We start from the raw sequence: 61,644 nt of genomic DNA on the forward strand, positions 1-61,644 counted from the left end.
TTATTTACCCAAGCTATTTAAAAAAACAACAACAAACAAACAACAACATGGAGCACATGCGCAGAAATCCCATAATACAGAACATCTCGGATCGGATGCTGCTGGAAATTTAGTTTTGCTGACGCCTCTGACAGTTCCCTCCTTTCCTTCCAGGAGCAGTGTAATCCCTGGACCACACTCCAAGCCCCGCTGTCCTCTGTGTGAATTGCCAAAGGGAAGTGAGCCCGGCGTCGCTGATTTCGAAGGGGTGACTTTCACCACAGTATTGGATTTTGGACGCTGCAATGAAACTGACACAGCAGTTCTCAGCTTTTTGTCCGGCTAAGATTTCATACAGGGGATCTCTTCAGCAACTCTCGTCACACAGGTGCTGCATGCTTAACTGTGTTGAAGTGAGCTGGGGAGGTTCACATTAAGTTAATGTGTCAACCCATTTATGGAATTTTTAGAAGACGAATGTAACCTCATTATGAGGGTTCAATAATACAGGTCTGCTATTTCATAACTATTCCTTAAGCGCTCTAAAGTTTGACCCTGAAGGACTTCACACCACTCTTTGCAAAAAAGGTTAATAACCCGGTAACGCACGGATCTCATTTATTTTCTCTTTCCTCTCCAGGGACTCAAATGTGCTTTCCAATGCTGAACCATTTGTTTTTTGCCTGACCTAACATCTCTTGTTTCCCTCAGATCAGCCGAGCCGACATTACAGAAATGTTGGGTTTCGTTTTTTTTTTTTTAAAAGCTGTTAGTGACGGCGACAGTCCAGCATATTCAGCTCAGGCATTTGCTGAAAATTGCTTTCCACAAGCTATCAGAAACCAGCTGGCTAATTAAGTGCTATTATGATTGTAGTTATCTTCTCATTTTGTGTGTCCAGCTTTTTATTTCCAGACCGACTCTGGATGTGTTTATGGTGGCGGCAGAAAGTAACTGAAGACATTCACCTCAATAAACATTTGGATGATTGTACATTCTAGTTTTACATATGATGTAGGGATTGAATAACTTTGAGCTCCAAGTCTCCTGCATCATTTGTTCCTCAAAACACTGTGACGGCTTCATTTGCATTCCAGAAATCTCAAAACTTCCTCATATCTCAATAGAGCAGATGACAGAATAATCAACATCTATTTATTACCTGTTCTAACCAATTGACCACACGTGACGTCTCGTGTAGCACAGATTCGATTAAATAGATTTAAAAAATATAAAGTTCTGAATCAACTACAGTATTTATATTTTAAAAATTCCCAAATGATGAATTGGGACAACATGGAAAATAATGTTCCTAAACAGACACATCCCACCAGCTGCAGTACTTAATATCATATTGATTAATTATTAATGTTATTATTATATATTTTTCAAGCAAGAGGCCCAACAAACAATGGGGTTGTAAGATTTGCAGATAATTGCAGTCTGTTTTTTAAGTTATATTTTACACTTTATCCATACTTTTTCTGTACCATTGTTTTAAAAAAACAAAAACAAATAGTTCGCTGTATGATAAACAAGTGGCTGCATCCAGCTGGCAAAAAGCTCAGCAAGACACACACGTAGCAACGACTTCCCTGGCTTACAACGTTGCACTCGATGAAGGAAGAAAGCTGCCGTGTTTGGGTACATCTGTTGTGAACAGTATTCATTTCAAATAACTTTTACCAAGAAAATGCTTGAGCTGTTCTTTGAATGCAGTCACTTTACCCAGACTACCCACACATGCATACTGTATAGGTAGTCTGTACAGACAGAAAGTCCTGTGGTAACCATTACTACGCATATGCTTATTTTTTACCATTGGATTCTTAAACATCTAATGAATTCCACCAAATGTTTTTAGTACACCCCTCTTTCAACATTCATTATTCAAATGGTAACTTGATTTCTCAAGGCCCGTTTTACACGATGACGTTTCACATGATAACACCTAATCCATTTAAAAAAAAAAAAGTGTTGCAGCGGACACGCTGACAACGATGTAGTTAGTATGACGGGCCACGGGAGGGCGCTATTGCTTGTTTTTGTAATGAACCCACATAAAACGTGTTTATAAACTATCAGAGTCAAGTCTCAATTATAAACTACCGATATAGACTAGATAACTAGAATGCAGTCATGTGACTATGGGGGCAGCCATGTTTGTTTATAGGCGCATGTGCAGAAGGTACTATTTACAACTGGGGATTGGGGGGTGGAGTAGTGGTCAATTCTCTTTCCTTGGAAGGTTGTGGACTCGAGTGCGACTTTATTTGTGGAGCTTGCATGTTTTCCATGAGCCCTCACGCACAGGTTTCCATTCTCTAAAAAACCTGCATATGACTTATTTGTGACAATAGATTGTCTGTAGGTGTGTGTGTGTGTGTGTGTGTGTGTGTGTGTGTGTGTGTGTGTGTGTGTGTGTGTGTGTGTGTGTGTGTGTGTGTGTGTGTGTGTGTGTGTGTGTGTGTGTGTGTGTGTGTGTGTGTGTGTGTGTGTGTGTGTGTGTAACTTATAGGTTTAACCTGTGATGGACTCGGGGTAGTGTCCATAATGTACCCTTCGATTACATGTGGGCATGTGGCTCAAGATCCAGCATGTGATAAAGGAGCATAGAAGACTGATGGAACAGCTCTCGCATGTAAAATCAATTAATCAATTAACTTAATTTATAATGCACATTTAAGACACCACAGTGGACCATGGTACTGTACAAATGAATAAATAAGATAGAAATAGTGCACAATTCTCACACTTACAAAAAAAAAAATAGATAAAAGATCCCGACAATACAATAAATCTTGCGTAGCTAAAACAAATTAAAAGAGGATAAAAACATGGCTAATGTAAAACACATTAAAAGATTTGTTGAAAACCATATAGATGCTTAGTACAGTCACATTAACTATACCTTGATTTTCCTTTGTTTCCCAGCGTACGTCGAAATATACGCACACTCACACCCGCGGCTACATGCACACAATGGTTGTGTGCTGCTGCTAGTTGCTGCCCTGTGAGCAACTAACAGAGTTTCCCTGGCTGTACAGATGCTTATAAGCTTTCTCACAAAAGCTCCACACTGAAAACACAACACAGTCCACACTTCACTCTCTTTATTCTTTTTCTCTCATTACGTTTCTTTCATCTCTGGCCCTGAGCCACGGTCATTCTCCTTTACATTTCAATGCCACGCTATGACCTTTGAAAAAGTCTATTTGTTAATGTGTTTCTCCTGCTCATTCTTATGACTCACATCGAGCCTTCTCAATTATAGGGCTTTGCTTTTGCCTTAAGAAAAAAAGAGGGAGAAATTGCTCGGATCTAGACTGCGTAAACATAGATAGAAATTGTACATCTGAACACCTCGCTTCTTTTCCTGCTCCTTCATTTTTCTTCTTGTCTTTACTCTACTGATTTTCACCCTCATAAAAATGTCTAGTTAAACGTTTTACTGCCACAGCAATCTTCTCTTTTGTCTTTCCTTCCTTCTTAATCCCCATCATTTCTTTGATACTGTGTCATCTTTCCTCCTCATTCATCTTCTCCTTTATTGCCACTTCACTGATTTTTCATCTATTCTTTTCCCCTTGTCAGTCTTAACCAGCTTTTTTTTAATATATGTAGTCACTCCTTTTAAAAGTCCTACAAGCTCTCTTGTGAGCAGGGACAGGAAAGCGTAACACCGCCTAAAGCTGGGGGGGCTTCCAGGAGCATGAGTGCACGTGTGCGCTTGTGTGTTGCATCTTGTTAATACAGCAGGAGGCACTGCTGCTCCTTACAAGACAATATGTGCCACCATAAACGACTCCTGTTGTGGGACGCCAGTTTCTCAGTACAGTAGGTGCAGAGGCAGATTTCTGGTTCGTTTGAATGCCATTAACAGACAGAACGGGCACATTGTCCACAGAGTCATGTCACAGGTCAGGGGAGATCATAATACACTGAGATCATCGCCGAGCAATGGGGAGATGAGAAGATTTGTGGAGTGCAGCAGTGTGGGAAGGGGCTGTCAGACTGTGTAAAATTTAATTAGAATATTTTGAGAAGGGATTTTCATCCCCTCAGCTCACACAAGGCTTTAAGGATGAAAGTAGAATAAAAAGTGAGCCAGGCTTGTTTTTAAAATGGGATTTAGCCCTCTGTATCTGACATTTACCTTTAATTATCACGATTTCTTTTTTTTTTTTTTAACTTCTTCTAAAGGCATACTTTAAATTTTTTGAAGCAGGTTTGTATGAAGAACTTCCTGATCGTCAGTGCACGTTAAAAGGCAGGTGGGAGCTTGCACGTCCTCACTTTGACTATCCAATGTACTGTTGACGACAGGGTCAAAAGCACAATATATTGTGGCTCCTATGGTGTACTTAAAAGTCAAAACATGTTTAAGTGCTATTTTGAATCCTTTAACAGTTCTGTGGGCTCTCAGACAGTCATTTCCAAAGGAAAGTGAAGAGCATGAGCAGGCACCATTATGCTTTTTTTCCCCCAAAATTGCAATTGATGCTGTGCATTTTTAAGGTCTGTGTTGTAATAAGTGGCATTGTTTGAGATACAAATCAATAGACAATGCATTGTGTGAAGCACATGTGGGTCAGCATGTCCTCAGTTCATAAAGGCAGACAACATGACTGTTAAAAGCAGAGCGACCGCTTTGTAAAGGGTCAACAACAAACATGTACTTTAGCCGATGTTGATGGGAAATTGTGCTCTTTAAAAGCTCCTATTGTTAACGGTTAGTGTAGGTGTTTCAAAGGAATTACATCACCAATAAACAATAACATCAGGTACAGTTCAGCTGCATTGCGCATAAATACGGGAACACGATGCAGATCTAAAGTATTCTGAGCACTTCATTTGTTTCTCAAGACACTCTGATTGACGCATCACGTTTGTGTTAATATTGTTCAAAAAAAGGAACACTACAGTAAATGTAATCATACATATACCACTTTATTGTACTATTCAGTGCAATCTGAAATTAAAAATGTGTGTGTGTGTGTGTGTGTGTGTGTGTGTGTGTGTGTGTGTGTGTGTGTGTGTGTGTGTGTGTGTGTGTGTGTGTGTGTGTGTGTGTGTGTGTGTGTGTGTGTGTGTGTGCGTGTGTGTGTGTGTGTCTTCATGCCAATTCAATCTCTTTCTAAAAATGAACATGAACGTATGTGGGATGGTTTTCTAAATTTGTATCTATATATAATTTACTGATCTGGTTTAAGTTTTATGGGCTTCCAGTGCTTCGGCTTCCTATCAACAGTCCAAAAGCATGTTTGATTAGGTTCACAATTGGTCCCAAGTGGGAATCTCTTCTCCCTGCAGTGGATATGACAATGACATGTACCCTACATTTTATTGAGATTAGGTACAGCTTTTTGCAATAAAAAAATATACATATAAAAAAAGTAACGAAAGCAAAAATAAATAAATAAATAAAAATACAATTACTTGATTAAAGCTCTCATTTCCGACGGTACTCGAACACAACACTCCCAGCCGCGTCATCACATATCCCAGAATCCTCCGGACCAGGAAGTGGTGCCCCGGAGAGGAGCTGCTCTGCTCGGTTTGTTTTGAAGATGATGGAGGAAGAAGAATTTGAATTTGCTGAAGAACTGGAGGCTATTTTGCACCTAACTCCAGAGGTGCAGCTGGCCATCGAGCAGGTGGGACCACGGCTCTGCTGTGCTGTCGTTGTGTTTACAGCAGCGACAGCTGACTTATCCCGCGGGGACGCACCATTCCATACAATATGTGTGGTGTCACGCTTTAAACATCGCCGAATATAATTATCAAGAGGTTAAAAGTGGTGCATAGCGTTAGTTAATCTGTAATCCTGTGGTTATATGAGTGCAGGAATAACAGCAAACACGTTCAGTGTCACGTCTTCGCTTGTATCACCGCTAATGCTCCATAATTATTCAGCACGGCTGCCCTACAATTTGTCCTTTATCTTTGTGTGCACAAGGTTTTCCCCAGTCAAGACCCGCTGGACAGAGCAGACTTCAATGCTGTGGAATACATCAACACTCTTTTCCCCACCGAGCAGGTACAGTCCAGTGATTGAGACGCCATTCAGGTTAGGCTTTGTCTTGCTGGAGGCTGTGTCTGTATATCAATGGATGAAGGCTGTGTCGTGGAAAAGGCTGCCTGCACACACACACTTCTGTTTGTTCCTCCTTGATTTGATTGTTAATATTTCAATATTTATGTTTTATCTCTTCATAGTATTGTATTGTGTGCTTTTTTTTTTATTGCAGTCACAACATTTCACTGCTGCTAACACTGATTGAACATTGCTACAGAGTGACAATAAAGGACTATTCTATTCTATTCTATTCTATTCTATTCTATCTAGCACCAATTACAAGTTATTGGACTAATCAATTGAACCATTCTGGTTTAGAAGTCTAAACGCCTTTGGATGGAAGCTCGTGTGTATAGTTGGTTTCCATGAGGGGTCACTGTAAGCCTGTGGTCTGTGCTTTTGCACTGCTGGCTTTATCTCGTCATTTTTGTTTCATGTATAATACTTGAGGCGTTATGCATTTCATTTTGAATACATATGAAAAAGAGGGCAACAAATTATGACTTGATTGGAATGAAGGGTAAGCAAAACATCTGATGAAACCAAACCACAACAATTTAGAAATTGACGTACTGTCATTTCTTTGAATGTGGTTGATTGATGCGTCATGGTTCCTCGAGTTTTCTCACTTTGTTTTCCTCCTCAGTCGTTGGCGAACATTGATGATGTTGTGAACAAGATTCGCCTGAAGATCCGGCGTCTCGACGACAACATTAGGACGGTGGTGAGAGGACAGACCAACGTGGGCCAGGATGGCAGGCAGGTAAGTTGAGCTGTAGCTGTTGTGGTAAGATAAATATGATCGTTTAGAAAATAAATTTGTCTGCAGATTCAATAGTCTCCCTGGAAAAAACGTAATTATTATTGGGTATTTTGAGGTTAAGTATCAAATTACACAATTCAATCCTTGTATTCCTCTTCTGTCTTTGCTGACAGGCTTTGACATGCATACTTTACAGAACCATAACACCAAGACCTTTAAGATCACTATCAAAGTTAAAAGCCACCAAGAAGCAGGGAATATAGAATTATGCTCGTAGCCTAAACTAGTCATTACAGTGTCCCACAGGACTCCAGACGAGATTCACCAGTGTGTCAAACATTTGTAAAGCATTTGTAACATGAGCTTGTCATTACCATCGACAGCCTCAGTAATAAGGAATTCTCAAGTTCGCTTGATAAATAAGGTCTTAGGTATTCACTCATTGCACATTGTGAGATGATTCTTCAGGCATTAAATCAAACTTAATCCAAGTTTTGTAGTGATACCAGCTTCTTAAAAAAAACAAAAACACAACTCCCCTGAAGTGAGGATGGTGCTGTTGGATGAACGTAAGTGAAAAAGTCCTTGCTCCTCCCCCTGTCCTGTGCTTTCGTTCCTCCATATTCCTTCCATGGAAAAGGACAATATGACTCAGATCCAGTCCCAGCGCTCCAACTGCCCCTCATTATGGAAAACATGTCTGTGAAACAGATTCCTTCATGTAAATACTTTGGTTCAAAAACCTCGGTTCGACAGAAAATCTGTCTTTTCTTTTTCTGCGATCCCAATAGAAAACAAAAGGCCCCTCTGATACAAACCAGGTTGCTCTGTCAAGCAACTGTGGTTTGACAGGAATGTGAAACGTGCCTGTTCTGACCAGCTGACATGATGAGGTGTGTATTGTTGTCAGCCTGTCTGGCCCGGTGGCCGCGTCTTTACCAGTCAGCTACCGTTTGATCGCGGAAGCACACTAAATCCCATTCCAGACCAATATCATTAAACAGTCACACACAATAATTGTAGTTTGTTTTTCCAGCCCCCTCAGAGCCCCTCCAACATCTCTCTGGGTCAAAATCCTTTCTGCAGATGGAAAGCTGGAGAGCTGAACGTTTCGGGCCAGAGTTTGAAACATACAGGCAGTAAGAGAGTAACACAAACAAGACCAGCAGTTTTGAGTGAGCTCCCTCGATGAGTCGAATGCAGGGTGACACACAAGACGGTAACATTGATGGCGAGTGGTGAAGGGAGCCAGTAAGGAGGCAGATGGCTGAGGAGGTCTGAAGATTGACTACCTTATTTATTTATTTTTTTTCTGTCTTTCTTTCTGTCAGGAGTCAAGACAGTAACACACTTGACAGACGAGAGTGTGGAAATGTGTCCGTCTCAGTGGCTGACGGCTGACGGCTGATGTTTAGAATGGTTGCTTCTTCTGACTCGCTATTGTTCTTATTTCACACCGTTTTTTTACATGTATATTCATCACTTCAAGTACATGCTTATGTTATTATTCTTCTGCGGTAGAAAAAAGACTTTATACACAATACCATCTCAACAATTAGCAATTGCTGACATTTTTTTTTTGCATTATTTATTACAAACAAGATGAGTTGACCTACATTTTATGGTGATGTACTGAATATGTAAGGTTAATTATTTAGATGGTTTGCTGTAGGGTTGAAACAGTGTTTTATTAAATTGTTCCAGCCTGGAAACTGTGGTATAGACAAGAGTTTATCACCCATCACTGGTTGTTATTCAGCTAATTTCATGGTCCGCGTCCCTGAGATTGCAACCTAGCAATTAATTAACTTGTGCAACACACATGAAGGCCTGTGTGTACGAATAGAAACAGGCAGAGTTTTGGCAATACCATGCACTTCACAGCCTGTCCTGCCAAGCAATGATGCCAATATAAGTTGTATTGTTCGAGGCTGTATAGGACCAAGACTGTCATGCCAGAGAGCCTAATCTGACCCACGGGATGGCATTACAAGGTTTAAGCATATATACTGAAAGGTTTCCACAAATGTAACTGCTGTTACTCGTTTATTTACTGAGGAATGCATTGTCTTGGTGATGGAAAGCCAGCATGAGCTATTAGAAATACTGTAGCATGAGCGTCATAGCTACACTTTGAGATTGGGATTGCCTGATTCCACAAATGGAGGACATTCTTTTGATATCTAACTGAAAGAAAATAGTTTTTTTTCCTGAAAAGATCCTACTTTAGGCTGTGTAACAAATTATTTGATTAAATGTAAAGCTACCATAGTGCGTTTTAATACAACATTTGGAAAAGGTAAAATAGCTGTGAATAGAATAGATTAGAATGGAAATACTTGATTTGTTCATTTAGATGTCATTATGTCATAATGTTACTGGTCTGACCTGCTCAAGATCAATTTATGTGAGATTGAAACCCCTGCTGTTGTTTAAAGGTACAATAATCTATGTAACATGTGAAAATAATGAAAGACACGGCAGCCATAGGCTTATTCCATTTATGTTTATGTTATGTACTTCAGGTACAGATGCTGAAGTTAACACAGTTAAGGAATATTTTACACACTGCACCTTTGACAAAAGGGCTTATGAGGCTGAAGATAAAGATACTCTGCAGCCACTTCTTATGTATTTCAGTGCACACCTGTGTGAAAAGCGTCATTCAGTGGTTGTTGATGGCAAGCTGGAAAACACTCCTGTGAACTGTAATAAAATCAGTGAAATGCATTTATACTATTGCATCTACACTTTGCCCCCACAAGCTTGATTGGCCTCAGTATGAACGATAGTGTCTGTGATTATGATATTTTTTCAAATATTTTTTTACTCCATCAGCCTGAATGATTTGACATGGTCAGAATATGACAGAGGCTACCTTTTGTGACAGCAGCAGGAATTTCCTGGACACTCTTGACTGTGTGTACACAACACACACCAAATACCTGCTTTTCACTGTGGCCTGCCAAGGTCAGGTTTTCCTGCCGCATGCAGCTGCCAGTGTGTCTTCTCGCCTGTGCTGTTGTCATGGCAGTGGGGATGATGTGTGGCTCCACACCCACCCGAGCCCCAAAAAATTACAGAGCTAATGAAAAGGCTATTACGCATTTATTAATTTTGATGTGTTTTTTTTTTTTTTTTGGGAGGGGAATGAAAATTAAGGATATGAAAAACGTCTCGTCTGAATCCATTAGAGGGAGTCTCAGCTGGAGAAGCTCATTAACAAGAGCAAACATTTGTTATCATTTACTGCCTGCCGTTCACATTCCTATTCCTCCTAAGTGATTGCTTTGCTGGGTTATGGCACAGTGAGCTGCTAAGCACGGCAGTACACACACACACACTCGCTGTATTCGTGCAATCACACCCTCGTGCACACTCATGAGATTGCTTGTGTGGTTCGCAACCTGGGATCCGCTGAGGGTCATTATACTCTCTGTCCACAGTTTTGGGTGGTCTTCATATAGTTGGGCCTTAATGTAAATATTTAATGTTAACTTAGAAAGGGCTTTTCACAGCTTGTTTTTAGATTTCATGCTTTCATCTCCGGCGCTGTGTCGCTGGATGTCTATACTGAGCAGGAGGAAGCTGTGGAGGATGTCTGGGGATGTCTTTGCTCTTCGCACTGCCACCACGACCCCGTGTGGACTGAGCAGGGAAGAAGATGAACGGATGGATTTATTCTGTGTAGAAAGAGACCAATTAAGAAGCTTAGCTGCAAATACTGTAAATGTTATGACAAGTCTTAACAGATATTTTCAATTAAAAGCCTCCAGCTGGAGCCTGAGATCGATCAGCGGTACCGCTTATTTTCTGAGAAACATTTAGAAAGTCCAGCTTTCAACTCAAAATTACTACCTGCCGCGAAAGGTAGAGGAGCTGGAATGAAGTGATATTTTATTAACAGCGTATAAACCTGTTGGTGTTTATGAAAGCATGAGTTAAGGAGCGTTGACTTCGATATGACAAAACATTTTACCACCGGGGGAGATTTCCTAAGCTTCTCTCTTTTCTCTGAACTCTCTTCTCCATAAATGTTTACATCAAGTGCGGCGCTCAGGCAGTCCTCCAGCTGTTAAAATAGCACTGTTGAGTTGATCTGATTTATTGTGCTTGGTTCTAAAACACCAAAGTACCATTTTATATGCCATTTACTTGAGAAAAGCACACAGAAATCTGCCAGAGGGAGACATAAAGTTCATCCCAAACATTGATAAGAAGTGCCCCACTTCTTGTCTCGGCTCTGTAGCAGAACCTCTGTATGCCATTTATCGTGCCGCATGTTAGAGACGCGCTGGTTTTGCGTTTGCGTGTTTGCGCAGATAGTATCTCTGGCATTGAGGCACCCGCTGGGCAGTGGTCTCTCTCTCTCGGCTTTCCTCAAGGCTAAATACAGGAAATGAGGAGGAGGAAGCGTGCCAGATTGACTCAGCTGAGTCTGCATGAGCGACAATCACAGCTTCAGAGCTCCCTGCCTCCTCTGCGTGCACGTTGTTTGCTCAAGAAGCCCTCCAGGGAATCCCTTGAAAGAGCCAATGGCACTCCCTTCCTCCACCGGCTCTCAGATCAAAGACTAATTACTTAACCCGCCCTTTATTTTTCCGTTGAATTCGCCCAATCACTGGACAACCGAAGGGTGCTAACTTAGCATGAAAACAAAAGGAGGATGCGTCCAAGACACCGGCAGCTTTCCCTCATCTTCACTGAAGGCTAATCGGTACCAGTGTCTCTGTCTGACCTTCGTGGCAGCTCGTCTTGTACAGAAACATTTTAGTTTGAAAACGCTTCACATGAGGACAGTGGTATAATTTAGGTTTATCACCTGGTTTTCAAAAATGCTTCTCTACAGGCGATGCAAGGCTTCTTCAGGCAATGGATTTGCTTTGTGTGAATGTGTGCATGAAGGCTTGTGTAAATTCATGTGTGTTTGTGTATTTATTGATGTATTCCTGTCTGTGTGCGTGTGTGTGTGTGGGTGTGTGTGTGTTTGGGTGTGCGTGTCCACATGCACACTTCCGTTTGTTTGCTCTCCCACTGTCCACTTGCTCCATGGAGGTGCTTGTAAAAGTGGTGCATTCCTCCCACAGCTGGTGCCGGCTGTTAGCATTCCTGGTGTGCATGTGTGTGTGCGCCAGAGAGTGTGAGGAGAGTCAAAATTGTGTCTGCGCCGGTGCCACAGCATCCTGCCAAATGAAGCCAATTACCCTGGCATCAGATGTCGGAGGGCAAAATCTCGGTTTAGGACCATCAAAGAACAGCTGTCACGTCAGATGATGGCGAAATATTAGAATAGCACTCCAGCTCTCGTCCAATTGTAACTGTCGTCTAATCTGGGCTGGGCTTTATAGGCTGTTAAAACTGCTAATGATCTCTTTAGCCTTTATGGTGACAGTCTCTATGCAGGGCTTAGCCTCGTGGCCTGGGATGTCGCTTCGGAGCTATCGGTGTCAGATATCGAGATAGCTTGTCAATTAGATATACAATTAGTGTGTTTGACATTGGCGAGTGGAAATGAGCATTAGCAGGGTGGATTTTCACATGGGGGCAAAGCCCGCGGTGGGGCCGGCGAAAATCAACAAACATTCCTTGGAAGTTTAACTCTGACACCCACAAATCACCCACCTAACAACTGCTTCTCACGACATTTTATTATTAGGAGAAGGTCGCGTATTTGTTGCAAAGAAAGTACAATAGCGAGTTATTTTACTACGTGCCTCTGGCTGGGTTTTCATGTTCGTATTTCCGTACTCATAAATTTGTGGTTTCTTGTATGTTGCTAGGGGGGCGAAAAAGTGCAAGGAATGAATGAAAACATTAAAAGTAATCACACACCATTTTTTTCATTTTAGTCATCATATTACAACCACAGGAATACGGTTAAAACTGTTAAATGCACATTTAGAAAGTTGACTTGCATGAAACTTCATCCTTCAGAGAGTCTCTAAACTCGGTTTCTGGACAATATGTTTCTACAACCACGTTTCAGAATGTGTGAAATCTGAATAAAAACGGCAAGCAATGAATTGCAGATCAATTTGATAGCAGTGATACGTCTTTAAAAAGCTGGGACTTAAAACGTGTTAAAGATCCAGTGTATAATATCACGGAAAAAATGAATGAGTAATCTTTGCATGAGACAAGATCAAAAGTCGGTCTTTATTGGAAGCTCTTCTAGCTCCTTTTTATTTGCGTAACTTTAGCAGCACGTGTGGACGCCATAAAATCGAATGTGAGCTGATATTTATTAAATGTCGGATTTTCAACGTCTGAAATGTTCTCTCTGTTGAATTGGGGAATCAAATTTGACTTTATGAAATCAGCAAATGTTTGTATCCTGTTTTTCTTAAAATTTTACAAATTATCCCATTTTAGGAATTGATTTGGGATAGTTAGAAAAAGAAAGGCATTAAGATGCGATGAGACACAAACCTATTTAACCTCATACTGAACCACTAAACACTGTGTATCGTGACCGATTGGCCAACGTTGGATCATTTAAATTATTTTGGTCTTTGCAGGTCTGACGTTTCTGTTTGTTTTGTGTTTTGTGTGTAGGCTTTGGAGGAGGCCCAGATCGCCATCCAGCAACTCTTCGGGAAAATAAAGGACATCAAGGACAAGGCAGAGAAATCTGAACAAATGGTACACGCACACACACACACACACACACACACACACACACACACACACACACACACACACACACACACACACACACACACACACACACACACACACGTCACTGGGGACATACAGTCTGTGTTACAATAGAGCGCAGTGGGGCAGCTTCAGTTGCCTTTTTGTCACAAGTTGCACCGTTTGCGTGCGAATCAATGTGGGTCAGGAAGGGCAACAGGCTGGGTCACTACAGAAAGAATGGGGTGTGCGAGGGGGACACTGGAAAACAGACCCTCCCTTGTCAGGCAAGAAGGATCATTTATTTCTCAACGCTGTGTGCGTGTGATCACACTCTCCTTCTTTTGGTTTCGTCCTCGCTCTCTTCCCCTCCCTCCTTGCCGCGTCCACCTTCTCTTCCCTGACGAGCTCTTTGCTGAAGTCTGACTCGTTCCCGTGCAGGTCAAGGAGATCACGAGAGACATAAAGCAGCTGGACCATGCAAAGCGCCACCTCACCACGTCCATCACCACCCTCAACCATCTGCACATGCTGGCTGGAGGTGTTGACTCCCTCGAGTGGGTATACGTACATCTAACGGCAAAGTGAAGCTGTTTGAGCTGTGACCTTCAACCAGGGGTGAAAGATTAGATGCCGCCAGCACAAAGAAGGGCTTTCATCGTATGTTTGCCATAAATCAGCAGTGAAATGGCCGTTTTATACATATTTTATACAGATAGCAACATTAACAGTTTTATCTGGTTTGTCCACAAGAAAGTCAACAAGTCTAAATATTCTTACCAGTCTCACTCGTGTTTTTCACCTTTTCCAGTAAAATATGCTCAAAGTGGATACACAGTTGTAGCTTGAATAATGCACGACCATTGTATAACACTTATTCGCAGAACTGGTAGACTTAACCACCTTTGAAAGGCTGCCATAGAAAATTTGAAATCCAATCCGTCTTTATTTAAGTGTTGTAAAGCAAACACAGGGAGCCAAAGCACTGTACACCAACTAAATACCAGAGCAAACACCTTTGAAAACAAATAGAAATAAATACGTTCAACAGAAGTACAAAATAAGCAGCTCACACATGGAGCTTACGTGGAGTTAAAGGTCAAAGAGAAGAGGTGGATTGTAAAATTAGATTTTATGTGTGAAAGTGTATTGTTCTTTATGGAATTTCCCAAAAATACTAATAATGGATGAAAACTAACGTGCGTTTCTTCCAGGGCCATGACCAGGAAGAGACAGTATGGTGAAGTGGCAAACCTCCTGCAGGGTGTGGTCAATGTCCTTGAACATTTCCACAAGTACATGGGAATACCCCAGATCAGACAGCTTTCCGAGAGGTAACGAACATGCACTAATAACACTGATGACGCGCATGCATTTGTTTGTATTGTTTACATTCTGACAAAACAAAACTCACACAATCATTCAGGATTAACTAGTGTCGCGTTAATTTAAGAGTTTTGAAAATATTTCACCCTGTGGTTTTCATATTCTGGCTGCATGCAGGTGTAGTGGTGAACACTGTCATGTCATGGTGAGAAAAGCCCTGATTTGAGTCCCGATCTGGGAGCCTTTTTGAGCAGAGTTTGCATGTTCTCGCTGCACATACTTGAGCTTATGTTTCCTTCTCAAACAACGCCAATTGACACCATCTTAGCCACATTAGTTTGGAGGTTTACGGTATTTGTGACATGCTTCATTCGGTCATATTTTTAAGACTTCCATGTAAAAGGTAGACATTAATTGTCACAAGCATTACACGAAAGTTGTGAAAAACTTTATTTGTGCATAATAAACTAGGTAGAAACAAGACATAGATAAGAGCAAGAACTATAGTCACTCAAATATATGAATTGTGAGTCAATGTATGTATGCCTGCCTGCCTCTGTATGACTTTTGTTGCTTTAGAGCAGCTTTTTGTATGCATGCATACAATCATCAAACTTAATGGCAGACTTCAGAATTTGCATATTGTAGTGAAACAAACTAATATTGTTGTACAATATTTCCAAAAGTGTTTAAATTATTATTTTTCTGCAACTAGGTATTTTCACCTTGTGAGTGTGTTTTTCCATAACTGAAAACATGTAAATCTTATTAAAAATCGACCTCTACGTGAAATGGCCAAACTGTCAAACTCATTTAAAGGAGCCTGAATTTGATCTGGCTTTACAGCACAACCTGAAATATTCCACAGCTTGTCAACGGAACTGTTGAAAAGTGGTTTTGGTGTATGAGGAGGTATTCTGCACATTATGTCCTGTTTATGTACACACACACACACACACACACACACACACACACACACACACACACACACATGCCCACACAGGAAGGAACCTCGCTGAATAGCCTTTCATTATGCCAACATTTCTTCCAGGGTGAGTGTAGAGACACACTACTCTGAGGTGTGTGTGTGTGTGTGTGTGTGTGTGTGTGTGTGTGTGTGTGTGTGTGTGTGTGTGTGTGTGTGTGTGTGTGTGTGTGTGTGTGTGTGTGTGTGTGTGTGTGTGTGTGTGTGTGTGTGTGTGTGTGTGTGTGTGTGTGTGTGTGTGTGTGTGTGTGTGTGTGTGTGTGTGTGTGTGTGTGTGTGTGTGTGAATCTCCATGTATTTGAATGTATGTGCATGATGCACTGTCACAGTATGGGAGAAGTCGGTCATGCCTGTGTTTGGATCTCGTCTCGTTTAAACCACCCCCACAGTGAAACTCGTCGTCAGGCTGTTGTTTCACACAGCTCGGACCAAATTTCCATTTTCCACTAATATTTTCCAAGAACAAAACAATCACTCCCGCTAGATATTCGGGTTCAAAGCAGTGCTGATCCCTCTAAACAAAGAAAATAGAGGACAGCCTTCTCTTCTGTTTTGACTGAGGTGTGGTGGATGGCGTTCATACCAAATAACAGCTGCGTGGAAGAAGTGACTGCTGGAGAAACGGATGAGAGGAGAGAAACGGGGAAGGGAAAGATATGAAGGCAGGGCCGACAGCTGGATGCCAAAAGCTGATAAAAAGTATTAAGGGATGTCTGTGAGAAAACATGATCAGTGTTGTAACCAGTACACAATAATATGGGGCTATTATAGTCGCACGGAGAGTTGTGTGTGTGTGTATGTACCCTCATTTGTATACAAGTATCTGAAATGACATTTATGCATGCAGAATTTAACATGTTTGTTCTTACTGAGGTTTTGGCATGCTTTCCATTATTATCAGTCTAAACATTTCACACAATTTCGATTGAACACACATTTTAGTACATATATACAAATCTGGCGACACAAAAATCTTAAGTATGCTCAAATGGCTCTCACTACAAGACAGACAAATATCATTAAGTGACATATACAAACTGAGAGGCACAAAGCTGCATTCTGCTAATATAAAAATCCCATACAAGAAGGAGATGAAGAGACAAGTAAAAGTCTAGGTAATAAAAGGTTGTTAAGGCTATAAAGACAGTCGTTCTGGTAGAAATCACTGTTCAGCTTTATTTGGAGAAAAAAAACGGTGTGGAACTTCTACCAGGCTACAGGCTAATATTCATATTAGAGCTTTATGACAGTCTCCCTTTGACACCTCTCTTTTTTTAATTCGCAGAGAAATTAACCTTTTGTCCAGACAATACTTTGAAGTGTTTGAACCGTGACTAAATGGAGTCGGTGCAGCTGTCACCTCTGAAGAAGTTCAACTGTGATTATTTTTTAATAAGCCTTTTCCCTCCTCGTCGCTTAATACTTTTCTCCCCGTCTCATCTTACACCACTCAGCTGTGGCACAGAGAGAGAAATGGAGAGGCAGTGATTGGCTTGTGCAAAGCTGCACCATGTGGTGGCGTATGCGTGGAGCCGCAGACATCAAGCCTGTCACTGTGAGCTGCACTCGGTGTGCGTGATTAGAGTCTAAATGCTCCGCAGCCCACCAGACAGGAGTGGACAGTCATTATTGAAATAGGGGCTACTAATCCAGTTGGCATTTGAAAGTGATAATAACTCTCCTCCCTCTACTGTTTATTCTGGATGTGCTGTCATGGCTCTGGGTCTTGTCCTTGATTAACCTGGCCTGGCTGCTTTTGGATGCACACAGGCACCGAGGACTCGACGGCTTCACACAATTTTTGGAAGTTTTTTGAAATATTTCACGCCACAGATTCTGTGTTTGGTTCCGTCACACTGAAAATGCATCACTGCTCCCTGTTGATTGCAAGAAGTTTAAATGTATATACAAAGTTGATGGATTTAAAATTCCCAGAGGGCCTTTCTCTCCTCATTCTTGGACAATAGCTCAGCCACCTTTGACGGACTGTTTGCCATAAAAAGTGTCCGCCATAGAGGCTGAGCTGAAATATTCAAGCCTCTCAGTGGGTCCTGCTCGGTTGTATATTGCGTGTTTCCACATAGAAATGCCGACATTTTAATGCAATGTCGGGGAGATTGAAAAGCTGATTGAATATTCAGTCACAGCGATTTTTTTTATCTTTGTCCTGCAGAGTGAAGGCAGCACAGAGTGAACTGGGGACGCAGATCCTGGCAGATTTTGAGGAGGCCTTCCCCTCTCAGGGCTCCAAGGTAAATATGGTCAATAGCGATGCAGATTTTGAATCTGTCTTTTCTTTTATTCCTACCTTCTAAAAAGTCCATTTGATCTATGCACACAGAGACCAGGTGGACCCAGTAACGTGTTAAGGGACGCTTGTCTCGTGGCAAATGTGCTCGACCCACGCATCAAACAGGAAATCATCAAAAAGTTCATCAGGCAGCACCTCTCGGAATATCTCGTCCTTTTCCAGGAAAACCAAGACGTGAGTACGAACTGAAAGAAACAAGGTTATAGATCTGCTCTTGTTGCAAGCGACCTAAAGTTCTGTACATGTAAAGGTTTGAGCCATGCATGGAAGAAATACAACACTTGAGGATGCAAAAATCATCTTGATTTCTTCCAGATTTGCTTTGTGGCATAGCAAAATAAGCCTAATGAGCTTCCCAATGTCATTAAGTACATTTAGTACAGGGTAATATGAAGAAACGTAAGGATTTGAGCCGGAGTCCATCCACAGAAGATCTGCGCTTACTCCTGAAAATTCTTTTTTTCAAGAGCTGTTTGTTTACTGGCAAGAATCAATACAGTTCTCAAGTCAAAAGGTGGTCACACTAAATATCGACTGCGATTATGTTCCTCTCCATTGTGTTAAACTGCTAAAAGTAAATATACCTTTTATTTATTTTTTTGGAGGGCCTTCTTACTCTGCAGCATTTTCTCACTCTGACAGGAAGGTCTTTTAAGAAGCATTTTGCTGTTTCTCAGGTCGCCTGGCTTGACAAGATCGACCGCCGTTACGCTTGGATCAAGCGGCAGCTATTAGACTACGAGGAGAAATACGGGCGCATGTTTCCTGAGGAGTGGTGCATGACGGAGCGTATCGCTGTGGAGTTCTGCCACATCACCAGGTGGAGACGCACGGAGCATATGATATGAAAAGCACAGCGTCAAGCTGATGTTGGCGCTAAACTGTAGTAGTGAAGCACATTGCATGTAATTGCTCTAATAATTTAAATGCTGTCTCTCCATCCGAAAGAAAATGGGAAAACTCTGAAATTAAAAAGAAGGAAAATTAAACTAAATTATGCAAGCAGTCATCGAGAAATTGGTTCTCAGGACTTTTCATTTTTATGAAGTGAGCCCCAGTGTTATGACGTGTGTGTGGCATGTCTCTGGGATCCAGTACAGTTCTTCTGCACAGCTGACGTAGGTGGCCTACATGAGCAGTGACCTAGTGTCAACACAGTCTATATCTTTTTAGCTAGATGAGGGAACAAAGTACAGACAAATGTGTGTCACTCCTGGCAGTAACCAGGAATAAAAAAAAAAAAAACATCTGGTAAAAATTATAATGTCTTCAGAAAAAGCCGACAAGACATGATTGTGTTGAAAGTAAAGCTGTAGGACTAAAATAATGTACTAACAAGGATCATTGCAAGAGTCTTTGGGATGATAAAGTGTTGAAATCAGATGTTATGCTATAAGAGTGTGTGTGTGTGTGTGTGTGTGTGTGTGTGTGTGTGTGTGTGTGTGTGTGTGTGTGTGTGTGTGTGTGTGTGTGTGTGTGTGTGTGTGTGTGTGTGTGTGTGTGTGTGTGTGTGTGTGTGTGTGTGTGTGTGTGTGTGTGTGTGTGTGTGTGTGTGTGTGTGTGTGTGTGTGTGTGTGTGTGTGTGTGTGTGTGTGTGTGTGTGTGTGTGTGTGTGTGTTCTTAAGGGTGGAGCTCGCAAAAGTGATGCGGACAAGGGCAAAGGAGATCGAGGTGAAACTGCTCCTGTTTGCCATCCAGAGGACAACCAACTTTGAGGGTTTACTGGCCAAACGCTTCACAGGATGCACCTTGACAGACATCCCTGGCGTGAGAAAACACACACACACACACACACACGCAACACTCATTGCTTTTCTAACAGTCTGTTGACTCCATCTACCTCAAATTCCAGAATCAGTAGATGCTATAAACCTAAAATTAGTACATGATGTGAAGAGACGTGCTCTGTGAAGTTGTTCCAAATGAAAACATTACACCAACTTCATACTTATAGAAAACACTATGGCAGAGCTGTATGTAACAGTCACTGGACTACCCAAAAGGCTTTGAAGTGCTGTGAAAACGGCATTAAAACTTTCCCTGTTGGTGCCTTACGCACAGAAATCTCTACTTGAAGTTCTCAGCCTTGTCCAAGTGCATATTTAGAATTTCCGCCTCATTGCGATATTTGCTCCCCAATTCCGAAAACCTGCCTGAAATTCAAAATTCCTTTTAGAACTTCTGTTCTGAGGACAACTGGATGAGTGTAATCATTTCCTGTTTTTTGTGAGTCCTTCACAATAAACATCTGAATCGTGTTTGTTAAGCGTTGGCTAAGGCAGAGACGTCAGTCATTTATACTTCATGCTTTTTGACGCTGGTGGTTTCGATTCTAAATTTTTTAAAACACCTCAGGCCAAATGACCATTCTCTAACAAATTGAAGTACCTCGTGGAACATGATAAGCCTTGGTTGCCTCTCTTTAAAATTTTGATTTAATGCTCCATGAAAGTTAACCCAAGGCTACCAGGATGACAGGATCACAGTATCAGTTTGCACACCCAAATATAAATATAGACAGGCACAAACATAGAAACACATGTGCACACACACACACACAGCTGCAAGTACACACCCATAAACAAGCATAAATATATACACAACAAGCATGCACACAGATACAAGTACGCACATAAACAAACATAAATATATACACATGCGCACACACACATGAATACACACATGCTTACAGATATGACAGTTTGCAAAGACAGACAGCGAAATATACCTGTGGCCTGCATCAAACAAATTTCTCTAACTTTTGTTTGCCTTTTAACTGCAATGACAATAAATTCTCTTTATGTCCCTTTTCATAGAACTACATAGTGTAATGCACATGACACCCACGTGTCACAGGGTGATAATTCAGGTCATGTGCATGAGTTCAGGGGAAAGACGTATGCAGTGTCAAGACAGATTAGAAATGGCAAAATAAGTTTTGTAGAAGCCATTGGGGCCAGCTGCAGTGAGAACTGATAATGTTTTGGTGAGACAGAGGCATTTTTGGTTAATTTCACACTCATTCTGTTTAGGTTCTGTAATTCAATCAGGGATTTAGCGGTGTGCAGGTTTATAATGGGAGGCGCCGGTTCGTCAAAAGCATGAAGAAATGCGACTTGTGCGGAAACGTTTGGAATATTAAATTATGTCATACACATGCAAGGTGGGATATGTGTATAAAACTGGAGAATTTCCTAGGATACAAAAGGTATTGTATTCAAAGACCCACTTTTAGAAGTGGATTGAATGCAAGTATAATAAGAACAAATAAAAATGACAGAACGAACACTGTAGAGCAACAAGGCCCATAAGAACCGACCCGCCTGACTCTCTGAAAGATGGAAACACCTTTCACTAGCATATGTAATAGAGTGGTCATCTCCCAATCAGAAGGTTGCAGGTTTGAATCCCAACTGCTCCCATTGGAGTCACAGAGCCTTGCATGGCTGCATGACGAACGATGAAAAGCGCTTTGGGGCTGCTCACGCAGCTGTAAGTGAAATCCACCTACCATTTTACCATTTTACCATATCCAAATTCATATTTTTATTGTCTGATCACCAGTAACATCATAATCATTCAATGTGAAATTTCTGAGGAAGTCGGACCAAATAAAACGTGATGCATAGTGCAAGATGATAATCCCGCGTAATCTTAGAGTGAATGCCTGATAAGAAATGCTTTCACTAACGATGACTAAGAGTTACTTGGATTTAAATACACATTTATTTGAAGTTATTTGTCCTGTCTGCTACTGTGGGAGGGAGAGAGATGTAATCTCCCCTGCAATAGAATAATAATATAGCAGCAGAGATGATGCATTGATCTGGTCTCATTACATTAGTTACGGTCAATACTGTCAATACTACTCTGTTATACTAATTCAGCTAAATACATTACTCCTTGTGTTGTACAACATGCAGCAGAAGAGGCCAGAGAGCCCTCTAGACCCAACCAACCCCTTCCTGGAGGACGAAGCCGGAGAGGACATGGGCACAGACAAGGAGGAGGATCTCGCGAAGGTGAGTTGACCGAGATTGACACCGTTGAACTATTTGTGCAGCATGAAGCGGCCCTCTGATGTGGCGCTTCCTCCCAGGCTGACTAAAATGCCTTGTAGTTGTTATCTCACTAATCGCCCATTTCCCTCCGCTCATTCAGCCCAGAAAGCCCAAAGCTCCGGACAACCCTTTCCACGGCATCGTCTCCAAGTGCTTCGAGCCTCATCTATACGTCTACATCGAGTCTCAAGACAAGTGAGAAACACACGGGTGGAGGGAGAGAGTGTGGAATTAGGCCGTGGTGCATAAATCCCAGAATGAGGAGCAGGTTGTGTGTGAAGCTGGCACTTGCATGCTTTTTCCACTGCCCCCCTTCATCAATCAGATCCCCCTCCTCCTATTCTGCTTCATTGCCTCCTCTGTCTTTCCATCCCTTGTTCCTGTGCAGGCCTCTCTCTCTATCTCTCTCTCTCTCTCTCTCTCGCTCTCTCTCGCTCTCTCTGCTGTGGCAGAAATGTTTCCCATTAGCTGCACGACCACAGACACCGAGAGAAAGAGAGAGGGAGGTTGAATAAGTGCTGCCGCAGCAGATCTGCCTATTTTCTTTCCCACCTCTTTAATTTTTTTCCCTTATTTTTTTTTTTTTTGGTAGCCTTTCTCCAGCTTCCTTTTTGTGTAATTTGTTTAATTCCCTTTCTTTTTAATGTCTTATTTGTTTCCTAAAATGTACAGCTCTATCTTTTATGTCTTTTCAGTATATTCCTCTGTTTTGTTTGTTTTTTTTTCATTCTGTACGTTTGGCATTATCTCCTCACCTCCTCTTTATTTCACCGCTATCCTCCAGTTCTCCGTCAGGCGGTCCACCCCCCCCCCCCCTCCCCCCGCGTTGGTGATGGCTCCTAAAACTGTGCACCGTTTTGGGACTACTGTGCTTATGCAGCCCCTGGCTCTTTGCTCTTTGGAGCGTTCAGTGCTATTCGTCTGTCCAAGGGGAGCGGATTGACCTATTCCGCGGCTACAACCTCATTTCAGTTCAATCCAAAGGCCTTAAACAGGCAATGGGCAGATCGGCTTGTCCCCAGTGGGAAGCAGCAGAGGAGAACAGTGCCTGCTTGTTTTGTCCTTGGCTTTAGTTCCTTGATTCAGCAGGAAAAGGCCACACCAACTGGCTGCAGACCTGTTGACTGTAGTACTGAGAATTTGGATGCCTGCAATAGTTGTTTTTTTCTTTTGTTTTTTTATATCTATCCATGTGTCTGTTTGCTTGTTATTGGTTTTATTTTTTTCAGGGGTTAAGGACCTCTCATATGACCCTAATGTTTTTATTTCATTTATTTAATTCTTTTCTTTTGCCCAAAATCAAACCACTCATGTGCATGGTGTGTGTGTGTGCGTGCGTGCGTGTGTGTGTGTTTTGGCTATCTGCAGGAACCTGGGCGAACTGATTGACCGGTTTGTGGCTGATTTCCGGGCACAGGGCCCACCCAAGGCGGGCACGGAGGAGGGCGGAGCGGTGCTCCCGAGCTGCGCCGACCTTTTTGTGTATTACAAGAAGTGCATGGTGCAGTGCTCTCAGCTCAGCACAGGGGAGCCCATGATCGCCCTCAGCACCATCTTCCAGAAGTTCCTCAGAGAGTACGCGTGGAAGATCCTCTCTGGAAACTTGCCGAAGTAAGACTGCCTCCGGTTCGGTCGGTGTTTGCAAAAAGTTAAAACGTTCCAGTAAATAAATCCTGCTTTTTGAGAGAATTAACAGAGCCAGTGTTTGAGTCAAAGACAAACACAACTTCTATAATCACTTCAGCATGAAGCGATGTTACTTACTGAATCATTGGGAAGTGTGTGTCCATTTCAACTTTCAGTCTTACCACCGAGGGAGGCTATCAAACGTTTGTCACAGCCATAACTTTGAGATTGTCCACGACATCTTGAGTTTCAAAAACTACCAGAACAGCAGCATCATAGAGCTTCACCCTCAGGACTTTCTCTCTTCAAGTGTCTCATCGCAGACAAAAATCACTAGTATGTCAGACATTTGTAATATGAGCTTCTCAGTACTGTCAAAAATGCTGCAATATTGAAGAAATGTCAGCTATTCAAAGAAGCACTCACTTCCTACATTTTTTAACATTCTACAGCCATAAAGATCAAAGCGAATTCCGTCAGTGGTGCCAAAAATACATACATATTTACATACATACATGCATACAAATACAAAACTCGATGAGTCTCACTAGAAAATACTCTGTAATGTGAAGCCTGAAGGCTTCACCAGATATTAATAAGACAGAATAAGATTGGTTTTCATGTGGCTCATTGACAGAAATCTAAACAAGTCAATTCGCTGTCATCCTAAAGTTTCCACACTGGAATGCTTTGGTTGGATAGTTTGTATATTTTTGTTGACTTCTATATCCGTGTCAGACACTCGGTCTGAAAAGAAAGAGGCAAACATTCTACAGCAACTGAAGCAAATTGCTCGTAATAATTTTTACTTGAGGGTTGGTTCAACTTAAATAGCCAACAAATCATTCAGAAATGTCCTTTAAAAGACATGTGAATGAGTCTATGTTGGGAGGAATTACACGGCTTTGAAGACAAAAGGTTGGAGTCGCCTAATAATACTGAGAAAGATAAATGACTTCCAGGTTAATACTCCAAACACTGCATCAAATTCTATGAGAAACTGAGCCATTTCTACTGCCTCGACGATTTCCATCTGTCAGCGTCAGAACATTTTCCTGGTCAGCAACACCGACGGAACACAATTTATTCGGGACGTGTTTTTCCACAAACAAGCATGCCACACCCTCGTTCTGTGTCTCGGTATGGCGCTGCGGCTGTGAGGGAGTTGAGCTTGAAGCCAACATCATCAAGCCTCGCTGTGTTTGATGGATCAGTGTGGCATGCCATGAACTATCTGGAGTTAGTTACGTTGTGGCAAAGTCTAATACGCTACCAGCAAAAACATCTTAGGCTCATTGGCCACATTAGAGCTCATCGCTGGCAGTGATACACACCCACACACACACACACACACAGAGCTCGCTCTCTCTCTCTCGCTCTCGCTCTCTGTCTCTCTCTGCTAATTGCACACTTGTGCTTGCGGACTAATCCATAACACACTCTTGACTCGGCACAAGCGCTGTCATAGATGCACTCGGTCTCGTTGCGAGTGTGTTCGCTTCCAGACGCATGCAGGCAGACACCGGTGCTGTGAGTTGGTTTTGAAGTGGGGCCCTTTAAAAAGGAGCTTGAACTACGATGCGGTTTAACCCAAATGTCTCCGTTATGACGTTCATTAATGACCGGGTCACCAATGAGGCTTCCCATGCCCAACATCCATACATTTGCAGCATCTGCTTCTAATTATTCCCTTTGTGTCTGAGTTCTGAAAAATTACCCTTTTTTTTTTTTTTTAACCTGGTATTGAAATTAAGAAAATATGTTCCACACAGATTGTATTTTCTTAAAGTTTCAGGAAACATCGGGGGTTCAACATCACCCCGTTTTTAGAGGGAAAGAAAGTCAACATCTTGAGGCTATAACCTATAATTTAAAGAGGCAAATGATTGTCTTTGAGTGAAATGTAAAACATCGAATCCAACCACAAATGTTTAAAATACAGAACACTAACCATCGACATCACTCCAGAAACTACAGATTATTTCAAAATGAAATCAGTAGCATTACACTGCAGCTATTAATCTGACTTTCCTTGGGTTTTTCGAGTTCACATTTCAGCAAGTCAATATCTTAACTTCACACATATATATATATATAAAATACTGTCATATTTTGGAAAAATTATGTATCCTGCCTCAATGCTACTGCAAATGTAAGCCTCATAAATGAACATATATGTGAAGTAATCCATCTTTGACTCGCTTTATTTACAGAGGTTCAAGTACAGATACTTGAGTTTCCCCCCCAAAAAATGTGAGAAGTAAAAGCACCGATTGTAAATGAGGAAAAAGTACAGCTTCTGAGTAAACAAGTCAAAAAAAGTAACCTTTTTGATACACCATTTTAAAACTATGGTGAAATAACATTTATAAACAGAATTAGAAATGTGCCTTTAAGCCATTGTTGACATAAATTGATCACTCTTAAGGTTGTCAACACCTTCTGTTGCTTTATTTATAATTTGATACTCACTGTAACTATGATTCATCCTTCATACAGGTTTAAAGAATTAATGTGTCGGTCTGGTGAATACACCGAGAGAAAGTACAGATATTTGTGTCCTGATGTCGGGACTCAAAGCGTAAAGTTGTAGAAAAATAGATACAGAACAGAAACCTGGAAATTCTACTTTCATATAGTTGCAGATTACAAATGCTTACTCCCTCAATCTGGTGTCTACAGGTGAACATTTTTGTTTAATGTTTATTTGCAGTAACTATGGCCTTCAAGGAACAAAAAATATGTTTAGGTGTTGTTTTTCTTTTTTTATAATTTCTATGATATAATGATATCCAATAAAAAAAAAAAAAAAACTTGGGAACTCCATACATATTCTATTTATTTTTTTAAATCCACTTTCATGGCCAATGTCTGAGATTGTCCAGTTTTACTTCATGACCAAACTAATGTGTTCATTTGTCTAGAAAACCAACAATAAGGTGCTCGACGTACCACGAGACACTTTGTATGAACGTACTTGAACTCCCATAATGCTTTGAAACCACTACAGTGAAATACTTCATCAAAACAAATCTGTATTTCTGTGTTCGGTCCTTCTGTTTTCTCGATCTGCCTCCAGATCCAGCAGTAACAGCGGGGGTCTCACCATCAGCAGTCTGCTGAAGGAAAAAGAGGGCTCCGAAGCGGCAAAGTTCACCGTGGACGAGCTTTGCCTCATCTGTAGCATCCTCAGTACGTCCGAGTACTGCCTCGCCACCACACAACAGGCACGTACACCAACCCGCTCACGCAAAGCCCCCCCCCCCCCTTCCATTGATTCCAAGTCGGCGTTTATTGGTGGAAAAAAACCCTAATATGGTAGCACTTACGGACCGATACGTGCCTGATTGAGTGTTTTAAGAGACACTTAATGCAAGTTCCAAATAAAACAAACTTAAATTGATCCCCTCTGTTTTTGCAGCTCGTGTACAGCAAGTATTATAAAGGTTGATGCACAGAAGTTCGTTTTTTTGAATGTGTTTATGAGTGTACTCATATTTATCTGTGTCTGTGTTTCAGCTGGAAGAGAAGCTGAAGGAGAAAGTAGACAAAGTCTTGGTGGAGAGAATTAATTTAACGGGGGAGATGGATACATTTAGCACGTAAGTGAGAATCTCAAGTTACTGTTTTTATTTTTTTGAACAAGAAAAAAAGTAATTTTCTATTCGTAGCTATACACGCACATCTTAAAAAATGTAGATTATTATTGAGAAGTTCACAGTTTTCATAGTTATTTATACCAAGTTCCAGACTAAAAAGCCATTTAAACTATTGATTGTGATAATTATGGGCTCTGATTTAAGAAAAACAAAAAAGAGGATGGCATCTAATATAACAACATATTCTAATATATTGTGACTTCGATATTTAATACCTGTAAGTTAGATTCATGAAAGTAAGAAGACGTGTATTAGTTCAATGCATGTTTATTAAAAAAAACTATTGAAGATTGAATTAAATTTCAGTAACAATTTACTTTTTCCACTGCATCAGTGGAAAAGTGTGAATTTAATGTGTGCCTTTCTCTTTTCAGTGTGATCTCGAACAGTATTCAGCTGCTTGTTCAGGATCTTGACGCTGCCTGTGATCCTGCTTTGACGGCTATGAGCAAGGTGAGACACGTTCACTTATAATGTAAGATTTTAATCTTCATTAAAAGATAAGCATGTGCTGCACTATAACCCTGAAAAGAAGCTGCAAGAAGACAAACTGCAGAGAACGAAGAATGAAACATGAACGTTTTAATTTGGAATTTTTAATATTGAGATTTTTGAAGTGTCGTCTTATGTTTTAATTTAAAACAAAAATTTTTGTGGACAAGCCACACACACTCACATACACGCACACACACACACACACACTTTCACTCCTCACGAAAGGTGCTTCTGAAGTTGCTTGTTGTCTGTCATCATTTGCTCAAACTTTAAAAATCATGTTCCTCTTTTGTTGTTGCCTCTTTGTTATTTCATGTTCCTGCTTCACGTTACTGTCTAGATAGAGCTGCTCAGGCTGGTTAAATCTAGGAAATCATCTTACTGTCTAGATAGAGCTGCTCAGGCTGGTTCAATCTAATAACAGTTGGAAAGTATTTGGATGAGTGTGATTATTGCAAATAATATATGTAGCACAACAAGGACATTGTATGTTATCCCCTTCCCCCCACCCCCCTCCCCCCTCCCCCCTCGACTTTCTTCTCTCTCTTCTCTTCTCTCTCTCTTTGTGCGTTCCCCCCCGGTCGTGTACGGCAGCCATGCCAGCTTCTGACGGAGAAGGCAACAGGAGGAGACTCCAGGTCTCTCCCTGTTGCAAGACCAAAAACTGTTCTGACTCCGAAGGCTCTCAATCACATCATATTGTTGGCCCAAGCTGCCGAACAGGACAAGGGCAAAAAAAAAAAAAAAAAAAAAAAAAAAAAAAAAAAAAAAAATTTAATTTTTAAAGGGATTATGGGATAAATGTAATAAAAAAAAAAAAAAATTTTTTTAACTACTTTAATCAGTGTTTTACTTGTACAAGATGCTGGCTCTTTGTCTGACCTCCATCCCTCCGCCACAGATGCCGTGGCAGAGTGTGGAGCATGTCGGGGACCAGAGTCCTTACGTCACATCAATTATCATGCACATCAAACAAAATGTGCCAATCATCAGAGACAATCTCGCCTCAACGCGCAAATACTTCACACAATTCTGCATCAAGTTCACCAAGTAAGACACAAACACACTAATAGTTCTTTAAAATGTGTGTGTTTTGGTTTTTTAAACAATCTTTTTGAAAATTTATTTATTTGTTTCTTCTGTTTTCGCCCCTCAGCTCATTTATCCCCAAATTCATCAACCACTTGTTTCGATGTAAGCCGATCAGCATGGTTGGGGCTGAACAAGTGAGTTCCATTTCTGGATTATTCACACTTGCGTGTTTAATTGTGTTTAGGGTGCACTTTTCTAACCGGAGTTCTCCTCTTGCACATGCAGCTTCTGCTCGATACACACTCCCTGAAGACAGTCCTGCTGGATCTGCCCTCAATAGGGTCCCAGGTTGTCCGGAAGGCGCCTGCCAGCTACACCAAGATCGTGGTGAAAGGAATGACTCGTGCAGAAATGATCCTGAAGGTGAGGAGTTGGGAGGAGACATCAGTGCGGACTAGACTTCACTGCAGGAGGTTTACCTCTGTGCAGCTCTAAAGTGCAAACTCTCCATGTCTGAAACAAGCTGAGCTGAACCCTTCCTTTAGGGGCAGAAGTGGAGAATTGCAAATACTTACAGAACTGAAATGAACTAGTATTTTTGAATTCTTGTTCTTAAAGTGTTTGCAAGATGTGAGGAAAAACAAACAACTACATTTATTGTAGGAAATGACAATCTAAAAATTACTTCACTACAAAATTAACCTCCATCAGGACCCCTTTTTAAACTTACGATGCTCTACGCCTGGCGTCTGCGTGGACCCAAAGCGGATTTACCAATCAGACGTATTGCAATAAACGTCTGACTGACCTATCTAGTGTTAGTGTATTGTTACTTAGGCCCATTTAGACAATTAACAGAAAAAAAAAGTTATTCTGTAAAACAGTCCAGAACATAATCGGCACTATTTTGCCCAAAAAAAAAAAAGACAAAACTTCCTTTTGGATGATTTTCTGTTAAAATCCCGGCCTTCTCTAACCACTGGAGATGGCGTTCCACCAAACTAATACCACAATATCTTGTTTAAGACTGTTTTGAGATGAAAATGCAGATTAACACAACAATAATGTCAATATCTCACGTCAAGTTGTTCTCTGTAAAACGCCATCAGGCGAGAAACGCTTCAGAATAAGTTCAGCAGGTTCATAGTAGATAAGTAGATAAATTTACATGGTACAGTAACTCTGTAATATTACTCTATATCTGTAATTTGTTGCTTTTCACACCTTTTTGAGTCCAAACTCTTTTTATTTCCTCCTTTGTCCTGCATTTTTGTAATAAGTCGAGTCTTTTTGCCCCGTTTTATAATCTCATTTGTTTACTAAGTCATTTACCGTAGAGTAATTACTATATATAATTGCATTATTTGTTCTGGAAATGTAATTTGAACGGAGATATTTTGTACGGATGACTTTATTTGAATGCATTCTACTGACAAAGCAACAACACATTCAGTGGTTAACTAATACTTTCAGTACTTCATTCAACAGAAGCACTTCTGTGCATCGTAACAGCAGTCGACTTTTTCAGAACACGTTCCACTTCTGCCTTTCCCTGATGAATGTTGGGGGAAAAAAAACTCTCAACCTTCCACCTGAGGCCACCGTGGATTATTTTAAACTGTTTAACTTTCACGTATAAACCCAGAACGAGCTTCCCTCTGAAACGGACGGTTTTTAATGAGAACCCGAGTTGAACTGTAAATACAAGATTCTTCAGCTTAAACACGGTATCAGCCCTTCTCCATCTTTATGAGACACTTGAGCTTTTATGACTTTTATAACTTGGGTGGCTAAACTCGTGCCGGTCATTTTTACCACCACAGCTTGAGTTTCTGACCTTTAAAGGCTTTAGTTTAGAAGTTCAGTCAGACCTTTATGTTTTAAGTGCACTCTTTTTTTTTTTTTTTTTTTTTAATTGTTTTGCCATTTAATAGATTTGATTTTGAAGCCTTGACAGATCCAGTTAAACACGAGCTCCGGTACTGACGGTAACACTTGACCAAGGGTACTCTGGCACAACCTGCAGTCAAACTGCTTTTCCACCGATTGAGGTTTCGCCGTAAGGAGCAACAGTAGACTGAACAAATATTTCTCGTGCGAGTGTTTTGTGGTGAGCCAGCTTTAATTGTTTGTCTTGAGTCACTTGAGGAGATTACCTACTTAAGAGTTTATTTTTGGCAGGATCGTCCTTAAATTGTGTCGTTAGTTGCACTTACAATGGCACTTTATGAGCATGTTTTCACAAAATCATCCAACTCGCATGAGGTGAGGGGAGGGATGGAGGGGAGCGCATGCACTGCTGGTTTAATGAACCCCACACGCACACACACACACACACAAACACACACACACACACACACACACACACACACGCTTATTTACTAACACTCAGTATGTGGTTGACCTTCAGCCAGTGGAAAGGTGTGAGTAAGTAAATCAGTAACAGCTTGCAACTATGCTTCAACTCACACAAACTACACACACACACAGACACACACCCACCCACGAGTACATACCTATTTCAGCTAATTTGATTTGCCTCCTCTTGCTCTATTCGGTTCTATTTCCACATTTTAACAGGCCGGCTATTAGACGCATCAGTCAAGGCAACTCTATTTATAAGATCACCATTCAGGCACCAGGCAATTCACAGTGTTTTACAAAGGAATAAAAGAAGGGAATGCATTAAAGCAATAGGATTATTTAGAGGGATTAAAAACGGCATAATAAAGGAGAATAAATAAAGTACAAGCTTAATTCAATTAAAGGTAATAAAATGGGTAACTACATAGAACCTTTGGATTGACTTTACTGCGATTTTTTTTTTATTTCCCTCTTGGTACTTGGCGTCCCAAATCACACACAAAGTCACACCTTTCATTTTTCCAGGTACTTTCACAAACAACGGACTCACTCTACACATCCAATATAGAAGTGATACATTCCTACATAAGTGCTGAGGAAGCACTTCCCTGCATCACTTCATAAATTAGACGGTGATTACTTTAAAACCTTTTTTTTTTTTTTTGGTCCATTGTTTATTTGAGACAATAACTTTTTTTAGTTCTTCGATAAGGAGTGTCAGCGGCCACATACCACCCAATTTCACCTTCATAGGGCCGGACCGGTGAAATAGCGCTGCAATAGCCTTTAAATCTAAAGTTAAATCATGTCAATCTCTATATTTTCACAAAACCAAACAATTCCTTCTGAAAATGACTACAATTTCAATATAAGGCCAATTTTAACTGTACTTTGCGATGGAATATCAAAAACTCTTCTCCTATAGCTTTTGCATTATTCCTGTTTATAGAAACTCACCTTGACAGCTTGGCTTTGAGGCTCGTTTGATCGCGACGAGGTAGCTGTCTTTCACGGAGGCATCACCGATATCTCAGCTCGGGTCTGAGCGTTGTGTTGTGTCTACTACAAAAAATTGTTTTTATAATAATCTAGGATTTCTTTGAAATTCCTACAATTTGCTTGGGCCAGATTGGAGCCTCTTGCAGGCCAGCTTTGACCCACGGGCCCTATGTTCAGCACCCCCCCCCCCTGTTTTAAGTGAAGTGAAGGGATTGAATGACTATCAGATTAAAATTGCATCAAGTAAAGACTTCTATCTGATCACATTGGTAAGATTCTATTGAAATTACAGCCGATGATGACCCTGCCAGGGTTCATGTAAACACGGCAGGTTGCGCTCTGCTGTCGGAGACCTGTGCGCGTATCTGTTTAATAAACTCCTTCATATGACTCGTCTCGCAGCAGATTTTGCGACATCGCTGCCGCATCATGCAAAAAAAGTGCAGTTTCATAAGTGTTGCACTTTTAAAGGAAACACGACAAGTTCCATTAATATATTCAACAAATCCATCTAAAATACTGGAGGACTTGCAGGTATGGGATCAGGTGTGCATACAGCAAACAGCCAGTCAAGTTATTGTTAATTGAATAATATTCTCGGTGCATATAAACCCAACATAAATGTGATCACTTAAGTCATGTAAACAGGACAATCTGAATACTCCGTTCCATGTAAATGCATCCAGCAACTATCTAACAGGCCCCGACAAGCATTTAATAATTGTCTGTCGGTCGTTTACCGGTATGCCTCTCTGTCAAATGTAGCTTGTGTGTAGCTTGTCATAGTACCCCTAGAGATGCCCCTAATGCATATATGAATATACCCCCATCTGCCACATATTAAAGAGGCTTCGACAGTCCAGACTCAGAAACATTCATTCATCTTTTGTCTGGACTCGACCCCTGCAAGCCCCTTCAGCTGGAATGTGATTTGTATGACTTTGGAAAAACTCCCTCAGACAGATGTGAGCTGACACGGCAGGGTTCACGTGAGATCCTGGGGCCAAAATAAAAACTGTGAAGGCAAAAAGTCTGACTCAAAGACGAATCTAAAAAATAACATAGTATCAGATGACATTCTGAGTGATAAAACTATTAGACAAATGCTACTCTCTCAAAATAGTGAATTTGATACATGAAGCTGTACAGTTACAATGCCATTTCAAAAGATATAATACTGCAGTCATGAGTAACTAGGAAGTTGAAGAAATACACTTCAATGCTATCAAATTGGGATTTTTCAGTTTTTTCTTAAGTTTCTTAAAGTGCTAATATGACATCTCGGTGGTATTTCTAATAAACAAACTGTGTTGCTTTTCAATATAAGGAAGACATATTTTGTTCACCTATCCAGCTGCCACAATAGCTGAATTTTAGTGTTCAATGAAGCAACGTCTATCAAGAATAAATTGTTGTGAATGCTCCAAACTCCCGGATATTTTTCCAACTGGTACGTTTACCAGTTCCCAGCTGCATGAATACACCACATGGACTCGTAACATTCAGCCTGCAAGTTGTCTATGTTGCTCGTTTGAAATAGTTTGGTTTCAAAGAGACACAATCTAAAGTTTTCTTCAGGCACTTGGCTTTGAAAAAGAAAAAGAAAAAAGTAAACAACTAAGGGGAGCGTTTGTACTGTTTGCCAGCATGTTGGCCATCGACATCATGTAACATGAAGGTGCCTCCCAGGTAATTGCTTCCACGTTCTGCTGAGACCAAATCCCCTGAAAGACAAACCCAGTGAAAGAAGGTCAATACAAAAATTCCTCTGCCGCGCCTCAGCGATAGTTTTAAATTACACTCCGAGATGCTGCGGTTTGCAATGAAATCTTCTCCCCCCCCCAGTAGAAAGCTGCTATACAATGGCGAGAGCTGCAGGAGCACTTTGAGAAATTTAAAGGTTTAAGCGGCTGTGCTGAATTTCTTGAACATTTCAGTTAATGAAGTGCGCTTTAAAACTCTTTAAATGTTTTTGTAAGTTCAGATTTACTTTTTTTTTTTTTTTAACCCTGAAGAACTTGTGTAAAGTACCCACTGGTTTTGAATAGGAGCTTAAGAAAGCTCTTAATAGTTAAATCCACGTCTCATAGAATGATAAAAACCTGCCATTACGTTAAGTTGGCAACCAACGTCTGTTTATTTTACAGTGTTGTTCAATTAAGCAGGGACAATTACATTTAACCTATATATATATATATATATATATATATATATCAGTAATAATGTACAAATTGAAAATAATCTGCAAATAAATGAAAAGATGAGACAAATAAGTGATAAAAATTGTATTATTGTTAGTGAGTAATAGTCAGCATAACTAGGAAATGTGATCATTGATTATTTGTGAAATTGCACCATTAAGTTTAACTTCTTCCTACCAATTTGTCTTTTATGTAACGTCGACTCAAAGCAACCTGAGAGGAGGTTTGATTTAGTCTCATTTATGATTTTTAGCGCCGTCACAGTTCGGTGTCTCGTCTTTACAGCGACGCTTGTTGTTAAATCAGTCCGACGGGCTGATTGGAGAGTCACAGGTGAATCTAAGGTACAGTTACTGGGGAGAAAAACAAAACCCGTGTTTTAACGGATTCCTAACGTCTTTCTTTCTATTGACTGTGACTTTGTTCTGTACGGCAGAAGCAGTCGCTCACTAAAACAAACATTACGAACAAACACACTCCTACGTTTCTGGAGTATTTATAGATACATTATACCCGCCTGTTAGCTCAGGGTTAATAGGTCAGTCACTAATTACTATTATGAAATGAATAACAGTTAACTTCACTGAAGTTTCAAAAAGTGTGTGCGACTTCTCTTACAGTTGAAAAGCGTTGCAGAGCTTCTGTCTCTGCCCCCTTTTATTTTGTAGCACGAGGCGACGTGAGCCTGCCTCCACAGAGCCACAAACGTATTTGAAACCAGTAAATAAAACACAAACTGCGTGAAATGCTCAGTTGTTGTAACATGTTTTTGTATCAACAGCAATGAGCTTATTCTCTGATTACTCCTATGCCAGTAATGGTGCTATTAAAATCACGTCTAATCTGTCCTGCTCCATGTGTGTCCAGTATTTCGTAAAGTCACTCACCAACTTTTTGAAAAGCAAGTTAAGTGAAATATGATATTATATATTCTACCTCATACTCCTCATTCACCTCGGTTTGGTCCCCTCCCGCTCTTGTTTGTGTACTGCTTGATGTTCTGCAGCTTCTTGTTTGCTTCGATTCCCAGATGTTTAGCGCTGGGATATGTGCTGCAGAGGGATTGTCTAAATGTGTTCATTAAAAAAAATAAAAAGATGCCTTAACAAGACTAAACCAAAACAATAAAGGACTTCCTCTTAAATCCTAAATAGTCAACTGAAATAGGCTGAGACGCAAAAAGAAGAGGAACTCATTCCACATTACCGACTGTCAGTGGTTTTATTATAAATACAATGGATATTGATTCATGTAGCAATAAAATGGCGTGAGAGTCATGGGCACTTTGCTCCTCGGATGACGGTCATCACTGTCACTTTTTCAGATTGTACTACTGCGCCCTCTTAAATCTCTGTGTCGCTGTCAAAATATTAACTTAGAGCCGTCTGCTTGGAGAAGCGGTGCTGAGTTATGCTGCAAGTAGGTAGATGTCTCTCCGTCTGTCCGTCTGTCTGGGACAGACGGCCTCTCTCCTTCCCTCCTTCTCTCCTGGCCGCTGCAGAGCTTGTGAGACGTGGCTGTTTTCCACACTTCCCCAGCCGAGCCCACTGTAGAGTTCTCTCTCGCTCTCTCTCTCTCTCTCTCTCTCTCTCTCTCTCTCTCTCTCTCTCTCTCGCTCCCCCACTTCTGTGGATAATTTAAAGGTTACCCCCCCATACCCACCCTTGTTCTGCATGAATCCCCCCCTCCCCACACACTCATGCTGTTTCTCTTTTCCTTTTTTTCCCCCGTTTTCATTCTTCACCCCCCCCCCCCCTTTACAAGGTCCCTACAGGCCTTTCCCTTGGCGTGGCTCCAGGACAGTTGCTAAGTAAATCACTCAGTCAGCAGGACGAGCGAGAAGGCAAAGAATTCCTCACGATCCTGAGCCTTTCATGCCTGCTCTTCCTCCTCTCCGTCCCTCCTGCTCGCGTTTCCTCCTCTTCCCCGCGCCGCTCGGCCTCTCATGTTTTTCTTCTTTCCCTCCTGCCATCAGAACTCAGGCAAAGCTTGAAAGGACAGATTAAGTCATTTTTGAAGTGCAGGATAGGAGAAACAGTTTGCGAGTGGGGGTCCCTGCCTGGACCAGAGTTATGCATGAAATGGGGTGGGGGTGTTGGGTGGAGGTGGTGCTGGTGCTGGTGGTGGTGGTGGGGGTCTGCCAGCCATGTGTTGGTCCGTCTCTTTTGTGGCTGCTTCGAGAAACGCTGCCCGATACACGTTTCCCTTCAAGTGTCTATTGTTGAAAGAAAAGAAAAAAAAATCTACAAAGACAATTCAATCCAGAAAGTCTCGTTCCCCCCCCACCATTAAAATGGTTCCCTGATCTTCACTCATGCTCATTTTTACCCAGACTCATTACGGCCCCTGAATAATTAGCAATAATTAGCAGTTTCTAAATATAGATTTGTTGTTTTGACTCTGTACCGTGGTTCTATCTCCGGGGTTCGGCCCATGTGGGATCGTTTAAAGATCACTCGGGTCTGTCCTGATGGTTCGCAGGAAAGTGGCTGCTGGGGGGGTTGAAGCCGATGATAAACTGTACTTTTCCGCAGGTGGTGATGGCCCCACATGAACTGCCGGTCGTGTTTGTTGATAACTACATCAAGCTCCTGGCTGATGGCAACCCGGAGACCTTCCAGAAGATTTTGGATATGAAAGTGAGTCGTTTCGCTCTCGCCGGCGCTTCAAAATAAACGGCGCAAAGTTTGAGAGGAATGTGTTTATTTACTTTTTCCTGTTGAGGACCGACCAAGAGGCACAACACCCTGTCGAACCCTCCTTGTCCCGTCCCTACTTTGTTTCTTGAGCGGATTAAATAAACAAGATCTAACATGTTGATTAGGGAGGTTGGGGGGGAGGTGGATTTTGCTTCCTTTGGGCAAAGTCCAGCCATTTCCCCTTCTCCTTTTAGTCATGAAGCCAAAACTTCAATTTAGTATTTCCTCTCCTTTCGCTCCCATTGTTATTCGACTTCATGTTTCCCGATCATGTCGTTTTTCCAAGTGTTCTCTCGCCCAGTGTTTCAGGAAAGGAAGCACTCCCACTTTGTAGTTCTGCGGGATTTATTTATTCATTTTAGTTCTAATTTAGTTTTTAGGGTTGTTGTTTTTTTCCCTAAAATACTATAAGAATGTAAAAGTATTTCATAATCATCTCAGAAAACAGTTTTCCACAATATGGCACAATACTTCATTGTTCTGCCTTATCAAGATGTGTTTGTTCTTAAACTGTAAAACTCGTCAAGCAAAGCGTCAAAGTGGGTGCAGCATTGAAAAAGAGCCCGCGATCCCCTGGTCCGACCTTCCTCTGTGAACCGTCTCGCTTCTCTCTTTGGCTTTCTGCTGTTGTTGTGTGTGTCGTTAATACTTTTGTCGTTTGATGTGTGCATGCAGGGTCTGAAGCGCAGCGAACAAAGCAGCATGCTGGAGCTCTTCAGGCAGAGACTACCCACCCCGCCCTCCGGGGCCGACGGCGGCCCCTCTCTCTCCTTCAGCACCCCCACGCCCGAGCAGGAGTCCTCCCGCATCCGCAAACTGGAGAAACTCATCAAGAAGAGACTGTGAAGTCACTGAAATCCCCATCCGGGGAGTTCTGGAGACCGGGCTGGGCCGAGCCGAGCCGGGCCCTCAAGTCTCCTCATCTCACAGACTCCATTACGCTCTGCCGAGTTAACCTGCAGGATTAGAGAAGGCGCAAAACACCGACTGATTTCACCAACTGATGTAAGCCCGGTGCTGGATTATGAAGAAACTTCCTCTGTTGTTACTTGTTACATCAATGCGTTATGTCGTGTACTTCTGGAATCTTCCATCCGTCTTCTTGTGACACTAACGTGGGAGATTTGTACATTTGCGTGCAGAAGACCGAATGTCGTGCTCGTATTTAAATTCTGGCCGATTCCCTCCAGCTCAATCGAACCCATGCTGATCGCAAAAGAGCTCAATCCTAAATAAATTGCTTTGGATATTATGTAAAACCCAATAAAGTACATGTGGGGAAGGTGTGGGATACATTTTGTGTGCACTGGACATTTAAAGAGAACGTACCGGTAGTTTGTTTGCTTTGTAAAACCTTTGACTAAATCTTTTGATTTTAAAACTTTAATCTTTTAAAATGACAGTAGAATTGAACACTTTGAAATAAAGATTCAAACAGTGGAACTTGCATAACATTAAGATTCATTAATGGTGAACTGAAATATTTAAAGTCTTTTCTGCCTTTAACTTTTATTATTGTGATTTCTAAGTTTAAAAAAAAATCGAATAAATAGTATTTCAAAATGTTAAATTTTTTTTTTTTAAGTGGGTCACATAATTTTCACAATCAAGATTTATGTTTTTTTTCTGTCAAAGATATTCTAGTTCTTTTAACATACACCCGGAGACGTGTGCAGCCCATGGCATTATCCTAACAGTCCAGAATGAGCTTTAATAAGTCATTTTAACTTAAGAATTACTGTGGTATGTTTTAGTGAATGTGTATACTTGGGTGATACGACCTTTACACAATTGCTTGGAAGGAAGAAAAATCAACTTATGTCCACTTCATCAGCTGGCCTTGTACATTTATTCTGACAGTGCCTCTCTTTATTAAAAGGTTGTGGAAATCATCATAAAGACTGCATCACTTTATACATTCCTGCATCATCAATGTCTTCAGGTGTGAAACGCTCAGACATGTTACTCTCTTCTTTAGTCGGTCCTTCCTATTTTTGAACCGATTCCATAACCTCATAAAATATGTCCGGCTGTAATCACGGTAGCAGTAACGCATGAGCCCCTAAATAAAATTCAGCTGCCTGGATGCTGGTAGTTTATATCGGCTGTCCCTCCGCTGCTCCTTCCTGTCGCTACTTCATAAATCCATTTCTTTCAGGGTCGGCTGTGGAGCTGAGTTTTGCAACATCCCCACCCGTACGGCAGAGCTGCTAGTTGAAATAATGTGAGTTTAATGAAGACTGATCAACTCAAACACCCAGAATAATTGCTGCTCGCCGCAGTTTCATTTCCACTTCAGCTGAACCTAATGAGTTGGTGACAATTTCGCTGATCTGTCGGCCGTACAACAACTATGCACATTTTGAGAAGCACGGTAAGAGAGAGACATTTACAAGAAAGATGTCGCTTTTATGGGTTTCCTCCCACGATCCAAACAGTTTGTGTCTCCGAATGTGTGAGCGTGAGAAGAAAACCGTCAATAAAAACAATATTTAAAGAAACGCGACTTCGTTCAAACTTTACTGACATTATAAAGCAAGTCTCAGGCCGTACAAGGAGTGATGTAGCAGAGGAGGTTAATCACAGCGCAGAGTTTTGGAGGTGCACGTCGGGCGACGCAGAGGCTCTGCTGATGCGGCTCACGGCAAAACGTTCGTCACATTTGGGGGTCTCCGTTTACACCACACGAGTAGGAAACATGGCGTATTCTAGTTTAATCATCCGTGTTGGTGGTTTTAGAGATGAGATTCACCCCTAATAGCATCCGATTCCTCATCTGTCCATATGAATGTTGGGTACTTTCGATTGTGTTAATGTTTATTGTTCTCTGCCCACACGTATGTGTCGTTTCATTACAAAAAGAACCAACAGCGCCACCTCATGGCCTGGCATGCTAACTATATAATTTTTCAGTGTCTGCATTTGCCGTGTAAACCGTGAAACATTTCTCAGGCCGTGTAACACGAGCCGAATCAATCTTTTTCTCCCCTTTGTTTTGAAAATGTTTCCCGTCCACACGTCACTATGATCATGACTCAAAACGATGTAGTACATATACTAAGCCTGTAGGTGACGCTGTAACGCTGCCACATGAATCCTCATATTTGAGAAATCACAGTGTTATCAGGTCGAGAAGTGGGGGTGAGTACATTATTGTTTTCAGCAAATGCCCATCCATTGGTCAGAGCCGGGGCAGCGTTTTAAACATTTCTCTACTCTAGAACCCATCTTGAATTTTTAAACACAGTGGTGTGTGGATGATCAGCCAAACAAACTATGCTGTTGTCATGTAGACAGGGCCTGAAACTAAAGAGGCGTTTCTACGGGAATAAACAGTGCTTAAAAAGATTTGCAGCATGTTGCTTCATCAAATGTTTGTTATTTTAATCTAAAACCAAGAAAACATATCAAAAGGGAGTTTGGAGAAGTTCCCATGTCTTTGGGGGGGGGCTCAGTGCTCCGGGCTCCTTCTCCGGTTTCCAATCACCAGCGGACCAATCGGCGGCTGCGCGCGGGTCCAGGAGGCGTTTTCTCGGCTGTGTTTAGTGGACGTGAAGCCTCCTCTGGAGGGGGGCAGAGTTTGAAGAGGAGCCGCGGGCTGAGAAGCAGCAGAAGCCGCAGCAGCAGCAGCAGGGTCCCGCACACGGACACTCCTTCCCCCTGCCTCACACACGTCAATAAACTCGGTTCGTCCTCGGTTCTCCCGCTGCTTTGTGCAGCTTTGACTCGGTGCAGCTCCGCGGTGCTGATGCTGTTTGCAGCCCGCGCAGCAGCGCGTGCAGCCCGCGGGGGAGAGAGACGGGAAGAAAGAAAGACGTTTTGCAACCTGGAAGTGACTCTGTGGTAACCTGCGGAGCTGCGCAACCTTTTTTTTTTTTCTTTTTTCCTTTAACGAGAAATGGTTGGCAGGTTGAACTTGCCAAATGTTTGCGACGGAGAGCCGCTGGATATGAGCTGCAGGGCGGATCGAGGACTCGACAGTCCAGACTCCGGGCTGCCGCCCAGCCCGAGTCCCAGCGCCTGGCTGCTGCTGCCGCCTGCGTGTCCGGACAAACCCGGAGGCGTGAGTCCGGGACCGGAGGACGAAGGGAAGGGGTCCCCGGTAGGTACAACCCCGACCCCCACGGTTCTCTCTGTGCATGGGGTTTGCATGTTCTCCCTGTGGACCTGTTTCCCTCCTGTCTCCACGCATCCAGCTCCTGCTTTTATCTGGGATGTATTAAAGTGTCTGTTTGAGTTCAATTAAGTTTATTTCGACCTTTTTTTTTTTTTAATGCTGATGTTTCACCATACCACCTGTACAGGTTCATCAGAATCCCAGCTGTTGATCACATGAAGGGATCTGCAACCTATATGATCATTTAATCAAATGTCCCTGGAGACATGAAACACATTTAGCTTTTAAAATGGCTCAAACACAGTTTCTAGTTTCATACAGTTTGGAAAAGCAAACAAGAACTGTGTCTTATGTCGCATTTCTGAAGTTTCAATTACAACCCACTGAGTTGAACTCGGAATGTAAACATGACATTTTTATCTGTTTGGTTTTTTTTACCAGATTTTTGCAGTTTCATTCTTTTCCAGAATTTTGACATTTTAGAATAGAACTATTTAAGCAATCATTGTCATTTCAGCATTTTGTCACTTTTTAGTTGTCTTCTTTTTTTTTTTATCCAAGAGATAAAAATCATTTTAGAAATGACTGATCTATAAGTAAAATGACCAAAAAAGATAACATGTTTATTTAGGTATACTTTTCTGAAAGCTTCAGGGAGCCTGACCTACAGCATAGCTTTTCTTTTCTTCTTTTTTTTTACTCAGATGCTCAGTAGTTGAATAGATTACACATTTTATTAAAGACAGTGACATGTGAAGCTTGTATAAATCTAGCCAGCTATAGAAAGTGGGTTCATTCAGCTCTGTGTGGGAAGCCTTTAACTTCACTGTTTTTGGCCCATGGAGATCACAGGCCTAGACGGCAACAAATACACAACAAGCTCATCATAAAAGTGACAAACAAGAGCTTTAAACATTGATTATCTAAAGTCTTCCCATATAGGAAACATTATACACAATCACATGCAGTCCCATCTCCACAGTCAACTCCTGGTAATAAACAGTCTGCACCGTTCACACAAGGGAAAGAGCAAGACGAACCTGCGTTCATTTCCAACGGAATGAATGCCTTCCTTGAAAGATACAAACTTAGCTTCTTGGCCATCTCTAGTTTTAGGTTTTCTATTTTTGAATTGGTTAAAAAAAAAGTATGCATTTTGCATTACAGGTTCCAGTTTTACCCGTGGGATCTCCTCCTCAGCTCCAAGCGCTGTCCTTTGGGGAAGGCATCACACTTGATCTGTTACCCGCCAAAGAGATGAGGTGGGTTGACTTGAACGCGACGTCTCGTGAGATTTTGAGTTGGGAAGACTTTTTCCCGTAGTGTCATAAATGATGCAGGTGGGTGTGGACGACATTTGATTGGTACGTTGTAAGAGACGACTGTGGCTCAGTTTGTAAGGTAGGCTATCCTCTGATCTCAAGGTTGGAGGTTCCTCTCATGTGTTGCTCCCACCAATTGTTGTGTGAAGGTGTGCTGAAACTATATTACGGTGGCCCAGAGGGGCCAACAGCACAACACAACAACAAAAAGCCACAACACAACAAAAAAGCCACAACACAACAAAAAAGCCACAACATAACACTAGAAAGCCACAACACTAGAAAGCCACAACACTAGAAAGCCACAACACCACACTAAAAAACCACAACACCACACTAAAAAACCACAACACCACACTAGAAAGCCACAACACCACACTAAAAAACCATAACACAACAACCAAAAGCCAAATGGGACTTTTGTTTTTGTGTTGTGCTGTTGGCCCTTCTGCTCCACCACTGTGGTTTACCCAGTAGAATGTGTGATAATATGGAAGTCCATACGCTCTCCTCTCCAGATACACCTCCTCTGTGCACTACGACTCAGACCGCCACTTCATCCAGGATGTCGCGCTGCAGCCGTGGGGCCAGGGGCTGGAGCACTGCCGGCAGACCATCACGGCTCTGCCGCACAGCACCTGGCGCCGCTACAAGACGCAGCTGGACTTTGAGCCGCGCCACCGTCCGCTGCGCTTCAAGAGCACCACCATCGTCTACCCGAAGAAAACCAGCGCCGTCTACGCGACAGAGCTGAGCTACGACTGCCACCGGCTATCCAGACGTTTCCTCTCTAGCGTGGAGCTTGAGAAGCTACCTCAGTGAGAACAGGAGGGTGGCGGGGGGGTGGACTGGGGACATGCTACATCAGTCACTCTCATGGTCGTTATCAGTGACGCTCCCTGAAGTCTGAAGGCTGGCTGCCACTGACCTGCTGTGTTGTTGTCTTTTTACAGTTGTGTAGACCGAATTTTGTACCCAAAAAATGAGCTCCGGGCTCTTTTGCTGTGACGTTACAGACGGAAAGCGTGTCAAGATGTTGGTTGAATACATTGAATGTTTCTTCCATTCCATGTCTTGATGTGCTTATGACACCATCCACCTGCATGGGTCCTTTCACACTTTGTAGCTTGCTGGAATGTTTTTTTTTTTCTCGACAGCAATGAAGCCCGCGTCAGTTCACCACTTGCCGGTTGAACTGAACGAGCCCAGTTTCTTTCTACGACGTCGTCCAAAAGGGCGGCTTCGTCAGGAGTGGTTACATGCCCGCGGGGTTTGGATTGATGCTAAATCGCTAATTTCTCCACACTGTAGAACGGTTTTGTTGACACTTTCTCGCGTTTTGTTTTTCACAGGGTATTTTGTATTTATGCACACAAGCAAAGCTGTTGGCAGGCCTTCTTCTTTAGTCACCGTTTACAGCTGCTGCTCTAAAGCATACAACCTGTCTGCCTACAGGGGGGCTTGCGGGTAGCCCTCAGGAGATGTCCTACGAAAAATGGTCAATCCAAACGAGATTTGAAGCTCTAATTATTCAGGATGATTGTGACAAGGAGGCCTTTGTATTACTTGGTTCCCTGAAAGTAACTGCAAGTGTTGTTGGATAAAGGGAATTTTTCTATTCAAACTGATCAGGTAGGTATTATTAATAGAACATGAATGGATCACTTTTTTTTTTTCTTTTTTTTTACTTACTGACCTTAAAAGTGAAAGTAACAAGTTGCATTCCTCTGCAATAATGTCATTTAGTGTGAAAATGTATTTATTCTGAAGTTTTAGGATCTGAGATTTTATCAGCCCCACTATTAAGTCTCTCTCCATAACTGCGGCAGTGGATGTTTTGTGATGCCTTTTTGTTGTATGTTTTTATGCTTCTTTTTTTTATATATATTTGTCACTTATCCAGTGCTGGTTTTGAATAAAATGATTAATAATTTATCAATTGTGTATTTTCTGTATTTCTCAAAGGTCGACTTGATGGCACCTAAAAAAAAAAAAAAAAAAAAAGATTCTAAAGTACATTCTGATTATGAGCAGTCAGGATAAGTTGTGTTCAGATTGACCAAATTAAGTTATAATGGCTTGTATTGAATATTTTAAAAGTTGTGAGATTATTACTTTCCCTTAACTTTAGCAGTTTTCGTTCAGATGATGCCCTCTTGTGGGCATGTAACGGAAGTGCAATAGAGTGAGCGTGAGTAAGATAGACATTTGACATTTGTTGCTCTCCACGATAATATTGTTAAAATATTATTTTTTGGCGGGGATTTGGAAGTCTGATACTGAGACATTAAATTCAATACAAAGTAGCTAATGAGGATAATCAGATCGTATTACATGATGTAAGACCATCCATCTTTATAAACGGGGACAGGTCAAAGTGCTTTCTGCAGAGAGCTGCTTTTCCCAGCAGTCCCTGAAGGCAGCACTTCATGAACGTTGACGATGAGGTCGAATTTAATTTTCAGAGATTTTTTTTTTTACATAAAACTACCTGTATTATTGTATTTTGTAGTTTTGGCGTGTTCAATAATAAAAAAAAAACGAAATACACATTTACGTGATGAATGACGTCAGAGTGCAGAGGTCGCCGACACGCCCACATTTTTCTCACACACGCTATGACACTGCGCGATGCTTCGTAAATTTCTGAATTAATCTATTTAATTTTTATCTGTATGCGACAGAAAGGCGACTTATGGAGTCCGTGAATACTTATTCTGATCATGGCACGATAACATGGATACCAGAAGTCACGCTCGGCTTTTAAACTGACTTTTTCTTTGGTGGATGTTATGATACTTAGCTTGTTGTGCTAACGCAGTGCTAAGTAACTTTAAGGAGAATGAAGTCTGCCGGTGACAAAACCACCGTCATGGACATGTTTGAAAAAGGAAAAGTCCTGAAAATCTGCGCCCCTATGGTCCGATATTCAAAGTAAGTGACACGTGTATTCCTTCCTCAAACTCGCGTGTTGTATTTTCATGTTTTAAAGCCAAAATGTCACGTGAAACAGTTAGCAGGCGTCACAGTGTCTCTGCACAATGTGATTTTCTTAGTGTTGTAATCAAGACTGAGACCGAATCAAGCCCAAGACCAAAGTATCTCTGAGACTGAGGAGCCGAGATTGAATCAAGAACAAGATCTCGAAAACGTGTTCTTGAATCAAAGCCTCTCGAGCACTACAGCACTTAAATAGTGGTTAAAACCACTGAAGTCATCGGTCTCTCCTCAGTCCTGACACAGACCAGGGAAACAATAAAGTCCTCAAGAGGAAAACGAGAGTCTGGCAAAGCCTTAGTCTCTTACAATGCACACTTTAAATATTATGTATTCAAACACGGTTGATAATAAAATGTGTTTGAAAATATAAAACACAAATATGTCACTATGCCCGACTTAAAAACTCTGTAAATCACAAAATTCATCTCATTGGTGGTCTACACACATTTGAATATCACTATTCTCCCATATAATGATTCCAAATGTACCCTAAATATGAGTTAATGATGGTCATGAGATCTTGATGAGGGTCGTACTGTTCCTTGCACCAGTGCACCACGAGTACCGGCTGCACTGTACTCGTGTCCACACTTAGTTAAAATCATCATCAAGGTTCTCCGATTAGAAGGGGAGATGAGTTTTGGGGGGAAATGAAAAAGCAACACCTATTGGGAGTGTTGAGATAAAAAAAAAAAACCCACTATATATCCTATGATTCTCATTAATTATTATTCGTAAACATCTGGAAGAAATGTGGACATTTTCAAATATGGCTACGTCCCAAAAAATAGTTTAAAGTTGTTTTTTTAGCGGCGCTGAACCATGTCAAACATGTATCCTCTGAGTTGAGTTGTAGTTCTTTTTTCTTTGCAGGCTTGCCTTCAGGTCTTTGGTCAGGAAGTACAACTGTGACATCTGTTTCACCCCGATGATTGTTGCTTCTGACTTCCTGCGCTCTGTTAAAGCCAGAGACAGTGAGTTCACCACCAATGAACGTGAGTAACAAAGACGAGCTTGGCCTCGACGTTGTCGCCTTGATAATCGGAACGCAAAAGATGTTTCATCGTCACGGTGGTGTTTTGATGGCGGTTTGAGCTTCTGCTGCGTTAATGGCAACGGAGAGGGAACACGCTTTTAAATTTCAGCCACTTCATTTGATTCATATGAGGAAATAGGAGTGTTATGGCAGATTTACTTCACATTTGATTTGTGGTGGGAAAAAAAACAGTATTTTTATTTAGCCTTTATTTAGTCAGGAGAACCACATTGAGATTAATAATCTCTTCTGCGAGTGTGTAGGCAAGGCCAACTATAGACGACAGCAAAGCAGTCACAATCGATTAAAAAAGATGAACATTCTTAGATGAAATAAAGCCATAAAGTACTGATTTATGATAGTTAAAGGAGGTAGAACAAGTTAGAAATCTGTTGAAAACATCAATTGCATGTTTGTGATCATGACAAAGCTTTATGCTTTATGAAAGCAGACAGGAGAGACTTCTCATCTTCTTTTCTCTGCCTTACATTATTACTTGATCTTCCTGTGTGCGTGCGTGTTATTTCTCATTGAAATCTCTGTTCCATGTGTAGCGGTTATATCAGGACTCCCGCTTGTGTGAACAGCTTACGGAGGCACTGAGGCAGTGAATCTCACGGTTTCCCTCCTCAGACGACCGGCCTCTAATTGTGCAGTTTGCTGCACACGATGCTCAGACTCTGGTGGATGCGGCCTCTGTGGTGGCGCCGTTCTCCGACGGAGTGGACCTTAACTGTGGCTGCCCCCAGAGGTACAACTACCGACCCCAAGCTGGGAAACATTCTCAACTTAGGTCATGCTTTCATTACTCATTTATAGAAACCTCTGACTAGTTCACCTTCGCTTTCTTATTCTTTCTTCCTTCTTATTATTCTATTATTCTTATTAGTCTCGTTACAAAGGTTATTAAACATAAAGAACCCCCCCCCCTTTTTTTCCCCCCCCAATCTCCAAATTCCACTTACACCTTGAGGGAAGCAAGTGACCCACCCACCAAAAACAGAACTTAAGGCAAAAAAAAAAAAAAGATAGTACAAAAAAAAAAGAAAAACATATTAACAAAAATATAAATAATAGAAAAGTAGATAAAAAAAAATTCAAGTATAAAACATGAAATAAAAAATCTAACTGAATGAATAGATAGGAGAGTGGGGGATTAGTCAGGGGGCAACAATGTTCAAGGGAGCAAAATAATAAAACAGGCTGCCATTTTCCATAAAAGCTGTCGGTACTGCCTCTGATACTATGTGTGAGCTTGACATGACATCGGTGACATTCTTGTTTTTCTTTGCTTCTCCTGTTCGAGGTTTCCATAGCAGATCATCTACTGTTCCTCTTCTCTTCTTGCCTTTCAGCTCAAATCTCAATCCTCAAACACTCTCACTGTTATTTGATTTAAATTCCTGAAAAAAGAAAGATCAGGTGGAGATATTGTTCAAGAAATCTGATGCGTTTTAGAAAATTCCCTCTGAATCTATTATTTTTTGGGGGTTAATGATTGTTCTTGTGCTCTAGATGGGCGATGTCAGCTGGGTACGGCGCCTGCCTCATCAACAAGCCTGAGCTGGTTAAAGACATGGTCCGACATGTCAGAAACCAAGTGGACAATCCCAACTACACAACTTCCATCAAAATAAGGTGGGGACTGGAACCACCTTTGACTTCATGTGAGACATGGAGGCAGACGGTAACTTACTGCGGTTCATTTGTGAGCTGGTAGAAAACGCAAAGTAAAAGTAATAAGGACAACTTGCAATGACGAGGGAAATCCCAGAATGAAGCCAATGCAAAAAAAACCAAAGGATAATATTTATCATTTTCAAGCAAAGAATATTTTTTCAGCTCACCTAGATGTTGATCTTTTCGAATGGAATCCGCATGTGGTTTTGAAGCAGCGAGACTTCCATTGGCTTCCTTTGCATTTTAGTGATCGTTTACAGTTTCCTCATCGCTTTTCAATGTACACTAGGGTTTGACCCGGTAACAAAAACACTGACTAAACGTAATTGTCACCAAATTGTTAGAACAAAGTGAATATTTTCATCCTTTCTGCCGCCACGTCTACAGAATCCACCAGGACTTGCGGCGGACGGTGGATCTGTGTCAGAAGGCCGAATCCGCCGGCGTGTCTTGGATTACTGTCCACGGCCGTACCGCAGAAGAGCGACACCAGCCGGTCCATTATGACGCCATCAAGACAATCAAGGACGGCGTGTCCATCCCCGTCATCGCAAACGGAGACATAAAGTACCTGCGGGATGTGGAGGCCACTCACCAGCTGACTGGTGTGGATGGTACGTGAATGAAAGTAGGACTGTCAAGATTTCATTTGATTGAATCATAGATGCAATTTAAAAAAAAAAAAAAAACAAGATCCAAGGGTATTTTTTTGCCGATTAAGATCGTCTTGAAGGATATGTGGCAGATTTCTATATTCTAAACCAAAAGATTGACACAGCAGGACACATAGTTCCATTAAATAACAAACAATATAACTTACAGTTGAGCGTGTTGGGTACAAGGGTCAGGCCCAGCTTTTCTCATTATTAGGTTGAAGTTCAGTTATCCCGCACATGAGTTGCTTACAATGTGAGATTCTTCAGGGATAAACACAAACAAACCTGACGCGGATACGTTTGTACTCAAAACGCACTTTTTGTTGTTGTTGTTTTGTTTCAGGAGTGATGGCTGCTCGGGGTTTGCTCGCAAACCCCGCCATGTTTGCCGGTTACGAGGATACCCCTCTGGAGTGCGTATGGGACTGGGTGGACCTGTCCGTGGAGCAGGGCACGCCCTTCACATGCTTCCACCATCATCTAATATACATGCTGGAGAGGGTCAGCTCCCAGCCTGAGAGAAAAGTCTTCAACTCTCTGTCCAGCACCTCAGCTGTCATAGATTATCTTCAGAGCACATACGGCTCAGTTCACCATCTTGGAACATGAGCAAAGTTGAGTGTGTATGTTTTTATTTTTTATTTTTTTAAATCATAGTTTTGTTTTTGTTTTTATATACCAAATAAAACTCAAAACTGTTGTAAAAATGTTGGCTTTTTTTTTTGTTTTTGCTCCTGTTAATTTAAAATAGTAATGATAACATGTTTGATAATACTATGATACTTCAGTTTATTTAATGTGCATAAAAATGATTCCAGAAGTCACTGCAAAATACACAGATTATACAAACATGTGAAGGTGGGAAACATGGAGCATATTTTGAGAATAGCTGTTCCTAGCACGACTTGTACAACAAACATTCACAACACAGTGGAAAGATTTGAAATATGCAATATGTGTGATATTTGTATTTGTGTCTTGGTCACTTACTCTTATTTGGTTTCTTTCTTAATGTGACTTTATGGGCAGCATAATCTGATTTATATACTAAGTGATTTTTTTAAATTTAATTTATATATAATTTCAAAGCCTTATTTTATTGGCTTATTTTCTCTTTTCTTGCTATTTTCTTACAACCTTTCTTCAACAAATATTCTAATTTGATGCATTAATGTGGATAATTAACCAAAGCTGCTGAAACTGAGTAAACTTGTTTCAATCTATTCTGCAGTCAGATGTGGTCAGTGTTTCTCAGTCAGTGTGGTGGAGGAGACATGAGAGGAATCTTACTTCTGGTAGGGTGAAAGAATTACATGTGAATAATACAGCCTGTGTCACCTGGTAAAATGTGCTGCAATATTTGATTTATTTCTACAACTGCGTTCTTGAGTCAGTTGTAATCTAAGACTGTATTGTGGAACATATGATTTATAAAGTCTCAGTTGGACTAATAGCAGGTGAACAAGCTGTAAACAAAGTCTAACTCATGGCAGCTGCTACGAGTTCATTGGTGGACAGAAATACAGAACAATAAGTTTATATTCGCAAAATTCAAACAATAGTAATGTTACATCTTACCAATGAAAAGTAATCCCCCGAGCCCTGCTTTCTTCAGTCCGCCGATTTGTAGAGAAAAACTCCACACGGTGCTCTGGTGTCTTGGATTCTCTGCTGCTGCAGTTTGTGTTTACGGACTTGACGACCGGACCAAGATGGCCGCCGTATTTCCTGCTCTGGGCATCTTATGCGGCGTCTACTCTGTATAAAGTATGTGTGTATATGTCTATGGTTTGCACCCTTAGAGTTGCATTACCGCCATCTGCTGGTTTTATATATATTCATCGTTTCCCACGGCAGTGACTGATTGCGTCATTGCGTCATTATTTCCTGCGTCACACCGATTGAAGCCGGAAGGAGCAAACAGGAAGCGTGAGTTTGAGCATAACTTTTTGCCGAAATTACTGTCCCAGAGGGAAAAGACTTGAGCAATTCATCGGTAAGTTTCAACATTTACTTGTAAATTATTTGGCTTTATATTTGCATCTGCTTCGCAGCGTGGTTTCAGACTCTTGCTTCGAGATTTTAGCGCACGTTTGGTTAACGCAACGTTACGTTCGAAACGTGGAAACCTCGAGAGGAGTTCCGTTTGTCCAAAGATAAACATCTGATTCATTCATTTTTCTGTTTATCACCTGGATACAAGCGCCTTCACGTGTGTGTGTGTGTGTGTGTGTGTGTGTGTGTGTGTGTGTGTGTGTGTGTGTGTGTGTGTGTGTGTGTGTGTGTGTGTGTGTGTGTGTGTGTGTGTGTGTGTGTGTGTGTGTGTGTGTGTGTGTGTGTGTGTGTGTGTGTGTGTGTGTGTGTGTTTTAATAACTTTTGCAAATTTGGAGTATTTCAGAAAAATATCTTTTGTTAATATTAAATTTAAATAAAAATGCAGTACCCTGAGACACACCACAAAAAGCAGGCCATTAACATTTCTCCATAGCCTATATTTTATTGATTTATGATGGCTTGATAATCGAAAGCTTAATCGGAGATGTATGCGCTAAACTAGTTAAATAACACACTTTTACCTCACCCAGACATAGTTAATTTTAAAAATACCTGATCTTTTTAAGGTTTACTAGATTGAGAAGATAACATTAGCTTTGCTGGGTTTGCCCTGAGTCAACTGGAGCTGCTGTGAGTTCTGCTTCAAGTATGTGAGCTGTGAAAAGAAAGGGTGAGGTACTCCTAAGTCTTCGTTTCACTCGACAGTGCCACGATTGTTGTCTTGGATTAAAAGCCACACGTGCTTAACTAATGTCTAAAGTGTGTGGAATTCGCTGCTTATCTATCCAACAAGGCTGTGTCGATCTCAGTCCTTCCTTCATTGTAATTCTTCTCCTTATTTCAGTCCTCTTCACAAGCATTCAGTCACCATGACATTGCAGTGGACTGCAGTGGCATTTTTCCTCTATGTGGAGATTGGCCTCATCCTCCTCCTCTGTATACCCTTCATCTCGGCCAAACGGTGAGTTATAGTCCCTGGGTAATGCCACAAACACAGATTCAGCAACAAAACTGACATATGTGTAAATAAAACAAGATAATTTGTTGTTTCTCTGAATCTACTTCGTCTGAATTATTTAGTTTCCCATTCACATGTTTCCTTCTTAATCAGTGTAACACAGTCCGGTTCATTTAGATGGATGATCTGACGTCCTGCCTGTGCTTGCGTGTTTTTGTTTTCCTAGATGGCAGAGAGTATTCCACCTGAGGGTCTGGGACTGGATGTCCAGGTTCTGGAATAAAGTGTTTCTCACCATGGTCATAATACTTATTGTTCTCTTCCTTGGTAAGTGTTGCATATTCACATTTAGCACCCTGGAATTACAACTGCAGCTCCAGTGTAGGAGTCGATTTCGCCTGTGGAGTCGGAGCTTTGGATGGCGTAATAGAACTGGTCACTTGAAAGTGATCCCAATATAATTCATTTGTTTTCCAGATGCCGTGCGCGAGGTGAGAAAGTATTCAGCTAAACAGGCTGGTGCGGATTCCAAGCTGCAGCCAAACATGTTCGACCACCTGCACATGAAGCTGTTCAGGGCGCAGAGGAACCTCTACATCTCGGGGTTTGCCGTCTTCCTCTGGCTGTGAGTCCCTTCTACCGGAAACTCCACCTCTATAACCGGAGCCGACCTGTTTTCCAACTCCTCTGTTTGACTCTCCTTTTGCAGGGTGATGAAGCGCGTGGTCACCTTAATCAACCAGCTGGCGTCGGCCTCTGCGACCACAGTTGAATTTCAGGCGCTGGCCGACAGCGCCAATCAAAATGTCGAGAAGTGCATGAAGGAGAATGAGCGGCTTAAACAGGTACTGCTCCACACGCTTTAAAAAAAAACCAAACATTTTAAATAAACCGGTTCAGCTCCACACACTCAGACGCTCAGCGACGGTCATAATTGTTATTGGTCTGGATTAAATCGGCACAGCAAGAGACAGAACATGTAGAGGGAAAGATTATTAAACACAATTCCAATGTGGATTTGCAGAAACTTGGTAAACAAAGCCCGGGTATAGAGTACTTTTTCATACCACTCCGATGGAGCCAGTTTATTAATTTATTAATGAAATGACTAAATCATCCACTAAATATTGTCCTGGAATGCGTTGCAGACCCTGATGGAGGGGAAGGGTGACAAGGCGACCGCAGAGGGCATGGACCTGCTGAGGAAAGAAGTGGAGAAGCTGAAGGGGAACCTGAAGACCGCGGGAGACTGTAAGTGTCTGCGTACTAATACACGCACTACTCCTTCACATCAGCATGGTATTGTCGACATGCGCTCCCATGTAAAAGCGTGTGAACCGAGCAGAGCCTTGCCATTGTTTCCCCACTCCAGCTCTGATGAACTCCCAGTCCGAGGCAGACGTAATGAAGAAGCAGATGGACGGCCTGGCCCGGGAGTACGAGAGACTGTTGAAAGAGCACCAGGAGCTCCAGGTAACGACTCGGAGGATCATTGGCTTTCCTGAATAGGGCAATCCGGGGGTGACATGGAGCGGGATTCGCATCAGGCAGGCAGACACAGGATGGATGTATAACGGGAGGTTTCTCCAGACAGCAACGGCAGCTATTAGACTCCTCGATTTAAAATGTGCTCAGTCGGAGGTTTTGCTGAGTCATTCTTACCTAGAAGGTTTCCGGAGAGCTTCAGTATGGGCGCCACTCCAGGGTCATCATCATAAGAAGATATAAGATGATTATTCTATTAAAGCACATTTTTGTAGAACAGGTCATGAGACGCAGTACAAAGTAGAGTGATAAGATGAGTTTACAGGCTTAAGTGTAAAAATTAGTACAATTAGATTCTATATGTAATGATGTAATGATGTCAGCTCTAACAGAGGAGTAGTGCTTTATTGACTGGATCGCTCAGTGTGAGCTCAACTTAAATACCAGTGAAATCTTCAAAACCCTTTTCTTTTTTTATATATATATATATATATAGGCATGTATAAATCCTATATGTGTTCTATATTATCTCACATTCTCTTCTCATCTCCTTTCAGAATCGTCAAGATGATTCCAATAAAAAGGATGACTAGTTGTTTTTTTTTTGTTTGTTTTGAAACCACTGAATGTTTGACGGGTTTACACAGCGGCTCAAGGAGCCACTGGAGTGTACGTATTCACCACGCTTATATTCCACAGTGTGGATCACCCCGGGGGACTCCCAACACGTTTTATGGAACTGATGTCACAAATGGTTTATTGGCTCAGGGTCTGATCGCTGAGGTTGTAAAAATGTTAAGATGCTGGAGAGACGGTGTGTTTTCTGTCTTGTGCCGGCTATTTGCACAAGCAGGTGCTAAAAGCTCGAGCAATCTATTAGTGCGCTAAATGGTATTGAAAAAAAATGTGTGTTGTTGCACTGTTGCATTATGGGGCTGCTCTAGTATAATTCAAATGAATGCATGCCAGAAACATTTGATTTGTGTGTGTGTAATATGTTTGGTGTGCCTCCTGAGATGTGTGTGGACCTCCTGAGTGTGTGTGTGTGTGTGTGTGAATGTGTGCACTGAACATTTTACACATATGGAAGTTGTGTGTTATTACTCCCGCTGAAGCTAAACGAACATACAAACCTTATTGCAGACGTACACATGCCGTAACACACAGATGTCATTATAATTTCACAAACACACAGAACTTTCCTCCCGCACACGTTGTGTTTCTACCATGACGGGGCCCATAGAGCGAGCAGCAGCTTCCTCGTATTGTTGGACTTGGCCAGTCATCTTGACAGCTATGTTTTTATCCCGACTTTCTTAATAGATGTTACCGGTATGCAGGTCTCATTAAGAATGTTGTCTTTTGTTTTTATGATTAGGTTGTTTTTTTGTTAATTTGTTCACCTCTAAAGCTTTGCAGAGAATCTCCGATTTTAGGATAGATTTTGCCCAAAAAGTTGCTCCTTTTACAAACTTTTAAGCTTGAAATAAAAAAGCCGAGCGATAGATTGAAGTTGGTCTTAATGTTTCTCATCCAGAAGGTTGAGGCTTGTGAAATAATTGTTGTACTGCGTTTTGCGTGCTCGTTTTTGTTCGATGTACTGGGGCACAGGGATTTGTTCATTGTGTCACAAAGCAGGACTGTATTATTTTGTGTGTTCATTATCTATAGAGCTATGTACCTCTGAAAAATGGCATTGTATTCACCACGTGTTTCTTTTTTGTTTTTACATTCTGAAGCAATGTCTCTTTAGGGTTCACCACAGTCGGCTACTTATTAGTGTAAAAAAAAAACCTGCTATTTTACTTTTTTCAGTTTTATCCAGAAGTGCCTTTTTAGATGAATGTAAAATAATTTCCTCTAATAAAGATACATTCCTATTTGCCATGCTGTGTTTTGAGTTTTTCCCCAAACACAAACTAGTTTTGATTGGAGTTTGGCAGCAACAGACCTGTTCACCTCACACAGTGGTACACTGAGTGCTTCCTGGATGTTCTGTTCTGTCACCCTAAAGGAACCCCCCACCCACCCCCCTTTTTTTTTTTTTTTTTTTAAACCTGTATTGAACCTCCTCCATTAAAGGAAATTATATCACAGAAAGCGCCGGTTACATTATCGAGGCCAAAGGAAAATGGCGTGAAGTGTGTCGGTGAATGCTGAGATGATTGGAGTGCCCTGTGGCCAACGTGCCTCAATTCACATCATCTCTAATAAATGTTCTGGCTCGGAGATCTCAGAATATCACAGTGCAAACCCAACCTGTGTGTGTGTGTGTGAGAGAAGACCGTCATCGAGTTCACTGCCTGGTGGGGAAAAAAAGAAAAATCACCAGCTGGATTTAACTAAGCAAATAGGTAAGAGCCTCCTATTGGATAATTACTGCACAGGCGATTTATCTTCCAGCTGGCAACAAGTGATTTAACCCCGACTGACGCAATGACGAGCTTCTCGTCTCTTAAATAACCCTGTTGAAAGACTCATCCAGTTGTCGTGGAAAATACGTTGAGCCTGTTTGAAAGGGTCGAGTCAATGACATGCATCAAGCAGAGACAACTTTAAGAAACTACAAAAACTGGGTTAACTCTCAAACACATTGTTTAAAATGGGAAGGAAAGTGCAGAAACATCTTCAAGACAGAAATGTGGTCATGAGGGGGAATAACATCCGAACTTACTGTGATTGGCAATCACTTAAATGTTTATGTTAATTGAGTGGCAGAAAAGCAACAGAACTCAGGAGGACTTTGATTAATAGTGAAAGTAGGAGTATTTTCAATGGGAACTTAACAGTGGTTTCCCTCAGAAAACTACTAATCAGTGAGGCTAATTGGGGGGGAAAAAAGGCAGTGTGTGTCCTTCTCAAAGTCAACTGGATTGTCCTGACAATATGTTTCTCCTCTCATCTGACTCATTGAGGGTTGCCTTGCTCTCGGTGCTTTGTTTCAGGCCTCCAGTGGAGTCAGAAGCTTCCAATGCCCATGCAAGGAGCACTTAGTCGGGGGGGAGAAAGGAGACCAAGCAGCCTGCCTAGAGGCTCTAATCTGTGGATTAACATCACAAAACTCAATTGTTATCTAAAATGAATAAGTAAATGTAACTGCTTTTTTTTTTTTTAATTTGTTAAACTGTTTTATAGAGAGCAGAATAGCTGCCGTAAGACAAAAAAACAATGAAAAAGTTCATCCAGTGCAAAATCTCACAGTGTTTTCACGCCTCTTACATGTAAACTAAGGCCACGTTCACACATACCCAGGCTTTTACAAAAACGGATATTTTCCCCTCTACGTTTACAAAAAAAAAATCTTCATTGTGACCCGACCTGCATAGACACCCGGTTCAGCGCTACTATGAGCATGCCAAACCTGAAGGGGGCAGTGTAACGAGAAGTATGAAGCCCTTATGGCCAATCAGTGTCTTCAGGACGGCACTTGACCAAACTCAGGATTTCACTCGTTCTTATTTTTATTCTTCCAGTGACAAGAAAGTATATTTTAAACTATTATTTTTACTAAATCAACTATTAACTATACATTTATCTGTACAATGATGGGATCCCATTTCACCGGTCCAGTCATGATGCGCTCTCCGGGAGCCCTTTTGGTTTCAGCCCTTTCCCCCTCCGTTTGTAGGGTGACTTCGATTGCACTCGCCTGTTGAGGTGCGCCGCGGAGAACTCGGAGCGGCACACGCCCCCAGCATTACACGCTTGGAGAACCTCAGGCAGATCACCGCAACAGTCAGAATCCTGGAATGTGTAAACGTGAGGCCCAAACGCAGAGAAATATCACCGTTTTCTTTTTAAACATTTGGGTACGTGTAAATGTGGCGTCAGTGAAACATTTAAAGTTGTCGTCACTTGAAGGACATTATATCATTTCGCTGATCCAGTCTATTTGGAACTTGCTCGATTGGCAGAGGATTCTCTCCAGTGCTTTTCACTGAGAATGTCGAAAGGCAGCTTTTCTGATCACTTGGTTGTTTTGGTTCGTTTTCGGTTTGAGGGCGGGGCTTAGCCAAAAGGTCAATGGGTTCCATGTCGAGCCCGGTAGCTTGTAAGTGTTAGGAAGTCGCACTTGTTGGTGTATCGGCCTCAAACAAGCACAAGAAGCTTGTGCTCAAAGGTTTTTGGATTAAACTGTCATCTCCAGCTATCGTCCTTGACCGTCCAGGTAGATGCACATGGGGTCCGGCGGACACACCATTTGAAGTCCACATTAAAATTGATAACATTACCTCACGGGGGCGGCTGAGAAGTCCCAGCTCACTGAATAGATCTGGCTCTATAATCAAGCACACGACACCAAACACGTCATTTTGATTGGATAATAAAAGTTTTATTTCAGTAATACGCTTCAGATATTCTTTGAGATTTTACAAAAATAATCCAAGAAAATTATTTACATTCTGATTTCTTTAATGCAAGTAAATTCCTTACAACATGGAGATGTGACCTTCGCTCTGAATCGGTCCGCCTGTCCCTCAGACTCCGCGAGAGGACGTCACTACACGATGCACTGCATCCAGATGGTTTCACATCCACTGTGTAATTATAAAAAAAAAAAACATGGCTTGGTAATTGGATGGTCGGTGTTGACTGAACATATCGAGATTGCAGATATCTCCAACAACACTGGAGCAGTTCAGGAGAAACCTGAACAGACGCACTCAGCATCTGTGTTAGGCCACGTTGCAGTCAGTCGTTACCATTAGTCAGAACCACAGCGTCATATTTGTGGGAAACAGGTGATTCTCTCTCTGACCGGACACTTTAGATTTAGTCTTTGGTGTGCAGAACGACTCACACAGGACAAAAAAACAAACAAAAAAAAGAATTACGTCTTTTAATTTCATCCTAACTGCCAAACCAAAAGCCAGTTTTAGTGGCGGCAGATAGATGCTCTTTGCTATCCTCAAAGGTAAAATATCAGTAACCTACAAAAACACTACCAGCACATGTACTCATCTTTACCTCTCATTTTCACACGTCATTCAAAAGTTAAGTTTTCATGAAGACTACACATTATAAAAAAAAGTTTATTTTAAGTGCTCACACAGAGGTGGGTGATACCATAACACTTTTTTTTTTTTTTTTTTTAATGTCTTTATTATTTCCAGTAATGCCTTTTCTGGATCACCGTTATTGTTATTTCATGTTTACAGCACCTGATTTGCTATCAACCCATCAGATCATACTCTAAGAAGTCTCTCCTCTGTTTACCTCATGACGTACTGCAGTTAAACTGTATTTGGAGTAAAAGTGTTAAAATGTAAAAGTATATATTTTGTTTACATGTCAAATAAACAACAAAAAAAAAGAAAACAATTTTGCCATTATGTGGTGATATGAGAGTCAATCCGTTGCTTCGAAAGGATATAAAATATTAATTAATTATCTGTTTCATTCTTTCAGCGCGCAGGAAAGGGGAAGTGACCCTAATGCGCAGCAGCAGCAGAAGTGTGGCTTCTGTTGTGTTGTGGTGTTACAGCAAAAGGTGACTCCGCGTATTGAGAGATTTTTTCACAGTGGCGGCAATCACAATTCACCCATGTGTGATGTGTTTGCTGTATTGATAATGTTGCACGTCTGCAAGGACCTGTAAATATCTTGTCTTCTAACAGTGAGCCTGCCAGTCGACACCAAGGGCAAAGTAAACCCGGTGTTACAAGAGCCGCAAACTCCACATAAATCTGACTGTGCCTGAGTTGGAGGTGAAGGACGAGACATTCCCAGGTCCTGGTAAACGCACACATTTCAATACCAAAGCCCGTCAATACACAAATCAAGATGTACACACAACCCTTGACCTTTTTGTCACTCTGAAACCTCCAAACTGTCGCGCGGAAGAAGTGAAGCAATGTCACTTCTTAAACATCGGGACCGGTGCACTGAAAAGCCCACCGTTTTCTGACACAAGAGCGTTTTAACAATCTGCCCTTTAAAACTTCACCCGGATCCATAAAAATAGCCTTAATTACATCTGCCACTTGTTCCGTATTGTATTCAATAATATATCCTTGGCCGAAGGAGCGCGCTTGAATTATCCACCATGAAGGTACTTTGCCAGGGCGTTTTCAAGGTTTTCCCAGGACTCATAGAAACCTGAATAAAATCGAACACAATACAGACTATATGCTACACATTTTCAAAAGCTGGCAACGTAAAAGTTTCTAGTCCATTGCAAAGACCTTGAGAAATCATTGTGCCATTTCATTAAATGGGGAGGTCATTATGCAGCGAGGCTTTCACTGGGAATTAAACCGAAAAGTGATAAGAACCTGGGAAGGGGTCAGTACATTTTGGCACAGACGACTTATTTCACAACCCCCCCCCCAAAAAAAAAACAGTACTGTGTAATAAAAACAAAAGCTCAGCATAAAGAACATTGATGACGTTACACAGCCTCCAGCGAGGCACGTCACCAGAGGCTGGCGAGCACCATTGTGATATTTTGGAGCAAATACACTAATGAGTGATGTTTGAGTAAATTCATTGTGCCGTGGTTCTTTTTCCGAGATCAAACCACATAAGAAAAGGAGTTTATTAAGGCTAGTGTTTGTTCAAAGCGAGATAGGGTGCCGCCTCTCTCCGGCCGTTATTGATATCCAAACCAGAAGAGTCTCTCGCGATACAAAACAAATTGCACTTTTAGTGATTTAGGAATGGCAAAAGAAAAATTGTGCACATCCAGAAAGCGAACAACATAAATATGGATACAATCAGAATCGACATTCCGAGTTTCAGTGAAAGGCAGGAATTTAAAGATTAGTCATATAGATGGAAATTTAAAAGGAGAAGAAAAAAAAATGGTTTTCAAAACTGGCCCCCCCCCAAAAAATTAAAAATCTGCTTTTAACTCAAGACAGACAACACAGAGACATTTAGAGGTAACTGTTGAGCAAATGAGGCACGTGAGTAAAATCTACCGCCGAGTGTTTCTAACAGCGGTGGTTTTCAAAGTGTGGGGGTGTGCTTCGATAGAGTTTATTTGCAACATTTCTCTTTGTCAGTGCACGGTGTCTTCCAGGCTGTAAGTGGACGCTTTCTGTTTTAGTTGTTCGGCTGGTCACTGCCACTTGTGATCACAGCTAAACTATGGATGAAGGCTTAGCCAGTACCCGGAGGAAAACCCATGTGTGCACAACAAAATTCAAGCCAATAGTTTGAAAATATATAGTTTAGAAAATAGAAACAGGATGACTTTTAGCCTGGAAAACATGTAAATCAAGACGAATTGAAAGGATATATAGAAGCCAGAAGTGTAACAATTACAACAGAGTACATTTAAAGTCATTTCAAAAAATTACTGTCTTAGTTGCACGTTTAAAATAAAGGTTTTTCAAAAAAAATAAAAATTCTTCCGACAGATTTTCATTGGGGGCACGTCGACAAAAAGCACATAAGAACGTGCAGGAAATTTAGAACTACTGTGCTATGAGTTTTGTTAATGATTGGGCCAAACCGTTTCCACTAAAATCACATCAAAGATGCAAAACATTTCCCCGTCACAGTGGAAGGGATTTTTTTTGGTGAAAATGGGAGCACGGGCACAACAATCACATCAAAACATGTGAAATTTTGTGTGGATTTTGGTGAAAAACACACAAAATGGAGGAGCGTGTCGTCAGCAGCAAGTGGCAGCCCCCCCCCCCCCCCCCCCCACAAAATTTAATCTGAAATGTCCTAGTTTCAACTGCCCTAAAATTGAACTTCACTATTTGGGATGAGAGTAGGAGGATCTGGGGTGAACAATCTGCTTCAAGCTCGTCCTCCCACAGTTTGAAAACCACCGCTCTAAAACTTCCTATTACTTCATGTCCGAGCGCGTATTCCCACAGGAACTTATATTTTAAAGAAAGTCACCTCTCTACTACTTTCAAGGCCCAATTTTTCCTCATGTAATTCTAAAGTTTGTATATATGTGTGAGAGTGCTGTGCCTCTTGGTTATAAGGCCACTTTAACTTTATGACTATGTAATACTGGAATCAGGAAGAAAAACTTCATCTGAGAGAGGAATCCTGAAGAGGCAGCTTTGTACATGCTGGTGTCATAATTGTAGTGTGTCGCAGTAGTTTCCTTCCTAATCTCTTGTGCCAGCGTTAGAACTGAAAAAAACAAACA

General features: G+C 41.5%; 3 protein-coding genes across 4 annotated transcripts; all 3 read left to right on the forward strand.

The window, feature by feature from the left end:
• The first annotated feature begins 5,482 nt into the window (after nucleotides 1–5,482).
• On the forward strand, nucleotides 5,483–39,111 carry vps53 (VPS53 subunit of GARP complex). Of its 2 annotated transcripts, none has more exons than XM_080459439.1 (21): nucleotides 5,483–5,636; nucleotides 5,939–6,019; nucleotides 6,705–6,821; nucleotides 13,377–13,463; nucleotides 13,899–14,014; nucleotides 14,672–14,791; nucleotides 17,942–18,020; nucleotides 18,110–18,253; nucleotides 18,757–18,899; nucleotides 19,705–19,846; nucleotides 22,003–22,101; nucleotides 22,241–22,335; nucleotides 23,509–23,751; nucleotides 26,846–26,993; nucleotides 27,286–27,368; nucleotides 27,800–27,878; nucleotides 28,822–28,970; nucleotides 29,077–29,146; nucleotides 29,238–29,375; nucleotides 37,051–37,155; nucleotides 37,891–39,111. In XM_080459439.1, the coding sequence occupies exons 1-21, from the start codon at nucleotides 5,550–5,552 to the stop codon at nucleotides 38,059–38,061; spliced, it is 2,496 nt and encodes an 831-aa protein (XP_080315565.1). In that variant the 5' UTR covers nucleotides 5,483–5,549; the 3' UTR covers nucleotides 38,062–39,111. The 2 variants fall into 2 exon arrangements, with proteins under 2 accessions (XP_080315565.1, XP_080315566.1); XM_080459440.1 differs by having other exon boundaries at nucleotides 22,006–22,101.
• A 1,673-nt stretch (nucleotides 39,112–40,784) lies between these two features.
• rflnb (refilin B) lies at nucleotides 40,785–44,589 on the forward strand. Its single transcript, XM_080459878.1, has 3 exons — nucleotides 40,785–41,317; nucleotides 42,500–42,594; nucleotides 43,173–44,589. The coding sequence occupies exons 1-3, from the start codon at nucleotides 41,114–41,116 to the stop codon at nucleotides 43,474–43,476; spliced, it is 603 nt and encodes a 200-aa protein (XP_080316004.1). The 5' UTR covers nucleotides 40,785–41,113; the 3' UTR covers nucleotides 43,477–44,589.
• A 644-nt stretch (nucleotides 44,590–45,233) lies between these two features.
• Nucleotides 45,234–55,397, forward strand: dus4l (dihydrouridine synthase 4-like). The gene is made up of 14 exons (XM_080459754.1): nucleotides 45,234–45,588; nucleotides 46,528–46,649; nucleotides 47,324–47,441; nucleotides 48,206–48,328; nucleotides 48,758–48,984; nucleotides 49,370–49,614; nucleotides 50,707–50,786; nucleotides 51,927–52,043; nucleotides 52,267–52,367; nucleotides 52,518–52,665; nucleotides 52,750–52,885; nucleotides 53,189–53,291; nucleotides 53,413–53,513; nucleotides 54,083–55,397. Exons 1-14 carry the CDS (start codon nucleotides 45,497–45,499, stop codon nucleotides 54,116–54,118), a joined length of 1,749 nt encoding a protein of 582 aa, XP_080315880.1. The 5' UTR covers nucleotides 45,234–45,496; the 3' UTR covers nucleotides 54,119–55,397.
• Nucleotides 55,398–61,644: the final 6,247 nt, after the last annotated feature.

The sequence above is a fragment of the Lipophrys pholis genome, assembly GCF_963383615.2.
Source record: "Lipophrys pholis genome assembly, chromosome: 3".
NCBI classification, from domain to species: domain Eukaryota; kingdom Metazoa; phylum Chordata; class Actinopteri; order Blenniiformes; family Blenniidae; genus Lipophrys; species Lipophrys pholis.

Excerpts from the sequence above, each read along its gene's own strand:
- vps53 (XM_080459439.1), top strand. The coding sequence starts at position 5,550 with ATGATGGAGGAAGAAGAATTTGAATTTGCTGAAGAACTGGAGGCTATT. Across the intron at positions 22,336-23,508 it reads TACATCGAGTCTCAAGACAA|GAACCTGGGCGAACTGATTG; the intron begins GTGAGAAACACA and ends GGCTATCTGCAG. Across the intron at positions 29,147-29,237 it reads GCATGGTTGGGGCTGAACAA|CTTCTGCTCGATACACACTC; the intron begins GTGAGTTCCATT and ends TTGCACATGCAG.
- dus4l (XM_080459754.1), top strand. The coding sequence starts at position 45,497 with ATGAAGTCTGCCGGTGACAAAACCACCGTCATGGACATGTTTGAAAAA. Across the intron at positions 52,044-52,266 it reads CCCTTCATCTCGGCCAAACG|ATGGCAGAGAGTATTCCACC; the intron begins GTGAGTTATAGT and ends TTGTTTTCCTAG. Across the intron at positions 53,514-54,082 it reads AAGAGCACCAGGAGCTCCAG|AATCGTCAAGATGATTCCAA; the intron begins GTAACGACTCGG and ends ATCTCCTTTCAG.
- rflnb (XM_080459878.1), top strand. The coding sequence starts at position 41,114 with ATGGTTGGCAGGTTGAACTTGCCAAATGTTTGCGACGGAGAGCCGCTG. Across the intron at positions 41,318-42,499 it reads ACGAAGGGAAGGGGTCCCCG|GTTCCAGTTTTACCCGTGGG; the intron begins GTAGGTACAACC and ends TTTGCATTACAG. Across the intron at positions 42,595-43,172 it reads TTACCCGCCAAAGAGATGAG|ATACACCTCCTCTGTGCACT; the intron begins GTGGGTTGACTT and ends TCTCCTCTCCAG.